Below are 72,089 nucleotides of genomic sequence, written 5' to 3' on the forward strand. Positions count from 1 at the left end.
AAAAGTGACTTTTTTTTTTGGTACCTAAAGGTAGTAGGCGGGGCATGGTTTTTGTGTTTGAAGGACACAAGTTCGATCATTGCCAACATTCTCTTGATCGAGCCTTTTGCATATGATCTTCCTCTTGATCGAGTCCGTTGCATATGATCTTCCTAGTGTAGTTTACTTATCCTGTGTGGTTTGTGAGCTAATATCACCATCTCCTGTGTGATTTGTGGGCTAGGTCATATTTTTATACTTAAAATTTAAATTATATAGAAAAAATACTAGTCTCAAATAACTTGAAATAAGATTCACGAATTTTTAACAATTCTACATATACAATAATAATCGTGAATAAAAAATTTATGTGCTTTCTTAAGTGTAAAATATTAAAAAATGCATCAATGTTTTCATAAATAAATAATTATATTTTATAAAATGAATAAATATTTTAAAATCAAAGCTAAAAATCTTGTTTATTGGAGCGAAAAATCAAAATATTTCAAAATACGATAAAAATATTCATAACAAAATATGAAACAAAATTAATTGAATAAAATAATTTGAATATAAAACACATTATAAATTACATATCTTCTATATTGATATGATATTTATAATTTTTTTTTTCTTTTAACTAGATTAATTTCAAGTTTTTATAGAGTAATTTGAATACAATGACCCATAGTAAAAACTTCTAGATTACATAGATCAGACTAAAGGATTCATAAAAAAGTAAAGAGTTAATTCTATTTTTTGTCCTAAATTTATAGGTAATAGCTCGGAAATGTAAGTATTGAATCACTCAACTATAAATAGATTTTAAAGTTATAATTATAAATAAATCTCACAAATTAAAATTTTATTTTCTAGAATTTTAGGGTAAAATGTATAAAGGTGTAATCAAGAGGTATTGATCCCTTGACCTTTAAAATAAACATGGGTCCTAGGCAAGGGCCCAACTTGCTCTTGTCCAGGGTTAGTCCTATGTCTCGGGTAGTGACTACAACACAAAAAAAAAAATGGTTTATTTGGTTCCAAAGAGACCAAAACATCACCCACTTCAATAATAATTGGATACTAATAAATCTACGTCACAAATAATTGAGGGGCTAAATGTAGTATTTTACTTTAATTAGTATTGGTAGCGACTAAAAGTACTATTTTTCCTTAAAGTAGTATCTGTCTTAAATATATATGTCAAAGTTTCTTCACTCGAGTACTAACCCAAATTTTCAATGTTCGTGGCACGAATTGAACCGCCACATTATTACTGTTAGGAATAAGAGTCAAATAGGCCACTGAACTGCACCCGAGAATGCAATTAGGCCATTGAACTTAGAAAACCTACAATTGGGTCCTTAAACTAACCAATTTCATTCAATTTGTTCATTTTTCAAGTTTCTAAGTTGCTAACAAGTTACCCCTCCACCTAAGATGCATGTGTCATTTTTTTTAAAAATAATCTATTTTTAAATTAGTTTTTTAATATTTAATAAATAAAAACTAAAATAATATATTTTTAAATTAGTTTTTTTTTAATGTTTAATAAATAAAAACTAAAATAATTTTTTTTAAAAAAATAAAATAATTTGTTAAGACGTTGTACATGGCTTGGATTTTATTTTCAAAAAAAAAAACAAATTATTTTAGTTTTTATTTGTTAAACATTAAATAATTTTAATTTAAAAATAAATTATTTTAATTTTTATTTATTAAACATTAAAAAAACTAATTTAAGGTTTTCAAAAAAAAAATTAAAAATATTTTTTTTTTTAAATGACACACATGCATCCTAGGTGGAGGGGTAACTTGTTAGCAACTTGAGAAACCTGAAAAATGAACAAATTGAATGAAATTGGTTAGTTTAGAAACCTAATTGTAGGTTTTTTAGGTTCAATGGCCTAATTGCATTCTTGTGTGCAGTTCAGTGGTCTATTTAACCCTTATTCCTTACTGTTAAAAGCAAGTGAAACTTCTTATCTACTAGACTAATATAATGACTTATAATTAAATCATTTCTATATAAGTTAGAGTAAGTGTGAGGGACTTTCTCAACTGAAATATAAGTTGTAATGAGTGGGTCATAATGTAGGGAAATCCATATATTTTAATTTATAAAATCTGGGGATCGAAAATCTTACTTTGTAATCTTAATGAAATAATCACTAATAAATACTTTTTTTTATGAGTAGGATCCTGTGTTCATAGACAAAGGTGGCATGAGAAAGTCAGAAAGATCTCATAAAGAAGAAAAAGATTTCACCTCAAGAAAAAAAAAGGGAAGAAATTAAAGGGTTGGCAGTGGGAAAAGGGTTGGGGTTTTGGGGGTTAAGAATATGATGCTTCTCATTAGTGGAGTTCATACTCACCTTCTACTAAGGAAACATTTCAAGTTTTCATCCATGAATGGACTTCAGCTTATCAATTTCATCACAAGTTCAATTATACTAGTTTAATCTCACCGTCACTTAAATAACCTTAGGGAGTGTTTGGTTCATGGTGTGTGAGATTACCTCAAATAATATAATTATCTCTTGAAAGGTAATGTGAGATTTTGGGAATATAAGATTATATTATACATAACCAAATGCCTTGTGGTTGAGCGGTATAATTGTGACTCTTCAAATGAGAGGTCTCAACTTTGAACCCCAGGTGGTTCTGTACGAACAGATACTACATTATAATAGAGTCAATAGTACTTAAAAAAATGTTTCGTTTGGATTGTATGAATATAATATTATCTTGTTTGGTTAAAAATTATATTTAAGTTTATCAATAATATATATATATATATATATATATATATATATATATATATATAAATGACAAGAATATGTAGAGGGGGGAGAGAAATGACAAAAATGTGTGCTGACTTTTTTTTGGACAAAAATATGCAAAACTCACTTACCACTTGCGTTTTTGGTTGTGTCCCACCGTATTTTTTTTTTCGTTATTTTCGTAAAACGCAAGACATGGTTGCGTTTTTTGTACTGAATACCGTAAACGCATCTACGAAATGCATTTTCATGTTACGTATGGAATACGTTAAACTCATTTGGTAGATGCGTTTTACGTATAATCCAAAATAATACGTAAAACGCAAGTCCGAATTGCGGACTGTTTACCGGCGATGCTCCGCCGAAAATATGAAAAACGCAAGAGTCAATTGCGTTTTTCCAAATATAAAAAAAAAACATCTTTCATTGTTATTACCGCATTTATTAATACTTATAGTCAAACTCGAATAACCTCAAATAACAAATGTACACACAATTAAGAGGATTCGAACCCTAACAAACCACATAATGAACCAAAGGTTCTACCAACTACACTAACTCATCTATTGTTAACACATGCTCCATTTTTAATACTAATTACTCTACTATTTCAACTACAATTACTTCAACAATACACAACGCAACTCACAGTTGCGTTTTACGTTACTTTCTCCTCCCCGGAAACTGGCCGGAAAATTTATAAAAATTACGAACGCAATTACAGTTTGCGTTTTATCAAAATTATAAAAACGCATGTGGTAATTGCGTTTTGTGCTTCGCCGTGCTTCGCCGTTCTTCGCGATCGCCGGAAATTTGCCAGTACAAAAAATCAAAAAAACGCAACTCGCTCTTGCGCTAAGTTGCGTTTTCTGTCTATACCGTATCATCCAGAAAACGCAATTACTAAATGCGTTTTACGTATACAAATACGTAAACGCAACCATGTCTTGCGTTTTACGAAAATAACGAAAAAAAAAAAATACGGCGGGCCACAACCAAAAACGCAAGTGGTAAGTGAGTTTTGCATATTTTTGTCAAAAAAAAAAAAATGCAACACACTTTGGGAAATTTCCTAGTTTGACTACACATTCTTGTCATTTATCCTATATATATATATATATGTATATATATATACATATATATATATATATATATATATATATATATATATGTATATATATATATATGTATATATATATATATATATATATATATATATATATATATATATATATATGTATATATATATGTTATTATTATTATTATTATTATTATTATTATGATTATTATTATTTAAGGACTAGTTAACTATGAAAAAGTTAATATTTCAAGGCAATTTTAGATTAACTAAGAAAGTAGAGGTAATCACGTTACCTTGAAACATTACTGTCACATCAGTTTTGGAGTAATATAACATTAACAGGTAATCTCATATCTTAACTAAACAAGTTAATATAATATTACTAGACTCACATTACCTAGATAATCTTATATTACATGAACTAAACGCCCTCTTAATGTATAATCAACAACAAAATATGATATCTGTGAGCATAGTAAACAGTATAAGTTTTGTCAGCTTGAAACATGTTTGATATTGTGTTAATGAGTTAGATTTAAACAATATATAATAATTTTTCTATAATTGAGTTTGGTGGTGTGGAGCTGCAGGAAAGGAGTGGTTTGTGACGAGGCCAATTTGTACTAAAGCATCAAATTGCTTCTCCCCCATTGCCATTGGTTTAAAGACCAAGTACTTCCAACAAGTTGCTTAATAAAGTGAAAAAAAGGGTGTTGTTGGCTAAAGTGGAAAACTTGTACCACAATTCCAAACAGTAATATCCTCCAAAAGTGCCAATAAATATACTGTTTTCCTTACCATCATTAACACTCACAACTCAATCATTCAATTCCTTGCTAATTTTGTTGCTAGCTCCATCAATTACTTGCTAGTTTTGATCTTAGGTGTGGCAATCTTCATAACTTTTGACTGTGATATCGTGTTGTATGTTACTTTATAAATTCCATGTCGTTAAAGTGTGTATTATAAAGGAACTATACTCGATCACGTTCCTGATCAGCTAAACAACTAGTATTTAGATCTAAGCAAAATTGCACCAGCAATCACTACACGAGGATCTGTACTAGGTAAACCACGTATTATGACTCTAATCGACAAAGGACCACATGGAAGTAAAGTAGCTTAGCCCATTGCTGATCGGTTCAAACCAAGAAGGCCAATAAGTCGCTCTTTGGGAGTCGAACTTGTAATCTTGTTATTGTTGTCAACAGCATGACTAGGCTTGGCGTTACTGATCTAAGCGAAATTGCATAGGCTGTCCACCCTTGAGATTCACCCCATTGGCGGTGGATATGGCTAAGGGCAAGCCGATAGATGGCAGTGCCTTTGCGAGGTTACAGGTTCAATCCTTAGCGTTTCACATCCCGCAATGCTTATGATGGGGTGTTATCAAGGTTGATGTTCTTGTTGAATCTAGTGAATGCCATAAAAATTCCTGATCCAAGAGGGCTTGGTGAATATACAAAAAGAGTAAAGGATAGTGACAGGCAAATTGTGCCCTAAACCAGTTAATTATATCATTTGCAAAAAGCTTTGTTGAGAACCATAAGGTGCCCACTAACATTACATCCAATAGTGTGTTCTCAAAGTACACAAAAACAGTACCCCCCAGTGAGATGTTTCATTTTCAATATGGCATTTCCATATGGTCTGCACTTCCTACAAACAAACACATCCTTACTCAAGACTAAATCAAAAGGCAACAAAACAACATATTCACAGGGCAAATAGGAAAGTGACAGTAAAAAAACAAAAAAACAAAAACAAAAACAGAAGACTAAGCTGCTTGTAAACTTCATAAAACCATTTCTTCTTCAGCTCTGGTTTTCAAGCAAAAGGGTATTGCTGTGCAGCTGACTGTATCGGGAAAGCCATAGTTTGAGACCCGAAGATGGATTCGTGCATCGTTTGAGGTCCAAACGCATACGCGAACAAATTCCCAGCAGGCAATCCACTTATGGCCATCCCGACGTTTCCCTGATGATTCCACGAAAACGGCCTTTTGTGCACACCAGAATCAGGCGGCTGCTGTGGCTGGGATAGCGCCCCGCCTGCTTGATCCGGGGAATCATCGCACCGCTTCTTGGTGTCGGGTGAACCCATCAGATGCTCATCAACGTTCACCGTGGTTATGTCGTGAATGCTAGCTCTTCTCTTGTCCTTCCCTCCTGAATTCTGCCTGATGAAGAACTTCTGAGCATGGCTGGCTACTTGTGTTGGGGTTCTCGTAATCACGAAATTTCGCGAAATGTTCCTCCAATCCCCTTTCCCATGCTTCTTTAGCCCCATCAGAAACAACCTGCCACAACAAAATCATTCAAAAACCCCTTGTGAATTCCATCACTGCAAATCTGCATCAGATCAGTACTAAATTAAACCACATCATAAATGTTGAGTATATAGCCATTAATGTGCAATCCAACTATCACCTTTTATCTGGCTCTGATACCAAATTGAAGCATGTGCTCCATCTCAACTAAAAGCCTAAGCTTATAATTGGATTGCATGCCTATACGCTCAACAATAAACAACAATACCTAAAACCTTTCCTCTAGTATCTTACATTGAAAACTATTACTCCTAGTCAACAAGTTTAATGAATGTGACATATTATTTGATTATAACTAGGTTGTTCAATGTTCATACTTCATACATAAATGTTAGTCCAAAAGGCATGATCAAGAATTGGTATCAAAAGTTAAAGGAAGGAACTTTAATGTCTGATTATAACTCACTTGTGCTCTTCTTCAGTCCATGGAACACCCTTCTTCCGTTCATGCTCCGGGGCGCGGTTCGCCGGCGGTCTCTTCCCTCCGGCGACAAAAGCCGGCCGGTGGGCACCACCCCATTCCAATGTAAAAGGTGAAGAGCTGGTATAATCAGGAATGGGAATCAAGTCCATGAGACCAGCCTCTATGCTGGTAACATCATCTTCCAATTCCTTGTACTGCCGGATAACATCCACCACCGTCTTTCCGGGCACCATCTCCGCCACCCTCTCCCACCGGTCCGGCGTGTCCTTGTCGTACAAAGCAAGAGCCTTCTCAAACGCCTTGTTCTCTGCCGGAGTCCATTTTGTTCTGCTACAGCTTCCTTCATGAAACCAGCTTGAGCTTGACAGATAAGATGAATCCGGTGAGAGAATCCCCATCTCCCACTTCATCCCAACCCAGACAAGAAAAAAAAAAAAACCCAAATTTCACAGATTAATGAAAAAAGAAAAAAGAATCAGAGATTTTCCATTGTTGATATTTGAGAGAGCAGTGAAGAAACAGAGATGGAGGTTCCACAATGGCAATATCAGTGTTTAATCAAGAAGCATTTGGAGAGGAGAATCAGAATATTTTTCCCATTTTTTTTTCTTTTGTCTTTTTAATTCTATCCACCCCCCTTCAACCCCCTTCAATGAGGAATCTAAAAAAGACACCTTTTTCCAAATCAAATAAAAAAAAATCTTGAAAACAACTGATTACAGAATCCAAATACAAGAAATTTATACTAAGATTTGAAACGACCAAAATCCCAGAATTAAAAAAGGATAAACCCCCAAAATAAAAAGAGAACTTTCCAGAATTTTGTAACAGAAGACAGCTGAAACAAAACTCTGAGTTTCTGAGAAGCTTGAGGCTGGGGTTTTGTAGAGAGAAAAGTGGGAAAGTTTGGTACAATTACTGCCTTTTTCCCCTTGATGTATGAGAAAAAAGAAAGCCAGAAAGCCAGAAAGCAAGAAAAAAATATGGTCAGAATGAGAGAGCAATAAAGAAAGCAGAGAGCTCCAAGCAATAAATCTCTGGAAGGAATTATTATTCACTTTCTGAGAAGACAAATCTTTGGAGAGAGACAGGGGGAGCTGTAAAACAGAGAGAGAGGGCTGAAGATGGTGGTGACTCGTGATTGGTTGAGAATGGAGTTTTGGTGATTCTACAAACTGATAGGAAAAAAGTTCACTTATTATATTGCTCACTCCTTGTAGTCTTTCTTTTCAAAATAAAAAATAAAAAAATAAAACAAATAATAATTATAATAAAATTTAAACAAGTTTCATTTATTTATTTTATTTTGTTTGTTTTTTATTTTGTTTGTTTTGATTGTATTTGTTAAGTAGAAGTATGAGTTGGCTGCTATGATCATGATGGCTTGTGGAACCTCATCTAGGCATAGAAAATTCTTAGTTGAGTGCAAATTCTTACTTTAGATTGTGTAATAACTCACAAACTACACAATATGTGTTAGGCTCGACTGAGAAGATATTGGCTCTATTTGGTAAAATAGTTAGCTTATCAGTCAATTTTGACTTATTTGACCATTATTAATTGTTTGATTTGGTTAAAAAAAAATCAATATAAGTGTTTGGTTAATTAACTTTTGTGTCCAAAATGCTAAAATTCAAAAAGTTGTAACAGATATCAGCTAACAGCTAATTTACTGAGGTTCTGTTTGGTCGGGCTTATTTAGGAGCTTATAACTTATTTTAAGCTACTAATAAGCTATAAACTCTGTTTGGTAATGTTTCCAAAATAACCTCCTAGCTTCCTAACTTCTTTGCCATATCTATCCTTATTATTTTAAAGAAATAACATAATTTATCCTTCCCAATTAAAACCTTTTCTCTTCTTCTTTATTCGCAACTTTCACCGCAAATATTATTATTATTATTATTATTATTATTATTATTATTATTATTATTATTATTATTATTATTATTATTATTATTATTATTATTATTATTAAATTTGCAACAATATTGCTACTTCATTATGAGATGCAAGATCATGATTATGCTAATAATTTTATTTCAAAATGTTAACTTTTTTTAAAGACAAAATGTTAAATTTTGATAGGTAAACAAACTAATTTAAATTTTATGAAGATGTCCTTTTTAGTCTTTTTACATTTATCAGCTTATCAAAAAGCTAATTTTACCAAACACTTTCAATCATAACAGCTAGCTTAACAACTCTTCAGTTTTCAGTTCCGAGCTTATAGTTTTTCAGCTTTTAGCTCATTTTCACCTTTCAGCTCCTAGCTTATAGCTTTTCAGCTAGGTTTGCCAAACAGTGGCCAAACATCTTTCTACAATCAATTAATATTATAAGTAGTTATACTATTTAATTAACCCAATCAGCTAACAACTAACAGTCATTTACCAAACAGAATCGACAATAATTGAACACATAACTTTTAAGTAAGAAAATCATGTTCCACACACTCATATTTTACAAGTACCCAAATTTACTTGTATTGTTGCTTGTTGGTCATCTCTAAATACAAGTTATATCCACGACACTAATCTGTAATCAAAATCCATATAATTATGTAAGTGAGTTTTACTACATGTACTTCAAAATCTTATTCCTTGATGTGGCGAGCTTGATAAATTATTTTTTCTATGTGGATTTTAATACAAATGTATATACTTTTGTGTGTGTTAGTAAAAAATTAGGGTGCCCCATAGCATTTTCTTATGTAAGTAGCGGCTAATTAATATTATTACACCAATCATATTAAAGCATGCAGTGAGAGTATATAGTTTAATATTTGTAAAGACAAAAATGAAATATGTATGTATATATTGAGTCTGAATTAGAGGTAGGGTGGACCCCAATCCCAGAAAACAAATGACCATTAGTCAATGGGGGATTAAGTGTTTTTGCTACACCACTAAGTGTGTTTTGTAGTATTTGAGACTATTTATATGTTAGTGACATTTGTGTAATTAGCAATATAATAATAATGGGATTCTATTCCATGACTCATGTTGCTGTCAACGGGCTATAGTCCCCTACCAATCATCGTGAACACATCATGATAATTTGGTCAATCTGCCCCTAATTATGATTAGCCTTTGACTTCTTTTCTTAATAAGGTTTTAAAGTAGCTAGCTAACCACTCATCATCACACTTTATTCCCCCTCCCCCCAAAGTTTGTGCCCCTTCACCATACTTTTAAATCTTTATTTCCTTTCATAACATTAATATTTGTTTGTTCAGGTCTTTTTCTATCCATTTAATAATCTAGGTCCACCCGATTAATCCCCGAAGCATGGGAGTTAGTCCAAAGAGTCTTTTTAAGTTGGTTCAAAGGGTCTTTCTCTATCCGTTTAACGATCTAGGTCCACCCGACTAACCGTTTATTCCGAGAGGTATGGGAGTTGGTCCAAGGGGAATCGTCACTTGCGAAAATTGAACCCGAGTTATCTCAAAATTTCTCCTCCACAAAGAGAGCTCATTTACCACTTGAGCTACCCTGTTGGGTTTCATAACATTAATATTTGAAGTTATGTTATTGTCACATTGATTAAATATTGGTTTGTTAATCAAAATAATAAAGTTTATAGGTTAAAAAAAATTGTCTATCGATCTTGTTATAGAGACTGGTGGATGAAGTAAGTAAAATGTGTCTCATCTGGCTTATATGCATTACAAAAGAGTTCTTCAAAATTGCTAAAATGAGTGCGCGACACAGAGAGTCTTAATTAACCTTGCGCTTTACTAATATAATAAAAATTCAAATTCTTTTGCTAAACGAAGCAAACAAAGGTTGTTCCGTATTATTAACCTAAACTTGATGGCTTGTATCTGGCCGTTACTAACAAAGCAAAATTTATGAATTTATTTTGAATTGATCGTCTAGTTGAGCTGTGTTTAGAATAGGAATTTTATGGAGTGATAATTGGCAAATTTGATTCTCCAATGCCTAATCCACAATTCCACACAGTCCAACATCTAGAAGCCCAAAACCCAAAATTTAAAGCCCATTTGCAGGGACCAAATAAACTCTAGCCTTAATGACGGAGCCATTAGCGAGCTTAAAGCCGGGGGTCACCGGAAAACCAACGACGAGTCCCATCCCCATTCTCCCGCCGATTCCATTTGAACACTTGGCCACGCTTTCCATGTACTGCGAGTGAAACTTGGATCCCCGGATGGCCTCGAAATGGCTGGGCGCCGGGTCTAGCGAGAACGCCAGCAAATGCAGCAGCCACACCTCCTTGGCCACCCACAAGAACTCGTTGTAGAACGGCGTCCTGGGGTGTTTTCCGGCGAGGACGTGGCGGCGCTGCTCCATGTCCCCGAACAGAGACTCCTCCATCTTGGGGTGCACCATCGTGAGGAATTTCTTGAAGCAGAAGTTGCCGAAGCTGCAGGTGGGCAGAATTCCCAGAAGCTCGACGGGATCTAGGGCTTTCATGTCGCGGTACTGGGCGAAGCAGTCGCGGCGGTGCTGCTCCGGGTGGAGGAGCGAGGCGTAGCGGCTGTCCATGTAGAATGTCTCGTTGTCGAAGCCTTGGAACATTTTGCGGTTCACGTAGGACTCCAGGGCGAATTTTGCGTGGTTGATTCCGACCACTGAGTCCGCCGCCGTGGCGGCGACGGCGGTGGAATGCGCGGCTTCGATGGATCTCACGGCGGCCGCGATGTCCCAGTGGGCTGAGCGCATGAGTGAGAGGAGTGAAGCCGTGAAGGATTTTGAAGCTTGTTTTACTAAGCTCGTCGCCGCTTCGAAAAGCTCCGGCGCCGGCGACATCGACACTGTACCGGCGAATTTATCTTTAGTATGTGAAATGACAAAAATGCACCTAAGGAAATATTAAATTGAGTTGTACTTGTACCTTGTGGTGCTTGAGTGCTGCAGTTGACTTTTCGTTTTGACTTGGCCTTCTTTCCGCCGTTGCTATAAGACGACACCGTTTTGAACTTGTCCTTTAAAATAACGATCTCCGCTTCTTTCGCTTTCAGTTTTCTCCTCATATCATCCACCGCCGCCTCGTACGGCGCCACCACTTCCCTCAAAGTCGCCGCCCCGACTCTCCACCGCCCTCTTCCCCCGCCGCCGATACTCCTCCAAAACCTCTCCCTCAACACCGCGAGGCGCCGCAGCTCCGACACCACCGCCATGTCCGCCACGCTCATCTTCTCCGGATCCCAAGGGCAGTGCGCCTCCTGGAGGCTAACGTACGCGCTCTTCATCGCCAACACCGCGTCGAACACTTCCCCCATTATCATCTCCATCTCGATCACCCTCTCAGTCCTCGGCTCCCCGCTCTCGCCGTCCCATACGCTCATCAGCTCTTCATCGTGATCTTGCTCGTCTCCCATATCCATCTCCTTCTCCTCCTCCGACTCATCGCCGCCGCGGCTGACGGAGATGTCGTCGATCTGGAACGGCTGGAGCAAGCAGGATCCCGTGAATCTCTGTATCAGATGAGAGAAATTCGAGACCTTGTTCGCCATTTTCTTTATGCCTCTGAAATTTTCAAACAAAATTAAAACCAAGTCAAATGCCATGCCATGCCATGCATCTATTATCTATATATCCCTGCTTTGGTAATCAAATTCTGGACAGGAAACCAACAATTGCTACTCGAAGGTGCATACTGTAAATCTCATTTTTTCTATTTTTTTTTTTTTTGAATACTACTGACTCTGTTACAATGCACCTCAACCTATTGGAGCACAATTTAGTATCCGTGGGGACTAGGAGAGTGTTTGGTAAATATCTGTTAGCTGATTTGGTTAGTGGGTTTGATTAGTTGATAGCATTAGCGGGTTTGACTAGCTGATAGCATTAACTGATTGTAGATTGATGTTTGGTAAATAGCTGTTAGTTGATTACATGTAAAATGATATTTTCAACAAGCTGCTCTTTTTGAATTTTAGCATTTTGGAGCGATAAATTGTTACAAAAAGCTAATTAATCAAATATTTATTTGAATGTTTAACCAAGTCAAAATAACTCATAGTGATCAAATAAGCCAAAATTAACTGATAAACTAGCTGTGTTACTAAACATGGCATATGATTATTAAAAAGGTGCATGCAATGTATTAATACATATATTTTTGTATTTGTTTTATTTGATTTGTTCTATTTATCGGTGTGACATATAAAATGAAATGAAGGGAATAATATAAAACCTGTAGTGAGGGTTGTGGGATCTCATGGAGATATTATTGGTTTGCTTGTGAAGTGCAGGATGATCTGTATAGCAAGGGATGGAGTATGGCTTCTGCACTTCTATGTCCTCCTGCAGGCTCCTTGGATTATTTGTTCTCTTCCTCCTGTTAAGTACATAATTAGTCAATTATATTTTCACCATTTACTCCTGAATTAATAATCATATATATATATAGTACCAAAACTAATAATGTTGTGTTATAATTTGCACAAAATATAAATAACCATTAAATAGACAAATAATATCTATCCATCTATCACTGATATTAATGTTTTCACATGCAGAATCTCGATCGACTTGTTGTTTGGGCCAATTAAGCATTTCTCAAAACCTTCTAATCAATTATTACAATTTATGGCATAAATATAGACAACTTAATTATTCCAACCTTCTAATTAATTGTTAACTATTAATAAGGAAGTCGAATTAATTTCACTTTTGGTCCCACGACTTTTGAGTTCTTATCATTTTTGGTGCACAACTTTAAATTTTTTCAATTTTGGTGCCTAACTTTGTTATTTTTATCAGTTTTAGTCCTTCCAGCCAAATCGACGGTAAAATATTTCCAGATTTTATATTTTAGCGGCAAAATCGTCATCCCATGGAAAGATCTTCAATATTTAAACAAAAGAAAAATCATATTAAGAGGAAAAGAAGAGTTTGTCAATGGTCGAAACTATAAATCCTATAGATCTGTTTGGTTTCTGCCCGTCTTCCCCATTATTCTCATCATCAAACACCTATAGATATGATTTTACAGTGATTTTTTTAGATATTGAAAATGTTTCCTTGGGATGACGATTTTACCCCTAACAATATAAAATTCAGCAAAATTTCGCTGTCAATTTGGCCAAAAGGACCAAAACTGATAAAAATAACAAAGTTAGACACCAAAATTAAAAATTTTTAAAGTTGTGCACCAAAAGTGATAGAAAATCAAAAGTCGTGGGACCAAAAGTGAAATTAATTCTAAGGAAGTCTATTTGTTTAAGGTAGGAATTTCACCATTAGTTCTACGACTATTAGAGTGCTGTTAATTTAAGTTTATTAGTTTCAAAATTGTCAATTTAGTACCGTAACTATTCAATTTTTTTCAATTTCAGTTCTTCTGGTCAAATTGTCGGCGAAAAGTGGTCGAAAAATTTTAATGGATAAAATCTTGAGGGCAATTTTGTCATTTGCTCCTCTTCTTTTCTTCTTCTCCGTTTCTTCTCTTCTACGCCGAAAAAATTACTATTCAACCATAATTTAGTGATATATATATATATATATATATATATATATATATATATATATATATATATTAGTGACAAGGGAAACACGCTCCTACACTATTTGATGGTGTGCACTAGATATATATATATATATATATATATATATATATATATATATATATATATATATATATATCATGCAAAACTCTATGTGATGAGTTCGACCAAAAAAGTATTAACAAGTTAGAATCAAACTCGTGATTATTTAAGTACTAGAATTATACTTTATCCACTCGATCACCCATTCCGGGACTATTCTTCTCATATTTCAATTATTAAAATTAAAAAAAAAAAAAAAAAAAAAAAAAAAAAAAAAAAAAAAAGAGAAGAAGAATAAGTGCAATATGATAAAAGCAACATATATAACCTAGCTGGATCTTACATTTCTTGACCTCTCAGCTGCTCGAAGCAAAATGTTTGGCAATTGGTTTTGATCGAAGATGTGATTGCTCTTTACAATGTTTGTACGAGTGTCTGAAGAAAGCTAGAGAGAGAGAAAGAGAGAGAGAGAGGGATGCAAATTGGAATTAGGCAAGATATATGCACATAACCTGTCTCTAAAACCCTAGTCAGTATTTATAGATTTTTTTTTTTTTCAAGCTCTAAGGCCAACTAGCTGTGGTGGGGGCCGGGGCCTCAAACTTTCTTCATCGTATTTTTATCTAAATTATTAATCCATTTATACCATAATATATCATTATGCCAATAAACGATTGCAAAAACTTTTTCCCCAAACTTTTTCAATTATTAATTACTTGTTAATTCGGTGATTAATTTTGATCCGATTCTTTACTATCACATGAATACAAATCATCCTTAGTTGTTCAATCAGCTAGTTAGCTTCTTGATTATGCTTAAGGGCATCCTCAATAGTGTAAAGATTTTGAAAAGATTTTGCAGGTATGATTAAGAAAGAGAAAATACGTGGGGAAAAAAAGAAAAAGAAAAAAAAAAACAAAACTAAAAATTGAAAAAAAAAAAAAAAGAATTACGCGCCCAGGCGGGCGCGAGAGTTGCGCCTTACGCACGTGAGGCACAACTCTCCTTCTCCTTGGTGGGACCCACTCACCTGCAAAATCCCCATTTTTGCAGGACAACATCTCCCCTCTCTCTCCTCTCTCCTCCACCTTGCCATTTTCCCCTCAAAATCTGTGTAAAATTCCTTTATTGGGGATGCCTTAAAAGTACTGTTTGGAAAAATTAACTTTTTTGATAAGCTGATAAATGTAAAAACACTAAAAATGACATTTTCATAAAATTTAAATGATGTGCATATTATATTTGATGGGGTGTGGACCCCGGGCCCAAAGCCTGGGAGGGAGAGAAGAAGCCCAAAAATAAGAGCGGCCCGAAGAGAAGAAGGGGCTAAGCCTAGAAGAAGGAAGGCCCAAGAGAAGCATGGACCGAGCCAAGGAGTCGGCGCGACCCTGAGGTCAGCGCGAGTACTCGGTCGGCGCGAGTGCCAAGAGGCCGTTGGAGCATTTAAGAAGCTGCTTTGAAGACATGAGCAAAGAGCCGTTGGGAGGCCCAGTAACGGCCGCCCAACGGGCCCGAGGGTTAAAAGAGAGTTAATGAGCCAATTTACGGCCTTAAATGTATGCTTTAATGAATTCCAAGGTGACCCACTATAAAAGGGGACTCCTCAAGGATGTAAAGGGGGAGCGAGTTCATGCCAAGAGAATACATACACATATTCACAAGAGTTCTAATTCCCTTCTATTTTTGAAAGGTGAATCCACCAACTACGGTTGTGTTGGACCTCCCTAGGCCCAAAAGTCCTAAAACCAACAATATTGTTTTTATATTATTAAATATATGAGATATATTTAATTTATAAAAAAAATTATTTTTATAATATATATGAGATATATATTAAATTAAAACAAAAGAAAAAAAGTTTTTAATTGGTAAGGGTAAAGGATGTCATTTATTTATGAACGGACGATTGAAGTTAGAACTTTAAGGAGTTGTTAGGTGGTGAAGAATTGCGGAAGAGGATGAATAAAAATATAGGAGAAGAGAAAAAGTCAAAGATTTTAATTGAAAATGGTAAAAGATGTTATTTATTTAAAATAATAAGGATAAAGATGGAAAAATAGTTAGAAAGTTCCTAGCTTATTTTTGAAACACTATCTAAGGTAGTTTTTCAAAATAAACTCTTATTTTAAGCTACTAGCTTATTTGGGAACATGACCAAACATAGCTTATAGCTTATTAGTAGCTTAAAATAAACTATAACCTCCTAAATAAGCCCAGCCAAACAGAGCGGATTTGTGAATATACCTAGACGTAATGCTAATTGGTTATTGAAAAGTTTTTGTTTGAAACATGTAGCTTTCATTATTTAATTTTGCTTATCAAACTAACTTGTTTTTGAACAAACATAGAATGTGATTTATTAAAAATGTTTTCAACAAGTCATAAAATGAACAAATAAAGAAAATCAATAATTTAATGGAGGCTATTCTATAGCGTTTGGTAGTGATTAGGTAATTAAAGTTTGAATTTTCCTTGAGAGCTTAAAAGGTTAAGAAAATAAATCAATTAGGAATCTAATCACTTGATATTATGGAAAGTAAATTTTGCTTAAGGCGGATCTCTAGCTCAGGATATAATTTGGATGTGGATAAACAAGTGATTTTTTTTTTTTTTTATAATTTTTTTGCTTAGGTGTACTGTTAGCCTGTAAAGTACAAAGAGTGAAGAAATTATAAATTTGATGATGTGGAGGTAGGATCCACTTTTAAAAGTGATCTGGGATAGTATTTTATGCATAAGGATAACCTAAAGACTAGATTTATTCGTGAAAATGGTGCCATTGTAAGAGCATCCACATTAGTTGGGGAGATTTGGGAGATAATGTAAGAGTGATTAGGAAAGAGAATGTGGGAGGGGATAGAAAAAAAAGAAAAAAAAATAACAAAACAAAATTTGAAAAAAAATAATAATAAAAATCTGTCGCGTCAGGCGCGCTGACAGCGCGCCTGACGCGCTACACGGGCGCGTGCATTGCACGCGTCCGTGTAGACAATGGCTGTGCGCAAACGCGCACAGGTAGTGTTTGTTTGTTTTTTGTTTTTTTTTTTTTGTTTTTTTTTTTCTTTTCTGACATTAACCCTTAACTTGCAGGACAAATATCTCCCCAAATAACCCCACCCCACATTTGTTATTATCCCCACCCAAGATAGTTCATCTGACATTATCTCCCTAATATCCACTGATGTGGATGCTCTAAGCTGACATAGAACCTTAGGATACCCTCATCTTTAAAATTTTGCTTCTTTCAAAGTGATTATTAATTAAAATTTTCTTTCAAGATTAGCAATGATTGCAAGTCTTTAAAATTGTGGCAAAAGTACAATGCATTAGAGCATCCACACTAGTGGTGCGTCAGGCGCACCTGACAGCATTAATTTAAAAAAAAAAATCAATTTTCTCTATTTTTTTTTCTCTCCCCTCCCCCATTCTCTTTCCTAATCACTCTTACATTATCCCCACATTCTTCCCAACTAATGTGGATGCTCTTAGAGCATCCACATTAGTTGGGGAGATTTGAGAGATAATGTAAGAGTGATTAGGAAAGAGAATGTGGGAGGGGAGAGAAAAAAAAGAAAAAGAAATAACAAAACAAAAATTGAAAAAAAAAATAAAAAATAAAAATCTGCCGCACGCGCTACACGGGCGCGTGCAATGTGTAGACATTGGCTGTGTGCAAACGCGCACAGCCAGTGTTTTTTTTTTTTTTTTTTTTTTTTTTTTTTTTTTTTTTTTATGACATTATCCTTGAACTTGCAGGACAAATATTTTCACCAATAACCCCACCCCACATTTGTTATTATCCCCACCCAAGATAATTCATCTGAAATTATCTCCATAATATCCACTGATGTGGATGCTCTTAAATAAGAGAGTGAGAGGGTTTTTGTTACCCTTTTTTAAAATCCTTTTTAATTGATTTAAATATTATTATTATTATTATTATTATTATTATTATTATTATTATTATTATTATTATTATTATTATTATTATTATTATTATTAAAATATAGTAATTTTTAAATGTGATGTGTAACGTGGTCTCATTTTTGAAAGTGTGCTAAAATTGCAAGAATGTAGAAAAAATAGTGAATGAACTACAAATTAAATATGATGATTTAAATGTAGGATCCACTTTTGAGAGAGAGAGTATTACAAGGATAATTTTTTTTTTTTTTTTTTTTTTTTTTTTTTTTTTTTTTTAATGGTGACATGGGTTGCAAGCTTGCAAGTTGTAACCCAATTTTATCCATACAAAAGGAAAGTCAAAGAATTTTAGGGAGAAAGATAGCCTAAGTGGTTGATAGGCTCGACCGAGACAGTGTGTAGACAAAATTAGAACTCGTGACCTCCAAATCCCCTATATTTGATGAGTACTACTGAAGCACAAAAAGTTAATATCACCCTTACTAGGGCTCAAACCCATATCCTTCCAATTGAAAGAGTCACTTCGTGCCACTAGATCACAAGGTCATTGGCAAGTTGTTATTGATTAATAAAAGTGTTGTTATAAACTTTCAATTTGAGAGTGTATAACATATTTTAAAATTTTCATGATATAGAACTTATTTCAAAGCATTTTTTTTAGTAAAGGGGATTTGCACGACACGAATTTAATTCTTGTCAACATCTTCATGGTCTAGTCCGTTGCATGAGTATTCTTAGTGTTATTTACTTCTCATATATGTAATTTGTAAGTTATTATACAAAAATAAAATTTATTCAATGCATATCATCGGGTAATGACTATGCGAAGTTTGCATGCAAGATTGACTAAGTGAACAAGGAACAACAAGAAAATTACCATGAACATCACATCCCTCAAAACACCACTCCCATGCATGCAGTAATGGAAGGTACAATTATACAAAGACAGCTCCACATATATTGGGTTTAATCATTACAAGATTTTGATGGATGATAAAAATTTAATTGAGAAAATCATTGGTTAGTTTATCTTACGATACACGCGTTAATTGCTACGTATATACATGGTCGGTTATTTTTTTTTTTTATTTTATTTATGTGGCGCCGTTCTTATAAATAAATGAGGTCCTATTAAAAGTATAAAGGCAATTTTTAAAACAAATACTGTAAAATATATAATTTTTATATTTCAAATAAGTATGAACGGTGTAACACCAGCTTAATGCAAATATCACAATTCCTACCGTAAAATATATGATTTTTTTTCAAATAAGTATGAACGGTATAAATAATATTAGGTGATCTCTAAAAATTGAGGCACTGTGCTATTGTTCATCTTGCCCGTCCCAAAATCCGGCCATGCATATATATTCTTATAATAATTCACTAGTAACTAACTCAAGACTGAAATTAAACATGAATAATGTGGCGTATAGTAGTTCCGATTGAAACAGATCGAGACCATTAATGATGAAATAATGGTTCCGATTGAAACCAGATCGAGGACATGTAATATGAAGACATCTATGATCTATCCCATAACAATAATATTTGTATGGACCTGTTTAAAGTTTTGAATGCAAACAATTAAATTAGGTATCATACACAGGTTTGAGGTTTAGCATTTTGCAATTCCACTTCAATCATCACTGAGATTTCTGACAACCGTAACAGTTGGATTACAGAAGTTGACCTCATATGTAACTTATAACTACTCGTATGTCGTCCAACAACGTAACTGATTATGTTTAATTTCGTGGACATTAATGTTGTTAATCTAATCCCATTCTACTTGTAATGTCAATCACAATCCAGGCATGGTCCTCCCATCTAATGGACCACTACTGGATTATATAACGCGATTTTTTCATTCCACTATTATGTTAATTAAACTCCCGAGAAGCGAGAAAATTTCACATTTTGTGGGCAAAATCACAATAAAGGGATCCCAAAAGGGGTGGATCCGAGTTGTTGAAACATGATTCTCGTATAAAAAATGTACAAATTCAATTCTTGCCAACATCCTTTCGGTCGAGCACTCGGGCCTGTCGCTCAGGATCTTCCTAGTGCGGTTTACCTCTTTTGTGTGGTTTGCAAACTATTACATATGAACAGAATTACCCATAGCACATGCTTCCTGGTGTGGTTTACCTCTCCTGTTTGGATTGCAAGAGTAAGATTTACTCGTACATACTTTCAAATAGTACACTGAAGACTAGCTTTTTTTTTGTCACTCAAAAAATCACAATAAAGGGTCATCCGACTCGTGTTAAAATGCCCATCCCCTCTTCATTATATTGCATGGAGAACACATCCCACAAGATAAGGTATTATGATATCTTGTGAAAGCTGGCAAACATTACATCTCAAACTATATAATGGAGGCCCCAAAACCCTTTTAATAGTATATCATTCATATGAAGGTGTCCTTGGACTGATGTGTTTGGTGGGTTTAACAAATACTATGCTTAGTGTTTGTTCACACTTAACTATATTCAATAATATATACCACTTTATGGTTTGACCAACCCGACAATTTTTAAGTACTCACGTGATAGAGAATTGAAAGCTTAGGTTATCAATATAAACTTAGTTAATAGTTGGGTATAAGATAATTAATATCTCTTTCTAAAATTGTTTTCGGTGGAAATTGATCTTTCTGACCTGATGCTAGACTTAGGGCGAAACTTTGAGGAAGCTAAGATAAACGTAAGAATAACGTTCAATATATATATATATATATATATATATATATATATATATATATATATATATATATATATAGGGTTGCATTCAAATACAAACCCCCTTAAAATATAAACTTGAATTTATGCACACCTTTCGTGAAAGAAAGTGATCCTCCCTCTAAAATAAGTAATTTAGTCTTTCTTCAGTCATTGATAGAGAGGAATGCCCTAGGGTCTTTCTTAGAGAAGGAGCTATCATAGGTAAGAATGAAGCCAGAAGGGCTTTTTTCGACAAGAATATAGGCTGTTGAAAGCTCTCTCTGTTGGCTCTTACTCTTAGCCTTTCCTGCTTTACTGCTTGGAGGAAGAGAATCAGCTGTTACAGACCCGGCTGTGAAAGAAGGCAAGTTTACTGACTTTGATTCTTTCTGGTGCTGCGTTGCTTAAAACTAGGGTTTGTCAGGGTAAGGATTGCTTTCAAAGGTAATGGACGGTCAAGATGGCTGACGGGAAGCAAACCAGGGACCCTAGACCACCAGGAAGGGATATTGACCGAAGGGGAAAGTTCTAAAATAAGTAAAAAAATATCTATTTTTAACCAGAAGATAGAGACAGAGAAGGTTACGAGTGCAATCGCTTATGCGATTGGGGACAGAGGTTAGGGTGTGTAGGGGAAGGCAGGGTTGTTTAGAGAAATTCTTCCAATAGCGAGGATATAAAAATTCTCTCTCTAAGTTTTGCTAGGGTTTTGCTTCCTCTCCTAGGTTTTTGCTAGTTTTCCAAGCTTTTTCCGGCAGCTTTACCCGGTTTTCGCTAAGACGAGTGGTGCTACGGACGACACACACAGCTGTGTGGCTCGGCTTGAAGTCGGAGGACACCATGGTGAACGAAGATGCTGCAGACGCTACTGACCGTATTGCTGTTTTGACGAAGCGCTGGGCGGAAATAGCCATCGAGGAGGAAGAGGCGAATTTCGCACCGGTTGAGAAGGAGGTGGAGGAAGGTGCTGAACCACCGGTGCGAACTTGGACCTTGGTGGGCAGATTTTTAACGGCTAAGCTGGTGAAACTGGAGTATATGAGGCAAGTCTTGTCTTCGGTTTGGCAACCGGTGATGGGGGTAACGGTGACGGAGATTCAGAAGGGGCTCTTTCTATTCTTTTTCTTCCATGAAACGGATGTTCAATATGTTCTGAATGGAGGGCCATGGGCGTTTGAGAACAGTACCCTGGTATGTTGTTTGGTTGGAGATGGAGTTTTGCCGGTTGATGTGGCCCTAGATTCGGTTGACATGTGGGTGCAACTACATGATTTACCCATGGGCTATACGACACAACCAATCCTTGAGCAGATTGGTAACTTTATTGGTACCTTTGTTAAGTATGATGAGAGGTTTGTGGGGGCGCCTTGGCTATCGTTTTACCGTATAAGGGTGTCGATCCCAGTGAACAAACCGTTGCGAAGCCGTATGAAACTGTTGAAGCGTGACAAGACCACGTGCTGGGTCAACTTCAGGTATGAGCGTTTGCATACTTTTTGCTTCTTCTGTGATTTGTTGGGGCACTCGTATAAATTCTGTGTGAGGGCTTGGGTCTCTACGGTTCCGATTGAACAATACCCGTATGGTGCGGAGATGAGGGTGGGGGGTGGTCGGGGTCCGAGGGAGGTGGGGGAGAATTGGTTGGTTTCGGTGGGTGGAAGGCCGAGGGTTATGGAGGGGGTGGTTGCGGCAACGGGGAACTGAAACAGTGGTGGGATGGGTGAGGAGGGAGTCTTGGTGGTCTCGGGTGGTGGGAAGGTGGCCGAACCGGTTGTGGAGGCGGTGGCTAAAAGGAGGAGGGAGGGGGGGGGGGGGTATGAGGGCGGTAGGAGGGGTGAGGGGGAGGATACTACTATGGCAGATGTGTCAAAAAACATGTTTATGGCGGGAGCTGTTGGGCAGTCCCGCCCATCATTATGAGTACGTTAGCTTGGAACTGCCGTGGCTTGGGTAATCCACGGACAGTTCAGGAGGTGGTGGACATGGTGTCCCGTAAGCAACCCGACTTTGTATTTCTGATGGAAACTAAGGTAGGACGCGATCACGCTGAGCGTCTCCGGATCAAGATTGGCTTTGAGGGATTGTTTTATGTTGATAGCAGTGGTTTCAGAGGATTAAGTGGTGGTTTAGCGTTGTTCTGGAGGAAGAATAATACGGCAAGACTCCTCAGTTACTCAAAAAACTATGTTGATATTGAGGTAACTATAGTCGGTTTCCCGATGTGGCGTATGACGTGTTATTATGGTTTTCCGGAACGAACCAGGCGTACTGAGTCATGGGACCTTCTGAGGGCATTATCAGCTAGATCCGGCCTTCCATGGATCGTAGTGGGGGACTTCAATGATTTATTATTCCAGTATGAGAAAAGAGGGGGAAATCCACATCCGAATAGCCTTCTTCGCGGATTTGGGGATACTATTGGGGATTGTGGTTTGACTCAGATGCCTATGGATGGCTACCCGTACACATGGGAGAAGGGGAAGGGAACAATTGATTGGATTGAGGAGAGACTTGATAAGGTCTTGGCAACAGATGAGTGGCGGAATATGGTGACAATGGCCAGGGTGGTGAACTTGAGAACCCAAAAATCTGATCATTCGGCTATCTTTCTGGGTATCCATGAACCCTTAGGGACGAATGGGACGAGAAGGAGGGGATTCCGGTTTGAGACTGCATGGTTATATGAGGAGGGGTGTAGAGGGGTAGTGGAGCAGTCGTGGCAGGAAGGAAGGGGTCAGGGTCTGCAGCACTGTATTGAATACTGTGGTAGGCGATTAACACGATGGGGTGGGGATCGGCACCATAAGTATGGTAAGCAGATTATTGATCTTAAGAAGAAACAGCAACGCCTAAGGGGATGCACTGACCCGGCATCACTTGCTGAGTTTCAATCCCTGGAACAACTTTTATGCCGTACTGAAGCCCAGGAGGATGCCTACTGGAGGCAGAGAGCCAAGCAACACTGGCTCAGGGAGGCCGATGCCAATACCAAGTTCTTTCACAGGTACGCCTCTCATCGTAAAAAGAAGAATACTATTGTTAGACTAATGAATGATAATGGGGATTGGGTGGAAGGGGAGCCTATGAATAATGTTATTCTGGAATATTTCAATCGTATTTTCTGCTCTGAAAGTCCGGGATCTGGGGAGAGTTTTTTCAAGGGAATTGTCCCGCGGGTCACTCAGGCACATAATGAGTTGTTATTACGACCATTTGAATTCGATGAGGTTAAATCGGCCCTGTTTGCGATGTTTCCTGATAAGGCACCGGGCCCGGATGGAATGAACCCGGGATTCTATCAGCATTTTTTGGGATGTGGTAGGGGGGATGTTGCGAGTTTTGTAGTGGGTTGTCTTGATTCACGCAACCTACCACTTAGCTTAAACAGTACGGATATTATTTTGATCCCAAAGAAAAAGACCCTTGAGCGAGTAATTGACTTGCGTCCTATAGCCCTCAGTAATGTGATCTATAGGATTATGGCAAAGATGATAACGAATAGAATGAAGCCGCTAATGGAAGGAATAATATTGGAATCGCAGAGTGCCTTTATTCCGGATAGGCTTATAACTGATAATATTCTGGTAGCAGCGGAAGTGGGTCATTTTTTGAACAGGAAGCAGTGTGGCATGGTGGGGTGGAGTGCTTTGAAGCTTGATATGGCAAAAGCCTATGACCGGATATAGTGGCCTTTCCTGAAAAAAATGATGCTGGCTTTGGGTTTTGATGTTCGATGGGTGCAGTTAATCATGAAATGTGTATCTACAGTCTCGTATAATTTATTGATGAATGGCGCTAGAAGTGACCCTATTATACCCACATGTGGTTTAAGGCAGGGGGACCCATTATCTCCATATCTTTTTATTATTTGTGCAGAAGGCCTTTCTCTGTTATTACAGCAGGCTCACAGGGGTTTGATCCATGGATGCAGAGTGGCAAGAGGTGCTCCCCCAATCTCTCATTTGTTTTTCGCTGATAATAGCCTTCTGTTTTTTAAAGCTAATGTTGAAGAGGCCAGTGAGATTAAGAGGTGTCTATCGGTCTATGAGGATTTATCTGGGCAAGTGGTTAATTACCACAAGTCAAGCATATGTTATAGTAGGAACACGAATAACGCTAACAAGGAAGTTGTGGCATAGGTTCTGGGAGTTGACCAAGCTCCTAATTTTGGCAAGTATTTGGGACTCCCCTCATTTGTAGGGAGAAACAAAAAGGCAGCTTTTGCGTATATAGAGGATAAAATCCGGCAAAGAATTGGGTCATGGAATAAGAGGTTATTATCGCAGGCAGGTAAGGAAATTTTATTGAAAAGTGTAGCACAATCCATGCCTACCTTTTCAATGAGTGTCTTCCTGCTGCCAACTTCTGTGTGTACAGCGATTGAGAGGACAATGAATCGGTACTGGTGGGACTCGGGAACTGATAGACAAATACATTGGAAGGCTTGGGACAAACTGTGTGTTCGTAAGAAATTTGGGGGTTTGGGATTCAAGGATTTGCGTGCTTTTAATCTGGCTATGTTGGGAAAACAGGCATGACGAATGCTTACTAAGCCTGAGTCCCTGGTGGCGCGCATATATAAAGCACGATATTATGCCAAAGGCTCATTTTTTGATGCACAAGTGGGAAATAATCCTAGTTTCTGTTGGCGGAGTATTATGGCAACAAAGAGTATAATTTGTGGTGGGATAAGGCGTAGGATTGGAAATGGGGAATCTACACTAATATGGACCCACCCCTGGTTACAGGACGACCAAGACCCTATGGTACAAACGGAGATGCCAGTACAGTTACAGGATGCCAAAGTGGTGGGATTGATTGATCAGCAAACTCGGACATGGGATCTTTCGATTTTAACTGATCTTTTTCATCCTGGTGATGTGGCGAATATTCTAAAAATACCAGTTTCTCCAGATTATGATGACACTTGGTATTGGCCTGGGGACCCGAGAGGAGTTTATTCTGTGAAAGACGGTTACAGATTAATAGTTGGTAATTATGGGAATGAGAGTGGGACCTTTACAAAATGGTTAGCCTTGTGGAAACTCAAAATCCCCCCAAAATGGAGAATGTTCCTATGGAGAGCCATTTGTGATATACTGCCTACCACCTCTAACTTGCTTATAAAGAGGGTTGAAGTGAACCCATATTGTGCCATGTGTGGAATATCTCAAGAGGACACTATGCATGCCTTGGTGTTATGTGAACTTGCAAAGAACATTTGGGACCGATCCAACCTTCCAATCCCCAATATTATGACGAATGTTTTTCATATTTGGTTTGGTGAACTCCTAAATATTTTAGATTTTGATGGGATGTTATATGCAGCATCAATCCTCTATAATATTTGGAGAGCACGAAACAGGGCGGTTTGGAATGCGCTATTACCACGACCACAAGCCTTGCTGGCAGCCGCGACCATGGCAATGCATGCATGGAAACACGCAAATCCGCCGGTAGCTCAAAGCCACGCAGCACTGCCGCCTACGCAATCTCCTCATCTTGGCGGTCAGGCGCCGTTCGGGCTCACAATGCTGTACAGGAGGAGCCATCAAGGAGGCTTTGTCGAATCGATGCTGGGTTTATGCAAAATACGGGCAAGGCTACGGTTGGGGCAATCCTCTTAGACATGAATGGAGGCTATGTCTCGGCCTTCAGTGCACCACTCCCGGATTGTTTTTCACCTCTTATGGCCGAGGCATTGGCATGCAAGGAGGCCTTGTCATGGTTAAAGGACCGAGGGGAGCAGAACATCGAGATATATACAGATTGTTTAATGCTACAACGTTATCTTACTACATCACCTATTACGTTTCGCACTTACGACAGCTATGCCATTGATGCATGCAGAGCAGTTACAGCTTATTTTCAGTTTTGTTCTTTCCACTTTATTTCTAGACTAGACAATTTTATAGCTCATGCTTTAGCTACTTCAGCATATCAGCAATCGGTTGCTATGTACTGGGTCTTCTCCCACCTGACATTATTTCGGCATATTTTGAATAAAGCGCCACATATATTTTTTAAAAAAAAAAACATACTTACATGCACACAGGGCGCACTGTCAACAATTTCTGGAATTAGCTCATGCACAAATTAACATACTTATATGCACACAGCGCGTAGGAGGAAAAATCACAACCATCAATCAAAACTCGTGCACACATTAACATACTTACATGCACACAGCGTGTAGGAGGAAAAAATCACAACCATCCTCAAAGCTTGTACACACATTAACATACTTACATGCACACAGTTTGTATTTTAAGGAGGATTTGTATTTGAAAATAATCTTATATATATATATATATATATATATATATATATATATGAATGATAGTTTTGCATGGTTGTTGTGTATCATTTGTAGTGTAGGCTTGCACTGCGGAATGAACTAGACAAATGGAATATCAGTTGTTTGGTCCTTAAATTAAACCAATGTGGATCGGAATCATTCCCTTTGATGGGTTCATCCACCCATGTGCACAACCTAAGATATAGTAAACAACTTTAGCAACACAACATCATGGCTCCTCTGCTAACATCAATTTCAAGTTTTAGGTGCCTCATTAGTCATCATCTCCTGGATTAGAGCAAGGGCAACTGGTAGGCATATATGCATGTGTTCTAGCTAGCTAAACAAGCAATGAAGGACAGATGGTCATGTGAACAAGAGACCCTACTGTTTGCAGTAATTAGTAGATCAAATAATGGTCTGATGGTAACATAGTTAGCTTATCAGACAATTTTGGTTTGTTTGATTACTATTAGTTGTTTGACTTAGTTAAACAGTCTGAGTATTTGATTAATTAGTTTATTTTTTAACAACTTATTGCTCCAAAATATATTTTCGATAAGCTTTTGAAGAAAGTCATTTTGCATGTAATCAGCTATCAGGTAACAACTAATTTACTAAACATTTTTCTACAATCAGCTAATACTATCAACTAGTTAAACCTACTAACACAATCAGCTAACAGCTATTTATCAAACAGTCCCAATATCAGTTCCCTCCTTGGCCTCTTCACCTCCCTCGACTCATTTTGGGACCCTAGATAGGCCATATACATTATCCCCTTGATCTGTATGCTCCCCACTATCGTTTTCTCTGTTGGATCCCACCTATCAAATTAAAAATTATGTTTATCATCTGTTTCTTCCCTTTATTATCTATCTCTCCCAGCCCGTGCCCCTCGTTCCTCCCCCTGGCCTTCATCCAATTAAGTGACTAAGGCTTGGGTGAGCACCTTTTCCCTCTACTTCCAAACATTCTCCCCTACAAGTTCTCTAAAGTTCTTGTAATTTGGTGCACACAACACGACCTACTTCAGGTAAGAATTGCATCATACACCTTGCAACTTGTGACGAAAAAGTTTGCAAGTGCTAATAGAATGTGAGCTTTACATGAACCTCGTCTTGGGACTCTAGCTAACTGTCAAATGGCCACAAGCTAAAGAACTAAATCAACCTAGATTTTTTAGTCGGATCGGATCAAACCAAGAATGTCAATTAGACAGCTCTATTGATGAGTCAAACTTGAAACTTTATTGTAGTTACCAAACTAATTGTCAAACCAATTCTATGGAGAAGTCAGTCATTCTGACCCATTGGGTAAGAGAGTTATGGTTTTCTTACTTATTACATGGGAATATGTCCTATATTTATAGGTAGCAATCCACTTTAGTCATTTTTTTTTTTAGAACATCTTCTTTAGTCCGGGTTGACCATTTTTGGCCCCATCAACAAAATTATTGAAGTTTGTAAAATATAAGCTAAGCGTATTTAGGTCTTCAATTATAATTTTTTTTCAAGAAAATAATAAAAATAAAAATATGGCGGGTCAACCCACTTTGTATATATATATATATATATATATATATATATATATATATATATATATATATATATATAAAGATCAAAATATTCTTGTATTTAATGATATTTAAACGATTTTGTTGACGGAGGACCAAAGGGGATGTTCTGAAAAAAGAAGAACCAACAGTGGACTGTCACATATAAATCTAGGATAAAAATGGAAATTATGCTGTGCAACTGTGTGCACCATGCATGGTGCACACGAAATGGATCCATAATTTCTATACTATAGATTCATAATTTCTATATTATAAATTCATAATTATTGAACTCTATATCCACAATTACAAAACTCTATGTTCATAATTTTCAATGTTCACATTCCCAATTATTGAACTCTGTATTCACAAATCACTGAACTATATGTTCATAATTTGATAACTATACGGTTTAGAAATTATGAATCTACATTATAGAAATTATGAATCTATAGTATAGAAATTATGGATCTATTGTATATAAATTATGGATCCAATTCTGTGTGCACCTTGCATGGTGCACACGGTTGCACAGCATAACGCTCCGGAATTAAGTCTATCCAAAAACAAATGAGAAAAAGTCCTATTATTTTTGGGTGGGGGTGAAACACATAATAATGCTAAGGTCTCTCGATAGAATTTGCCAAAATGTGGAGTGTTTACGTTACTATAGACATTTGTTTTCCATGGGTGGATGTATGTATATAATGCAGTATGTATTTATATGTTTTGGTTTTTACTTGCTAGTGTTGTCAACATCTATCGCATTCTTCTTTTCTTTGGCAAGTTGGCCGATCCTAACATCAGCTCAGGGCCGGAACTTTATGGGGACAAACCGGCGCAGGATGTAATATTGGTCTATTATTATTTTTGGACTATTTAATTTCCTTTATTTAGGTCATGTTAGTATAGTTTTTTTTATTGGGTGTATATGTTTATTTGTTTCAAATATTACAATTATTGTATAGGAAAAAACGTCGTTAATTATTGCACTCGTTTTCGCATTTCACCTTGGAGCGGTGGGAATGGTTTCTCAAAGATCTCAATAGAATTAACTAACATGGTTGGTGTGGTGGTTCAGCACCTCGTCTCTTAAGCATGGGGTTGAGAGTTTGATCTCCACCAATATGAATGGAGCAAACCATTTGGCCAGTCCCCTACCATATAATGCGTTGATTGTTGGGACGGGGCAACCAAAAAAAGATCTCAGAAGAACCCCAGAACTTAATAGTTCTGGTATCTTTTTTCTCTTCACTAGTGAAGTAAATATACCTTAGACAACTTCGAGAACAAATAGAGAGAGATTTAGCCACACGCTTTCATCTCTCCGCTTCTAGTCCATTACCTCGTCAACCAAATTCAATTGATAATAGTTTAGTTTCATTACTCTTATAATCTATAATTTAACTTGTCGATTTCATTAGAGATGACCCAACATGAACTCTAAAAATAATATATAAGTAAATAGTGAAAAATAAATCATCATATCAAGCAATTTTTAAGTGAAAGTTGTAAAGGTAAAAGTCATGGGTCTTTTAAGTGTCAAGTCAAATATCACTATATTTTTGTAATGTTTGTACATGTATACATGGTAGAGAATTCATGCTAAAAAATTTTTTGTAGAGTGTTTGAGGGACTATGACGAATTGAGCTCTAAGATGATCATGTTCATGGTTTTCATGTCCACCTTGGTTGGGTGTCTTTTTATAGTAGAATGGGAGTAACGAGTAATATTCATGGTCATTCGTGGTGGAGTAACAGTCTTCAGAGGCGGACCCAGCATGGGGGCAGCTGCCCCCCTCACCTCACCCCCACCCCCACCCCCTATATAACTTTGTATGTATATATGTATATATAGTACATGTTTTAGTATAAATATAAAAAAACAGATAATGTTACCAAAAGTTGAGTTAGACTAGTTGGCTTAGCTCACATTTGAAGTTGAGAAAGGCGAAGGTTCGAATCCTTATGCTTTCTACACAGTTTTCCCTCATTATTAATAGTGCCATCTTTTCTCACTTTTGAATTATCCTTATGCTTTCAGGTTTTAACACAGTTTTTTCTCATTATTAATAGTGCCATCTTTTTATCACTTTTGAATTATTTTATCACTATTTCTCTATTATTATTATTATTATTATTATTATTATTATTATTATTATTATTATTATTATTATTATTATTATTATATTATTATTATTATTATTATTATTCTTATATTATTATTAGTAGTATTATTAGTGCCGTCTATTTCTTACTTTTGAATTATTTTATCAAATTAATTATATTTTTTTAAAATCAAATTAATTACTACGTATGTTTTATATTTTGTTATAAATATTTTTATAATATTTTGATGTGTTTTATATTTTGCTTATATACAACAATATTTATGGATATACTTCTTAAGTGTTTCATTTTTTTTTCAAATTAGCATTTTTGTTTTTATATTTTGCCCCTACTAACAAAAATTTCTGGGTCCGCCACTGACAGTCTTTGATGACCTTTAATGGTAGGATAATGACACTTTCGAACATCGCAGTGAGCAAACGTCTAGTCTCTATGGTTCCTATATGTTCAGTTGAGTTATCATGATTTACATTCTCCCAAATGTTCTGTCGGATCGGGGTGTGGAGGGCCCTTAGGGTTGGGGTTCAACCTTTTTGGAAGAATGACACTTCCGAACATTTTCTATTTAACTCATAACGTCTTGTAACAATCCTTCGAACATCTAGAAACAATTATACTCTAATTTTGTGGGTTAGACTAGCTACTAACCCGTCTTTCAATTGTTATACCATGGACCATAGTTCATATTGCATTATGAACCCTGATACGAAAATTATGTACCTTCAGTTAACATATTTTGTACTTACAATTAATCATTTTTGTATATGTAAATAAATAACTTGATAATTACTGACACACGATAGTTACATGGACAAAAATTGTAGCCTATAGGTACCGAATATGTCAACTACAAATACAGAATCTCACAGTTATTTTTAGACTGGGTCTACAATACAGAATCTCACACACACACACACACACACACACACACACACACACACACACACACACACACACACACACACATATATATATATATATATATATATATATATATATATATATATATATATATATATATATGTATATATACCAATATTGAAAAAATCGCTAGGTGCCTGGGGACCGCCTAGCGCCCAGGCGCCGATTAATCGCCGCCTAGGCGCGATTTTTGCAACACTGATATATACACCTTAGTTCAGATGCGGCCGCGCCTTAATGTGCTGTCAGTGCGGCTACGCCAATAGTTATACAGATATGCACCAACAGTGTTAGGAAATGCACAATAAAAAAAATACATCATTAGGTACGTATCACCAAAACGCATCATTAGATATGCATAAACGCACCACACAATGTTCAGAAATGCACAATTATGTGTGGGGAGATATGATGCATTTTTTTGGGTGTGTTAGTGCATTTTATGGTGTATTTGTGAATTTCATTGTTGTGCATTTTTCTAATGCTAACCTTTGTACGTTAACACTATTGATGCCTTTTTTAAGCGGCCACACCGGTCACACGTTAAGGCGCGATCACATTTAAGCAGAAATATACATATATATATATATATATATATATATATATATATATATATATATATATAGTCCGTCCACGTGTCCAGATCTAATGGATGAGAAACACTGATTTTTTTAAAAAAAATGCGGTAGCATTTTCGTAAATAATTTAACATCGAAGTGCAAGTAAACTGTATTACAAGTGCATGTAAAATGTATTATAGGTGCAAGTAAAAATTTACATCGAGTATCAATACTAAGTGCACATATAGTTATAAGTAGTTGCACACATAGTTATAAGTAGTTGCACCTAGGTGCATGAATATTTGCGAGTGGTTTTCAAAGGTATTACTACCCGCTGAACTCAGATCAATGAATGTTAAAAGGCAAAATTACATGTACTTATAGGTGAAAGTAGGTGCACCTATAGTCATAAGTAGTTGCACCTATAGTTATAAGCACACCCAAGTGCATGAATGTTTGCGCGAAGTGAATGCTAACAAGACAAAATTACATGCACTTATAGGTGAAAGTAGGTGCACTTGTAAGTAAATTTACTTGCACTTCGATGTTCAATTATTTACGAAAATGCCACCGCATTTTTTTAAGCTATTAGATCTGGACGTGTGTCGCGCGCTGATTCGTTCGCATATTCCTTCCTGGGCACTTATTCGCACCTGAGTGCATCCCTATATATATATATATATATATATATATATATATATATATATATATATATATATATATATATATATATATATATATATATATATATATATATATAAAATTTAGAAGTTAATAAATTAAATGAAATGTTTATTAATAGGGTCAAGATCACGTTGTTATTTATAAATTATTTTATATTGACTTTAATTTAATAATTAAGCTAGGTGTTCTTTGAGTAGCAACATATTTTTAATAGAGTATAATTAATAGTAAAGTAATATTATTTGGTTATTGTTTATTTTAGAAATTGTAGTTTATAAAATACACATTTACAATTAGGTGAAAACGTAAAGTATTGTTCAAATAAATCCAATATGGTTAAGTTGTTGAAGAATTACATCGTTTTTTTTTTTTTTTTTGGATTGAGAAGTAAAACGTCTCAATCTAATCAAATTATTTTCTTATTAAGTAACTAAATTATATTAATGTACATATTAAGTAACATATTCTAACAATTTTATAGAAAAACTTAAAATATGTGTTTTATAGATAAATGTAAGTGTTTAATAAAGTTTTTTTTTTTTTTTTGGAAAAGAAGTGTTTAATAAGACTGTTATAGTAGGTACGCACTATAAAAGTTATGTATATTCTTGAAGCACTTTACATTTGAATAATTTGATACAATTTAAATTATTAAGTTTTACCAGGACTATGTGGTCCAATGGTACCCGGGTTGAATTTCCATTTGGAAGATTATGAGTTCGAGCCTCAGTAGAGGCGTTATTGGTTCTTTGTGTTTCAGTAGGTTGAGAAAGTATATGAACAGATACTACAATGTAATAGAGCCAGTAACTTTCAAAAAAAAAAAAAAATTATTAAGTTTTATTAGTGTTTTAACTTTTAATTCTCTATAATAAAGGGATTAACATATTCAATTTGATTTTTGTAGCCTATGTAGACATATTGTCCAATAACAAAATTTCCGTACAAGAAAAGAAATTGATGAGATTGTAATGGAACCACGAAAATCAAGTCTTTTTTTTTTTTTTTTTTTTTTTTTTTTTTTTTTTCTTTTTTTTTTTGAGTCTGGGGATTCACTCTCTACACTGTTTAGCGTATTGATAAATATTTTAACTCAAATAATATCAATCATTCATTTGAATAAATTATTACATTACCTTTTTTTTTTTTCCTTTAAGAGCCTAATATTATTGTCTCTTATTAAGATTGTAGATATCGATTCAAATATTTTTAAAATTTTAGTATTTTCACTTGTGCGATACACGTGCACTGCGCGTTGTTGGAAAAAAAATTGTTTGTAATCAGTAATACATTTGAAATACAACAAAATACAGAGAACAACAGGGAACAAAAACTGGATCATTTGATATCTTCAGGCGTGTAATCACTTTCCTATAAGCTTTAAATCTCCCTCTATAAAAGCAACAAGGTTCAAGATTTAATCTTATGGGATACAAGAAGATGAATGAAATTCTTAAGTTGCTTTGTTTAAGAATTTCCTGTAGAATTGTAGAACTGTGAAATATCAAGATTAATGCAAGTTTATTGCATATTCTTGCATTACCATCTTCAGATGTTTCTCCAAAATATTTATAAATGCAAATATGACTGTTGGAGAAGTTACATGGAAGTTTTCTGCAGTTTTAAAAAACTTATCTTCCATAAAATATATCTTAAATGATATATTTATCACAAGAGAATATTTATTACATAAATCATATTCAACATGAATATATATGTAATTATGAACCTTTGTAAGGTTGTGAACCGCATGCAAATAACTGTGCAAATTATATATATATATATATATATATATATATATATATATATATATATATATATATATATATATATATAATTTTCTAGCACACTTTTGCATGTAAGTTTGGGAAATTGGAAGCTTACGTGTTGTATAATCATTTTCCAAATGAAACACACAAATCCCCTATATTGGGGAATAATTCCCCAATGTTGGGGAATAGACAAAGCCTTCCAGCAAACTCATTCTCCAATTAACTTTCTACCAAACTAAAATAATATTTATAACTCCACAACTCCAACTATTATTTTAAGCTTTTCATGGTAGTACATCTGAAACTTTAATCTCCATTACTATATAAATTTCCAACATTCCTCCTCCATTTATATAATAAAAATTAACATTGTACCAAGATAGATCCAAAACTCATGCATAAATGAAAGTGTCTTAGAGATTGAACTTTCACATAGTGTTATATGCGTTACATTAATATATAACACACACAAGTTTTACAGTCATTACAACTCACTGTAACTTGACACTATTATGGCCATGTGTCCGTATCCATTAATGAGCACGTACTAAGTAAAGCCCAAACTTGTTTGAAGCGGCCACACTCCATGCTCACAGAGGCTAATCTTTTATCTCATGCACTGCATCTTGCATTTTTTCAAAAGATCAGTTAAGAGTAAAAACTCATCCCTACAACAATGCAGAACCAAGCATCACCTTTTCTTTGGATACAATTTTAATTAAACTTTTGATGCTTGCAAATCACAAAATGAAGTACTCATCTACATTGAACTCAATGTCTAACGTAATAACTTAGACGTGAGTTGAGCTTTCCTTCACTTGCAATTAGATAATTAGGCTTTCCATATCCCTTCCGATGTACCATGTCCCTTGCAAAGACTCTTGCAAACGGATCCGTTAAAACCGGGACTGTACCAAGTCCAGTGCTACAACACTATTACCTAGGATTTCCCACATAGCTAAGTTTCAAGCTCATGTGCCTTCACTTGCCATTATAAACACCTGTTTATATGATATGACCAGTGTAGTAGCGCTGTTATAATGTACTAAACTGGTGACATCGGTTTTTGGCCAAACCGGAATCTAAATAATTAAATTCCTCAGCCAATCAACTTCTTGCATGTCAAAATCAACATAAGAATTGAAATTCAGATGCCATAGTTGAAAAGACAACTTTGCTCTTAGAAACCCATAAAACAACAGCTCCTCCAAGCAGAAATATCCATCCACTAATTGAGGAACAAGTTTCATGATTAGACATTCAACTGGCATTAGAATATCTTTCCAGGATAGAAATTTCTATTAAATATACTAAACCATAATTAATGGTTTTATTCAAGTATATCAAAATTTCTTTTAATCTCATCCACTTAGCCAACTGAACATGATGATAGATAAAATTTTAATATTCTATTAGTGAACTGGTGAAATAAAATATTTAATTGATTATACCGGAACCCACTTAATAGGTTCCTAGTCAATAAATATTTATATCCTGCAAATTCTACAACCAAGAATTTCAATCATCATGTTGAACTTATTAGCAGTGAGGACTTCTTAAAATAAAAATTCAACCTCCTCCATTTGAGATATCATCAACTTTGGAGAATAAACCTCCTCCATTTAGAGATCATCAACTTTGGAGAATAAACCATTTTGATTTTAAGCTTTTAACTTTTCATGTTTCTTCTAAACTGAAGAATCATATCAAACTTAAATCATAATCCATGATTTAAATTTGAAATTCTTTTCACCGCTAACTACCATACTAGACAAACCAGTAAACTTGTTGGCTTTCAGAATTTTAACACATTCTCAATATGAGAAACTGTGTGTTAAATACATTCATTAACTTTTTTATGAATTTCATTATGCATTCTTCATGCATAAAAGTTTCTGCATGCCTTTATAAGAAATATAACAGAATATTTCTTGGGCTTTCTGCCTTTATCAGAAATATAAAAAATATTTCAAAGGCTTTCTGCCTTAATCAGAAATATATATAACATAATATTTCAGACTTTCACAAGGATAAAATTATCTGTGTGCTAAAATTATCAATAATTTCATGCATGCCATTGAAATTAATTCCAATTTACAATCATTAAACATTGTAACCATGCATAAGAAACCAACAAATTGATAACACCAAATTAATCCAATTTTGGTAGATTTACAGCACCTCAAGATCCAACATATTATACATGTATCTTGTATACTATGCATGCAACCGAGACAGAGTCTCAATATAAAAATATTTATACACATGCATAAACATATCCTTGTATTTAACAGGCTTTGCAAAACTCAAAAAAGTCTCATGTAAATCTTCTAGACATAATCCAGAACTAAACCAGTAAGTAAAATAACACTTACAATCCTGCCGAGGCCGAGACAAATAAAAAGTACTGTACTGATCACATCCCGTAACTTGTATCCTCGATAATTCATCTCTTCCGGCCTTTGATGCGCTAAAACCACTCACACCACCGTGGAGAGAACATCTCTTCTCATTCCAAATAAATCATGGCTAATAAAATGATTTATTTATATAAAATCATTTTCACATCTCTCTAATCATCTTGGCATAATTTGATATGCCCATGATTTTGAGTGAAAACAGAAATGAAACTCCATAGCATATATTCAAACCACATGTACAACATGTACATAGCATGCCATGAACACCATGCAAAATCTACACAGAAATCTTCTTGTACAATAAACAATGACAAACCCAAAAGTGATTTCTGTCATCCTCTCATCAACAAATTCGGAATCTCATTCCGAAAATATTACCGTGATGAGAACTTATTCTTCCATGCCTGACATCTTGCCTTCAAAACTTTCAAGGTAAGACCAATGATCACATGTTTATAAACTTTAAAGCTTATAGATTGTTGGAAAAAAATTGTTTGTAATCTGTAATACATTTGAAATACAACAAAATACAGAGAACAACATGGAACAAAAACGGGATCATTTGATATATTCAGGCGTGTAATCACTTTCCTATAAGCTTTAAATCTCCCTCTATAAAAGCAACAAGGTTCAAGATTTAATCTTATGGGATACAAGAAGATGAATGAAATTCTTAAGTTGTTTTGTTTAAGAATTTCCTGTAGAATTGTAGAACTGTGAAATATCAAGATTAATGCAAGTTTATTGCATATTCTTGCATTACCATCTTCAGATGTTTCTCCAAAATATTTATAAATGCAAATATGACTGTTGGAGAAGTTACATGGAAGTTTTCTGCAGTTTTCAAAAACTTATCTTCCATAAAATATATCTTAAATGATGTATTTATCACAAGAGAATATTAATTACATAAATCATGTTCAACATGAATATATATGTAATTATGAACCTTTGTAAGGTTGTGAACCGCATGCAAATAACTGTGCAAATTATAATAATGTATATATATATATATATATATATATATATATATATATATATATATATATATATATATATATATATATATATATATATATATTAATTTTCTAGCACACTTTTGCATGTAAGTTTGGGAAATTGGAAGCTTACGTGTTGTATAATCATTTTCTAAATGAAACACACAAATCTCCTATATTGGGGAATAATTCTCCAATATTGAGGAATAATTCCCAATGTTGGGGAATAGACAAAGCCTTCCCGCAAACTCATTCTCCAATTAACTTTCTACCAAACTAAAATAATATTTATAACTCCACAACTCCAAATATTATTTTAACCTTTTCATGGTAGTACATCTGAAACTTTAATCTCCATTACTATATAAATTTTCAACACGCATGCGATGCACGGATAAATTTTTTTATTATATATTTAGATAATAAAATTAAAGATGAAATTATAAAGAATTCTAATGTTAAACCAATCTTGGAGCACATGAAAGCTTTGAAACTATTTTAAGGTATATATGCTGGATAAATCCATTCATAGTGTAATTGATGACTACAAGTTTAGTTATTACTAATAATCACCTAAGAATATAATACTCCTATCTCTCCTCTCTCAAGAGGCAAATTAGTCCACCAAATTAAGCAAGATTACAGACGTCATTATCACGGCAATTAAGACAGCACAACCAACTTTAATTTTTTTTTTTTTTGAGCCTTTGGGGATTCACTCTCTGCACTGCTTAGCGTATTGATAAATATTTAAACTCAAATATAATATCAACCATTCATTTTAATAAATTATTACACTACCATTTTTTTTTGTTTCCGTTAAGAGTTTAATATTATTAGCTCTTATTAAGATGGTAGATATCAATTCAAATATTTTTAAAATTATAGTATTTTTACCCGTGCGATGCACGTGCAATGCGTGTGCGATGCACAGATAAAATTTTTTTATTATATATTTAGATAATAAAATTAAAGATGAAATTATAAACAATTCAAATGTTAAACCAATCTTGGGGCACATGAAAGCTTTGTAATTATTTTAAGGTATGCTGGATAAATCCATTTATAGTGTAATTGATGACTACAAGTTTAGTTATTACTAAGGGATAAGGGTCAAATAAGTCCTCCAACTATACTCAAATGTACAATTAAGTCCTTCAACTTCAAAAAGTTCCAATTAAAATCTTAAAGTTACAAAAAATGTGCAATTACACTATTTTGTAGGTTACCTTCAGGTAACCTGTAAATTATTTATTAAATTATTAATTAAACTTTTTAAGCTTATTTGACGGGTTGACGTGGCAATGCGGCATTCACATATTTTTAAAATTGATATATTATATTCAATTTTGAAGAAGAAGAAGAAGGAGAAGAAGAAGGAGAAGGAGAAGGAGAAGGAGAAGAAAGAATAAGAAGGAGGAGGAGGAGGAGGAGGAGGAGGAGGAGGAGGAGGAGGAGGAGGAGGAGGAGGAGGAGGAAATAGTCATCCTATAATTAATGTCTCATGTTCTTTTCCTTAGAAGTTGCCACAGTTGCCGATAGCAGAGTAAATACCAGTAGCTTAGCTAAAGAACTCGTCTTTGATCTTTCTTCCCTAAACGTAATTAACAAAGTTCTTTCGGGAAGGAAGATGGTGACTTTAAGCGGAGATACTGAAAACGACAGACGCCCTGGTGGTCGACGGCGAATAACAAAAAAATAAATATAAAAGAAGATTATTTTAAAAATTTGTTATTATTATTATTGTTAATTGTTAATTAGCTAATTAAAATAAAAATATAATATAATATATCAATTTTAAAAATATGTGAATGTTTCGTTAGCCCGCCAAATAAGCTTTAAAAATTTAATCAATAAATTAATTTACAGGTTACCAGGTAATCTGCATAACCTACAAAATAGTGTAATTGTACTTTTTTTTTTTTGTAAGTTTAAGGTTTTAATTGAAGCTTTTTAAAGTTAAAGGGCTTAATTGAACATTTGAGTATAGTTGGAGGGCTTATTTGACCCTTATTCCTATTACTAATAATAATCACCTAAGAATAATACTCCTATCTCTCCTCTCTCAAGGAGGCAAATTAATCCACCAAATTAAGCAAGATTACAGACGTCATTATCACGGCAATTAAGAAAACACAGCCAACTTTAGTTTCTTCTTTTTAAAACAAAACTAAATACTTATAAGATTCGAACCTTTGATCATTTCATATTACATTGAAACAATGACATTTACCATTTAAACCAAATTAACATTTTTAAAGGTCAACATTAGTTAGTTTGGTCTGATCTTAACCACAACAATTAATGATAGATGTTCTTTCTTCGAGTTCTACTATGAAAGAATACAGCCAAACAGGTACCAAGAAAGCAAAGACAACCCTGATGACAAAAGTGGTGTGAAAGCACTGCATGCCTGCAGTGCAAATACCGCCACTGTCCCCAGAAATCATCCCTTGTCTCTTGTAAAGATAAGCTTCAAAGTCCCCAAAGATGAAGGAGCTAATGGGTATATTAATCACCAAAATTCTTGGCCCCAAAGAGCTAGCTTAGTGGTGGTGGAGACTGCAACGTAACAAACGTGATTGCGCCGGTGCAGACCCCTATTATGGCCGTGCTGGTATAGAGGCAGTCATGGCGGACGCAGATTTTAAAGGATATGGCTAAAAGAAATGGTCCGACCCTTGCGTCATATTTCATTCAGATCATGAAGCAGCACAATTATAAACGATTCGTTTTAGCATTATATCATCAAGCAGGGCTGATTTTTAGATTTTTGTGGCCCTGATAAATAAATAAGGTCTTACCAAAATCAAAAATTTTAAAACTAATATCGTAATTTTTTCTAATCTATACTATTCTAATCAAATATCAACCAAGGAAAAGCATATTCGGGGAGACCGTTTCTCTCTAATCTAGAAACGGTCCCACATGTCTCTTTCTGCTCATACGAAAAATTTCAGTAGTGTTCTGCATTGATACGTATTCACACGTATTTGAATGAATATTTAACAAATTTTGAAAGGATTAAAGAAATAGTAACAATTTTATTATCTAAATATATAATAAAAAAATTTATCCATGCATCATGCGCACTGCACGGATAATTGGGCAATTATTTGGTCAAATTCAAGCAAGGATAACATCAAAAAACATAATCAGTACAACCCATTTCACCAATTGCACTATATAATATTCGTTGTTATAATTTATATTTGTATATTAATCAAAATATTCTTAAAGATTATAACAAATTTATTCCGTGCAACACACAGGTAAAAATATTAGTAATAATAATAATAATAATAATAATAATAATAATAATAATAATAATAATAATAATAATAAGGTGGTAAAATGTTACTGTGCGCAAAGAAAAGCTAAAAAAACATATTATGGAATAAATTACAATAATAATAATAATAATAATAATAATAATAATAATAATAATAGTGTGCACAAGTTTTGAACTTTAGACCTTAAAGTTGAAATACAAAATACAAAAGACACAAAATCCTACCATTTCTTCATATAACTTTTTAATTTTAATTGAAAACTTTTAGCTTTTATTTCTAGACTAGACTAACTAGGTAAAAATGAAATATTGGGCTTCTAAAATTTGGGGTCCTGTGCGGTAGCCCAGCTTGCACTGCCCAAAATCCGGACCTGTCATCAAGAGTAAGAAAATTGTTCATTTATTTTAGTAATATAACTTAATAACTTTTATTTGAAGTATTAGATATTAAATATTTAATATATGTGTGTTTTGTTATTGTAGAAATCATTGGTTATATATATGTTGGATCCCTTGGCTTGTGACCATTGAAGTTAAAGCTTCTCTAAATATGTAAGTAAATAAATACTTTATTATCAACATAAGTATTTTAAGTTATATTAATTTATGTATATATGTTTATATATAATTAATATAAGGCATTTCATGATATTCCTACGAATGGACGAGTGACTAGGAATATCAACTGGAAGGCATGCAAAGTATGAAAATTAAATTAAAGTTTTAATATGATATTTTGAATTTTTATTGTTAAAACTACTAATATATATATATATGTGTGTGTGTGTGTATGTATTTTTTTTTTTGAAAGTTATTGGCTCTATTACATTGTAGTATCTGTTCATATACTTTCTCAACCTACTGAAACACAAAGAACCAATAACGCCTCCACGGAGGCTTAAACTCATAATCTTCCAAATGGAAGTCCAACCCGGATACCATTAGACCACATAGTCCTGGTATGTATTTAATTTGTAGTATCCACAACAATCTGGAGGTGTTGAGTGTGGATATTATGTGATGCGATCAGTGGCGGAGCCACCTTTGAGCTCCAGCCCCCCCCCCCCCCCCCCCTCGTAACACCCCACTTTTCTAACTCTTAATTACATCTCTAATCAGTCATTAACATGACTAGGCAGCGGAAAACTAGAAGATAAATAGTGGGAATGTCACCGCCACAACCACCAGTCTTTGGAGATTGCACATGCTAAAAGGGGTAAAACTAGAAGATTAAGTCTGGGAACTAAATATAAATACTGGAAAAGTAAGGGGGGAAAACATCACCCCGAAAGTCTACAACGTCATCAAATAGTATAAGGTCATAAGTCTAAATCCATAACATAAACATCAACCGAACTAGAGTTTAGATTACTCTATCTACGAGACTAATCTAACTCGACTTCTTCACACAGCTGGGCCCACCTGAAAGGGGTTTTGCAAGCAACACATAGACAAACAGGAAAAACACCTGTTAGCTCGAAGCTAAGTATAACCACACTCAACCCTGTAAAGCATTCTAACATATACTTGGAAAACATTTGATATCTTTATAGCAATAAGCTAATCTCAACTCATTTTTAGATTGTCACATTCTTTCTAGATGCTTACACCCTATAATATCAGCTGGCATGCTTATGTAAGTACAAGATTGTTCACGTAGATTCAACAGCTTATAAACTTCTTAGATAACTTAACAAGTAACTCATGTTTACGGATTGGATCATGTTAAAGGACCATACAACAGGTATTTACATGTTTTCACATTCTTACCACATAACTTGATAAGTAGAGCTTCTACTACAACACGCTAATCATGCTCAAGGAATATCTGAAGTTAAACTTCTCATTAAACAGTCTCTTACGATGCTCTATTCACATACAATCACGTATAAGATTATGATCATACTTCTTATGCAATCTAATGCAATAGTATAATCATACTCTTATGCAATCTCGCGCAACAATATACTCACTCATATGCAATCTAGTGCAACAACTTGTATTCACATGCAATCTAGTGCAATGATATAATCATACTCTTATGCAATCTAATGCAATAATATAATCATACTCTTATGCAATCTCGTGCAACAATATACTCATACTCATATGCAATCTAGTGCAACGATATACTCATACTCATATGCAATCTAGTACAACAACTTGTATTCACATGCAATCTAGTGCAATAATATAATCATACTCTTATGCAATCTCGTGCAATAATATACTCATACTCATATGCAATCTAGTACAACAACTTGTATTCACATGCAATCTAGTGCAATAATATAAGCATACTCTTATGCAATCTCGTGCAATAATATATTCATACTCATATGCAATCTAGTGCAATAATATACTCATACTCATATGCAATCTAATACAACAACTTGTATTCACATGCAATCTAGTGCAATAATATAATCATACTCTTATGCAATCTCGTGCAATAATATACTCATACTCATATGCAATCTAGTACAACAACTTGTATTCACATGCAATCTAGTGCAATAATATAATCATACTCTTATGCAATCTCGTGTAATAATATACTCATACTCATATGCAATCTAGTGCAATAATATACTCATACTCATATGCAATCTAGTACAATAATATACTCATACACTCATTTATAAATTAGAGTACTTTCTGTGGAGGTCTCTTCTGTTACTTTCTCGAGTCTCTCTTGACTCCCTTTCTTTCTCTCGAGTCTTTATTGACTCTCATACTTGAGTCTCTATTTACTCTCATTCTTGAGTCTCTGTTGACTCTCTTTCTTTCTCTTATACTCGTAGACAGCTTAGGGTTTCACAGAAGTGTGACTTACCCCATCGGGAACGGCATAATTCTGACCCAATATCTCCTACCGTCTACGGAACCAATCTCGTGGTTCAAACTCTGTGGAATCAGGTATCGAACTATTAGTGTGCACACCCCCTAACCAGGATTCCAAGCCTGGCGGGAAGTTTCCAACCTCGTAACGTGGGAATACGCCGCGTTACATATACTGGGACCGCAATGTCCATAAATATATCCCGAGAGGAACATAGTCCAAACGGTATCCTCCAAAACCTCAGGATATAGATAATACATAAATATATCTCTCATGCATCAATCTCATGCATGCAACAATTCTACTACTTCTCAATGCATCAAAGAATGATATACCACATGCTTATGGTTTTTGAAAGTATTCTTTGACTCACGTTGGCCCCTTATGTATTTTTGAAATATGACCCATGTGAAATGTCAAAAATGCTCTATAACATGCTTCTAAATCATGTATAAACTAACATGAAGTATTCAAGAATATATCATCATGCTCGGTTTGCAACATAGCAATTTCTATATAATTCCCTCAACAAATATGTTTCTATTATCATTGATCAAATAACACAATTTAATCATAATGCTTTCATAATAAATCATATTCTCAAAATCATATCATCAGATCACAATAATCAAATAATTCTTCATACACAGTAAACTAGCAAATTATTCACTGTGTATCAATTCTTCACAAATTCCTTCATAACATACTTGTTTTTAATCAAAATTCAACGAAATCAAGGCCAAAACGTGCGTCGAGACGATCCCGAAGAGTCGAGCCACAAGGACCCGTAACACTCGGTCCAAAACGACACGTAGCTGAGCCACAAGGGCCCGGCCACTGCACAAAAACCCTTCACAGACTATACTCAGGGACCTGGGGCGGTCCCTCATGGTCCGCCCCTGGAGCCCCGTTGAAGCGCCGGGACTAGGCAACGACCCTCCTCTAGGGTCGTGCCTTAGTCCCGTGCCACCACAACTCTAGCCATCGGCCCTTCTAATGGACCGCGGCTAGGGCCGCCACTCTGATCTGGTGCACACTGTGTTGTGTACCAAATGTGATTTCACTTGCAAAATCTCATCCAAACAAATCCAAAACAAACTCAACAACTCACAAACACATAATAAAACTCTTCCAAGCATGAACACATCAAAAACTCATAGTTTCTACTCATTTCTACTCAAAACTAAGGATTCACAGAGCCAAATTTAAAGAGGAATCCATGGGGTTATACCCCTTGTAGTCTAATCTTCTTGCTTGGATCTCTTCTTCCGCTTGACCTAGCTTGAGCCTCCTTCACCACCTACACTTCCCAAACACACCTTCTATCCTTAGCCTAGAACCTCAAAGACTAAAGAAAACTAGAAGAGAAAAGAGGCTAGAATGAAGGATGAACAAGCTTACTAGGTTGTTGTCTCTCTTCTTGTTCTTGGCAGACAAAAATGTGAGGAAGAGGCAAAGAATGAGATCAGGAAAATAAGATGAAATAAGGTGGTTTATATAGGGTTCAAAACCCTAGGATGACTCACAATGATTGTTTGAGGGCAAAGGGGTAAGTTCCCAAGCTAAAAGATGAATCAATAAGGGATTTTGGATGTCTTGTGGTCCACCATGTAACATGAACCATAGGCTAGAAATGTTATCTTTTATTACTTTGGGGTTGAAAGTGAATTTTCCCAAAAGCTATATGGATGAACACTTGTTCAAAAATCCTTTTTGAATTATCCCGGTCTCACTCAGATAAAATTCTCGATTTAAATCTTGGTACGCAAAGTACCCAAAGACTTAGGGATTTTCGAATAGAATTCATGTCTTCGATGTCGAATAAATTTTAAAATGCGACGAAATTATTTTATTTCAACCACCGATTGATCGCAAAAATTTTTAATGGAGTGAAAAAGCTACTTTGAGATTTCTTAATACTGGATTTATAAAATGAAATTTTAGATTGTTACACTCTATCCCCCTTAAAAGAAGTTTCGTCCCGAAACTTAGAAGAAACGGGTGGATCAAGTTCTCGAAGAGAAAATGTGGTATAACCAAAAGGTTGGAATTTTCTGTTGAAAGAGTTGGGAAAGATTTAGGAATCTCTGAGTTCTTGTCTATCTTATCTAAAATCTAAACAACTACACCAATGAATCTATAAGTGAACTTAAGATCTTAACTAGTTACCTTGATCGAAGCCTCGCGAGGAATCACCTGGTGGCATGTAGCTCGGATCCCAAATAGCTTTGCAAAATATACCCATCATCTGATGATCTTTTCTGTCAAAGTGAGCTCTCTGGTTCAGGTCATGACACTACATTGCACCAGTAGTATGATCAATAATTATCAGTTTGAATACTGATTTTGTTTCACTATAATAATCAGTTTGAAGCAAAAAAAATTTTCTAGATTATTTGTTGAAGCTTTTAATATCATTGTCTGGTTGTAGGATGTATGAGAGAGGTTTACGTCATTATAATCCTAATGTAACTGACGAGCAAGTTGATTGTGAAGTTGAAAGAAATTTTGCAAAATGGTTTAAAGATTACGTAAGAATTTATATTAATTTCCATTCTTTATAGTATTCTTTATAGAGAGGTTTATGTCATTATAGTATACTATTACTTACTTGTTTACTAATATTAGGTGTACAATCCATTGAATAATGTGCATAACCAATGTCTGATTGATTTGGCAAATGGTCCTTTAATGGAGGTTAGCATGTACACTGGGTATGTCGTTAACAGTTTCAAACCAAAGTGTAATGTTTTAGAAAGTCAACTTCGAACTATGGGGTGTCAATTAAGGGAACAAGTTTGGCACAACTTGAATCATACTTTTTTGGCACATTACAAGAGGTCGTTGAGGTTGAGTACCCTAATATTCCAATTAAAAAGGTTGTCTTATTTAAGTGTGAGTGGTTTGACCCAACACCTAATATTGGGGTACGATTCAATTCTGAACATGGTATCACTGAGGTGCAATGCAATAGAAGGTATAATAAGTTGATCCTTTTATCATTGCACAAAGTGCATCTCAGGTTGTTACATTCCATACCCACGAGGTATAAAGGAGAAAGTAAATTGGTTGGTGGTATTGAATGTGCGTCCTAGAGGAACTATTGACAAAGCTTATAGTAATAGTGAAACTTATCAGCAAGATGACATGTCTTTGAAGAGATATGGTGAAGTTTCAACTCAAGAAGAAGTGACAAACTTAGTACACGAACCGTTACAAATAGATGAAGTACAATTACCCCCAGTTAGACAAGAACGGTTGGAAGAAGATAGTGAAGGGTTTGAAGAAGAATATAGTGAAGAAGAGAATGAGCAATTTGAGGATGAAGAGAAAAGGTTTAAAGAAGAATATAGTGAAGAAGAGAATGAGCAATTTGAGGATGAAGAGGCCGGGTGGATATTATGATGATGAAAAAAGTAGTGAATAATAATAACTAATGTGTAAGTGTGTAAATAAATAAAATAGAATAATAATAATTATTATTATTATTTAATATTAAAAAAAAAAAAAAAAAGCAAGTTGGCTACGGCTATATAAGGGAAGATATTAATTTTGACATTCTGAGAAATGAATCATCTTCGCATCTGAAGTTAAATCCTCTTCGCATCCCTAAATTCCCTTGGCGGAGTTGCTACTAAATCCTCTCCGCATCTGAAGTTACGGAATCGCTATCTTCAAGCCAAAGCTACGGATCAGAGTCATCGCCATCCTCAACTGAGTCCCACCTCAAGCTAAAGCTATGGAGTCGACATCCTCAACTGAGTCGCACCTCAACCGAGTCATCAACGGAGTCATTTCAAGCTAAAGCTGTGGAGTCCCACATCTTCATCCGCATCTCAACCAAAAGGTAATTGCATTTCAAATTTTCAATGCTATATATTAAGTGTACTAAATTTAGTCTCTGTTTAGGGTTTCTGAGTAGATATTAAGAAATAAACATTGTTGTATTTTTTTTCTTTTATACAGAGTCTAGACTCTAGATTCATAATTTTCATAGCAAAAGGAAGAAGAGAAATCTAAATTTCATATACTTTAAGCTTTGTAAGCAGGGTGAATCTAAATTTTCATAGGGTTTCTGAGTAGATGCACTGGGATAGTGCTTCTGTAAGCTTTCTTATATCTTCCAATGTGTGAGCTGCACTTAGTGTTATCCTTAACCTACAAGTCACAACAACCAAACCTCAGACAACACAACAATCTCAAGGTTTTGTTTATATTGCAGTGCAGCACCTACTAATTACTCACTTGAATTCTCATCAACATTTATCAGTTGCATGATATATTGGTGCATTATTCTCATCAAATAAACTGTTTTAGTTGTCTCAACCTTGGAGTAACTTTTCAAGTTGATCATGATAAGTAGCATCTACTTGGAAACAATGATTTCTAGTAATAGTTTGACTTAATGTTATGATCATAATACAGTTTCCGTTAAATAAGTAGCTATGTTGATTCTCTGTTAGACATCTACAATTGTCAGGAGTTCATATTGTTTGGAATCTAGACCTCAAGACTTGAGGTTGCATCTAGTACAATGGCAAAACATGGAAAATTTTCAGTTGATGCTAAGGCTCGTACTAAAACAAAACATATGAGAAGAAGAAAGAAGATATCTAAGGTATTATTATCTCTTAGTTATTTGTTGTTTAAGTTATTGTGCATATTTAACCTTGTTACTAATGAATAGAGTTGGCAGTTAATTAACAGTACTCTTTTTATAATGAATAGAGGTCTTCTACGCAGTGGAGAAAATCTGAAGCTCAAGATTTGGAACATCAAGATTTTGAGGTATGTTTGTTTTGACATTTTTGTGGCATTGACATCTTTTGGCATTCCAAATAATCATTAGTGGACTGAACTTTTCATTTTTGCTCAGTTTTAACTATGCAAATTTGCATGAAGCATTGATCATCTGAAGAAGCTTGCTTTGTGTGTGCATTCCCTTCTTTATGTAGGCTAAGCTTTTAACTTTTGCTTATGAATGTCTATCATTTGATTAAGCTATTTGGCACACACATAAATTGAAGTAAGCATTACACTAAATGTAGTTGCGGTTGGTAAAACCATCACCCATATGACTTGGAAAACAGCTTTTGATAAACATTTTCCTTATGATTAAGCTACTTTTTAATCTATCAGTCTATTACCCATTAGGTTAGATAACATTGTTCATCCAATGGGACTACTTGAACTATTCTACATGAGGATCAAAATGTGATGCCATTTATTTATTTTGTTGCATGATGGAAACATTTAGCTTGGTCTGTTTAAATTGAAGTAAGCATTACACTAAATGTAGTTGCGGTTGGTAAACCCATCACCCATATGACTTGGAAAACAGCTTTTGATAGACATTTTCCTTATGATTAAGCTACTTTTTAATCTATCCGTCTATCACCCATTAGGTTAGATAACATTGTTCATCCAATGGGACTACTTGAACTATTCTACATGAGAATCAAAAGGTGATGTCATTTATTTATTTTGTTGCATGATGGAAACATTTAGCTTGGTCTGGTTTAATATTAACCTCTATTACCATAGGAAATTGTTAACATGGAGTACATGTCTCTATTGCAGCTATTGAGAAATTATGCAACTGCATCTGCTTCAAAAGAACAAAATGTTAAGGTAAGTTGGCTATGGGAGCTTTAATAGAGGACTTAAATAAATAGTGGCTTTAAAGTTATTTTGGACTACTTTAGGAACATTAAAAGGGGAAAATTTGTCATTGCTATGAACCTTTGCTACTACAACCATCATCTTGCCTACTATTTGGTAAAAGATATGCTCTGTATCTATTTGCAAGTATTATTGTGCACTTTAACTCCCTCAGGTAGATAATCATCAAGATTTACTAACAGGAGCCTTATTGTTGAAACAATTATACTGAGTTATCTCTGTTATGTTTTCACATCTGAGTTTCTAGTGACAAAATTTCAGTTCATTTTAAAATCGCAAAAGAAACTTCCTCTATAATTTAAATCATCTTTCCCTGTAAAGTAAACTTTATTTTTGGAGGAAAATGCAGAATTAATTTCAACTGACTTTGTTTTATTTGTGAACATAATATGCCTGATGTCTCAGCATAACAATAAACGCAAGGGTAAAGGAATTGCTCTTCCACAATCTGAAGAACTGATATTGCAACCTCCATCAATGGCTATTTTAGAAGAAGATCATATGCAAATACAAATGATTCCTACGCCACTGAACATTGTGCGACAAGAGTTACATGATACTGATTCAGAGCGTACAATATCAACTGGTCCAAGCACAAGTAATAGTCATATGGCAGGAGGACCATCAACGAGCAGTTCTGAACTAAGCAGTCGCAATAAGACCTTTATTCATCTTATTAGCAATACAACGTAAGTAGTTTTGAGTGCTGGTGTGTTAGTACTTTCAAAATATCATTTATTTTTATTTGTTTCTAAATTTGTAATGCATTGCAGATTCGAACCTAGTAGTGTGCACACAAATATTATGCCTTGCATTAAGCGGATATTCCCTGAGGCAGTTAAAACTTTTAAAACTGCTCCTCAACATCTTAAGGATGTTTGGTTTAATGAATTCAAGGTAAAGCATTATACATTTGGCATAATATTTGAAAAAAAAAAAATGCTGCTAAAAGGCTATTTTTTGTTTCAGAAACGACATGAATGGGATCCTAATGACGAGGATACTGTTCGGATGATATTTGAGAAAAGGGATGCTAAATTGCTTGCTGACGCGTTAAGTGATGTGCGCACAAGATTGGCATCAGGAAATGGAGTACCAGGATGGATCTGATCTTGTATTGGCCCAATACCATGTCATATGGAACAACAATGAATTCAAGAAGATAAGTTAGAAGAATAAGCGTAATAGAAACTTAGATTGTGGAGGAATAGGTCCATCATTATACACTGCAGGTCATACGGAACAGCAATGAATTCAAGAAGATAAGTGAGAAGAATAAGCGTAATAGGAACTTAGATTGTGGAGGAATAGGTCCATCATTACACACTGCAGGTTCTATCCCTATCACCAAACATAGAAGAAGACTAGTAAGTTATATACAATCAATTGATACCTATTTTTGAATAGAAAGAAAATTTATATTGAATTTATATTAAGTATTATTTCTACTATTGTTGAATATAAAGAAAAGCTTGGAAAGAAACCTACTTATATAGAACTATTCAATGATACGCACACACTTAAACAAGGAGGAGAATATGTATGCCGAAAAGCGCATCAAGTAATTGTAAGATTCCATATTCAATGTTGCTTTAATATAGAACTATTCAATGCTATTGTTTTAAATAATTACATATCTTAAATATCAATTATTAGTTGAATAAGAAAACTTTGCTATGAGTTTCTGTTTTGCTATGAGTCTAGAAAGATTTATTATTACAACAGTTCTAACACAAGCCAATTTAGACGGATAAATGTGAGTTTCTGTTTGAGTATAGTTGCTTACCATTTAGTTCTGTGAGTTTCTGTTTTGCTATGTGAGTATAGTTGCTATGAGTTGTTCCCAGGCTATACCTGGATATATATGTCAAAGAAATGCATTCCCAGGCTGAAATAACTGAAATAAGTAAGTGAAAGAGGATAAACGCGAGCATTCATATACAATTTAGAGAGACCTGATGATGAAACATGTGTTTTAATCAGTAGAATCATCCAAGAAATCCCATGCGCTACTGAATCCCCAATAACCACTGTTGCTATTGTAGTACTTTGCAGAACTACCTTTAACTTCTACATCCCCTACATATTTAACTTCCCAGTTTCCCTCATTGATAGGCACATCACTTCCACCAGAATTTACATGCAAGGAACAACCATCTACACTGTTTGAGTATAGTTGCTTACTATCTACACTGTATGCATAAATATTTGGCTTCAAATCAAGTTGCTTACCATTTAGTTTACCATAAATATTTAGCTTACCATCTATACTGTATACCATCTACACTGTTTGAGTATAGTTGCTTACCATTTAGTTCTGGGTTTCGATCTATTTGAGTACAGTTGCTTACCATCTTACACTGTATGCATAAATATTTGGCTTCAAATCAAGTTGCTTACCATTTAGTTTACCATAAATATTTGGCTTACTATCTACACTGTATACCATCTACATTGTTTGAGTATAGTTGCTTACCATTTAGTTCTGAGTTTCTGTTTAAGCATAGTTGCTTACCAATTTAGGCTTTTTTTTTTCCTCAGGAAACAGTGACAGACTTGAAGCAAAAACAACCTGAAATGGCATAAACAACAGTGTGGTTGAAGGCCACTGGTGGTGTGAGGAAAGGGGGGTCCATTTCAGGATTTGGGTCGGATACCCAACATTACTTCCCGGAGGCTATGATACACCAGAAATCAAAGATTGGGCCATCAACTTCACATGCATCTTGCGAGGCTCGAATTAAGCAATTAGAAGATCAGAATCAAGTAATGCATCAAAAGCAAAAGGATATGGAAGAGCAATACCGTAGTATATGTGAGACTGTCCAGAAAATGGAATCAGCATTTGCCAACTTTAGTGCACAGCTTAATAGTCCTAACTTGGATGGTATTCGCAGTAATGATGATACACAGCCCCCCTCCGATCAGTCCGAGGATAATACACTATCCCCCCACTCTGATCAAGATTAGATAGTGTAGTATTTGAATGTTTTTAATATGTATTTTGGATGGTGAAACAATTGCTACAACTTTTTTTTTTTGAAAGCACAATTGCTACAACCTTATTAGCATGTTTAGCTAATATTTTGACAAATGTATTTTTGATGGTGAAACAATTGCTACACTTTGATTTGAATGATTGACTAATGTTTGATTTCCCTAAATTGTTAATTGTATTGTAGAATTTGAATTTCAATTGTAATAGGTCAAATTCATTTGCTATTTGTAGAATTTTAATTTTTAATTTTTTTTGTTAGTAAATCTTACCGACCACCCTAGTGGTCGGCAATACAAATTTTAATTTTTTTCTTGGTAAAGCGTACCGACCACCGGTGGATGGTAATTCTGACCAATTACCGACCACTAGTGATAGGAAATATGCTCCCCTTATTCGACAACCATTAGTTCCGACGTCCTAAAAAAGAAGCCGGTATTTTTGACCACTTTGACTACACTACAAAAAATTCGCGGATTTCCGACGTACCTTTGGGACGAAGACGGTGTAAGTCCGTTCTTCCGACTAAAAAACGATGAGCAAAACAATAAATTTATTTTTTCCGATATTCTTTATTATAGGTCGGTATTTTTGTTGGTAAATATATACCGACATATCAGATTCGTCGCTTCAAATCCCAATATTAAAGGAACAAAAAATATAGCGGGAAGTAGATCGGCGTTCTTGGGAACCTGCGAAGAGAAGTGTCACCTTTCCAACCTTATTTCCTACGCCAAAGAGGAGTCAAGTTCTGCTGTTCAGATTTATTTCTCAAGTTTCTTCCTTTGTGAGTTCTCTTCAACTGTTCTTGTTCTACCGGTCTACTAAACCTTCCGTTGTTCTTCTTTTCTCCCTTTCCATGTGAGTTCGTCGGCAGTCAACAGTCAAGGTAAGGATTTCTATTCTGATTTTCTTTACTTTCCTCTGTCTAGATTTGTTTTTGTGGTTTGCATGACATTTAGAACTATCATTCTTGGCTAGGATAAACACTTTGTATTTTATTTTGTTAAACTATGTTTTTTTTTTTTTTTGGATTTTTAATTATTTCTGGTATTTTGTTTTGTTTTTGGGCGTGCTTGGCCTTAATCTGAACTGCGGATGAGATTAGGGTTTAGAATTTATCAAATTTTTGGCCTTAATATGAATTTGTGCTTCACTTCTTGTCCTTCATATGAATTTCTTGGCCGGGAAGTTGACTGTCATATGCATGCTTAGACAAGTTTACTGGAAAACCAGGCCACCAGTAATTCACAATTGGTGCTAAAAGTACTGCTCTTGTCAATGTGCTTATAAACAGAAACACTTCAACAAGGATGAAACTGATCAAGATTGACTAAAAAAACTGAAAATTTAAAGGAGAGAAAACCTTCAAAGACAATAAATAGGCTGAACTTTATTTCAATATTGTTCGCTGTTTCTACAATTTTTATCTTTTGGTTCTGTTATTATGATTTTTTTTTGCTAGAAGTGCTTTATTTTTATTTTGAAATATAATATATTTTATGGGGAATGTTTGAACTGAGTAAAGATCAGACTCTTCTATGAGTGATACATGAATAGAAGAGACAAAGGCAATAGCTTTTTGGCTTCTAACTTAATAAGAGGCAGTTTCGCCATCTTCTTGCTCCAATCTGTGGTGGTTTAATATTGTAAGGTTTTGCTAGTATCAAATCATGTACTACATCCCGAGGAAGTGCTCGGCCACAAATAGGCTTATCACTTCTAAGGATCATGCATCTGTCCAGATTAATGCTGGTCATTTGAATGACAATGGTGCATATTTAAGGATGTAATTTTCATTTAAAAAATTAAAATTCGCGGGTGAATTATTAAGTTTGGCGGATGAAATTTCACAAATATGCAAACATCGACATTCTCTGTGAGTTGAGTGTTTGAAATAAACAAATATATACAATCTTCTTTTTTCATCTTTCCACATCCAGAGGAATCACGTCCTCCCCCAATATTTAGCCCTAGATACAATCTTCTCCTTTCTTTCCTTCTACATCGCCTCATTACAATGATTTTGCCATCTCCATTGTAGTCCATCGAGACCAGTCTGTGAGCGGAGGCCTTGCGACGACTTCGACTTTGCGAGGCGGTTCGGCGGCGAGGTTAGTACCTTAGTGGAATAGTGGTCTTCTTACTCTTCTATACATTTATACTACATGTACTCCTGTAGAACAGCTGAGATGTGGCCCTGCTGTAGGGTGGTGCAGTTTCTGTCTCCTGTAGGCTGCTGCTGCCTCCGTCGATGGCAGTGGCACTGGCTGGTACTGGCTCCGCAGGTGGCGGCGGCTGCTACTCCTTAAACCCAAAAAAATAATTGGAATTGCTATTTTTTTTAAACCATTGAAATTGCTATTAATTGTTAAATTTTCAGTATTCTTAGATTTTAGTGTGTTGTTAAATTTCCAGTATTCCTCAACTTTCACTGACAGTCTAAGTTAACAATGAAACTGTTAAGGTAAATATTGCCTGTGGTTTTCTTGATAAATATTACTGTAATATGTTATATATTAATGAACTAGTTAATATAATTAAGTACTTCATGTAATTTGATTACATTTTCTAGCATTTTGGAACAATCATTTTATTTTGTGGATAAATTCGTTTAATTAAACTTTATTACATGTGCACTTATTTAATTAGAAGAATAGATATGGATGATATATCCAATCACCGAAGATGGATGTATAATCGATTAATGCCAGGAAGGAGGGGGTTACATGAAGCATTTATTGATGGTGTTGATGAGTTTGTGAACTTTGCAACTGCACAGTCCGAGTATCAAAATAATGAGGTGATTAGATGTCCTTGTAAAAAATGTAGAAATCTATATCATTTAAAGCCAGAGGATGTTAAGGTTCATCTATACAAAAAAGGATTTGAACCTAACTATTGGGTTTGGACATGCCACGGAGAAGAACTACCTCAACAAAGTGGTGAAGCAACGATTAATGATTCTAGGGGAAATGCACAAGATGCAGAATTGAATCAATATGAGTCAATGTTGTGTGATATTGCTGGTCCAAGTTTCAACCCAAATATTGATGAAGTTGAATGTGACATCCCACATGAGTCTTCAAAGAAATTCTATGACTTATTAGAGTCAGCTAGACAACCACTATGGTCCGGAAGCAATGAAGAAACTGAGTTATCATACACCTTGAAGATAATGGACATCAAATCCACATTTAACATACCACAACTAGCAATTGATGCAATATTACAACTACATAATCGGGCATTTGGTCCTAATCGTGTGCCTTTAACCTATTATCAATCACAAAAAATGATTGGTAAATTAGGTTTGGGATATGACAAGATAGATTGTTGTGTGAATGGGTGTATGTTATACTACAAGGATGATGTGGAACTAGTTTCATGTAAAGTTTGTGGAGAAGCAAGATATAAGACTGATAGGCATACCAGATCTCATCTCAAAAAGGTTTCACGAAAAAAAATGCACTACTTGCCCATCATTCCTAGGTTGCAAAGGTTGTATGCATCGCCTAACTCCGCAAAACACATGCGTTGGCACTTTGAAAATCGCCGTGAGCCAAATGTTATGTGTCATCCATCAGATGGTGAGGCATGGAAAAACTTTGATACAATTTACCCAGAATTTGCTGCAGAACCTCGGAATGTTAGGCTAGGATTGTGTGCAGATGGCTTTTCTCCATTTGGTATGAATGCTAAAACATATTCATGTTGGCCAGTCATAGTTGTGCCCTATAATCTTCCTCCCTCAATGTGTATGACAATGTCATACATGTTCTTATCTTGTGTAATCCCAGGAAAAAGCAATCCTAAGGCAAAAATTGATGTGTACTTGCAACCACTCATTGATGAATTGAAATTATTGTGGGATACAGGTGTAGTGACTTATGATATCTCATTGAAACAAAATTTTTTGATGAAGGCTGCATTAATGTGGACCATTAATGACTTTCCCGCATATGGGATGTTATCGGGTTGGCAAACAGCAGGAAAACTAGCATGCCCTTATTGTATGCATAATTCAAAAGCATTTTACCTAAAGAATTCTAGGAAAAATTCTTGGTTTGATTGCCACCGTCAATTCTTGCATCTCAACCATCAGTTCAGAAGAAATAGAGATGGGTTTCTCAAAAAGAGGATAGAAAAGAGTAGAATTCCTCAAGTATATACGGGTGATGAGTTGTTTGAGCGAGTATCTACCTTTCCAAAAATTACAGAAGGTGTGATTACTCGACAAATTGGTTATGGACACACACATAACTGGACGAAGAAGAGTATATTTTGGGATTTAGTATATTGGAAAGATCATTTGCTCCGGCACAATCTTGATGTTATGCACATTGAAAAAAATGTTTTTGATAATGTGTTCCATACTGTGATGAATGTTAAAGGCACAAATAAGAATAAAGATAGTGTAAAGTCTCGATTGGATGTACATGAGTATTGTAACCGACCGCAATTACATTTAGTTGAGCATAATGGAAAAGTGTTTAAGCCGAAAGCTAATTACACTTTGGAACGGGATGAACAAAGAGTTGTGCGTGAGTGGGTGCAAAATTTGAAGTTGCCAGATGGGTTTGCATCAAATGTAGCAAACTGTGTAGATCTTAATGAAAACAAATTGTGTGGTTTGAAAAGCCATGACTGTCACATCTTTATGGAATGCTTGATGCCAATTGCGTTTTCTTTGTTACCCCATACATGTTGGAAAGTTATAGCAGAACTAAGCATTTTCTTCCGTCATCTTTGTTCTGCCACACTGTTTGTGAATAAGGTTCAAGAATTAGAAGAGAGCATTGCACATTTGATTTGTAAATTAGAAAGAATTTTTCCTCCAACATTTTTTGACTGTATGGAGCATTTACCAGTTCACTTACCGTATGAAGCAAGATTAGGAGGACCAGTGCAATACCGTTGGATGTATCCATTTGAAAGATTTCTTAATTTCTTAAAAAGAAAGATAAAGAATAAGAGTCGGGTAGAAGGTTCTATATGTGAAGCATTTATCATTGAAGAGACTACTACTTTTGCTTCATATTATTTTGAAGCTCATGTGCAAAGTAGACATACAAGGATTGGTCGGAACTTAGATGATGGTGGAGTTAATAATGCAACACCATATACACTATCTGTGTTCAACCTTCCAGGCCGCCTTATGGGTGCTTCAAGCAAAAGATATATGGATGAAAAAGAAGCCGATGCAGCACATCAACATATTTTGCTCAATTGCGAAGAAGTAAAACCAATTCTAAGGTACTAGTCATTAAACTTTCATTAACATTTTTTTAAAGAAAAATGTAACCCAAATTATAAATTACATTAAGCATTATGTTTTTTAGGATGTTTGAAGATGGATTGTGTGCATTAAATCCTGGGATTACAAATGCGCAAGTGGACAAAGAAGTTGAAAACTATTTTGCAAAGTGGTTTCAAACTTATGTAAGTATTACAATTATATATGTATTTAGTTTACAACATTTTTTATTACTATAATTGTGCCTAAGCTCATTAATTGTATAAAATAATTTAGGTAAATCATTACAGAGATGGGTTACAAAACAAATTTCTCATTGATTTAGCATGTGGTCCACTGTTGGAAGTCAAAACATACTCTGGATACATTGTGAATGGGTATAAGTTTCAAACCTATTCATATTGTAATGGCAAATCTACTACAAATAGTGGAGTGTGTGTTAAAGGGACAGGACTTGCTGAAGGTGAAGCTGATTTCTATGGCATTTTGAATGAGATTGTTGAAATTGAGTACCCAAATCTACCAATAAAAAAGGTGGTTCTTTTCAAATGTGAGTGGTTTGATCCTATGCCTAATATTGGTACTCGAGTGCTCTCTGAATATGGCATTGTTGAGGTGCGGCAAAACCGAAGATACCAAAAGTATGACCCCTTCATTATCGCTCAAAATGCTTCTCAAGTTTATTATTTGCCATATCCTCGAGGCGCTAAAGACAAGTCAAATTGGTCAGCTGTAATAAATGTAAGATCAAGGGGCACATTTGATGACCAATACAAACTTAATACAGCCTTCCAACAAGAAGTGATACTGACAGGAGCTATTGGACATGCAGAGTATGAGGAGGACCAAGAAAACTTCTTGCATGAACCATATGAAATGGAAGAAGTTGATGGAAGTTCATTGTTTGAACAAACTCATGAACACATCAATGACAATAACGATTTAGATTCAGAAAGTGAATTGGAAGGTTCTTTTGATGATACCGTTAGTGAAGAATCTGACCAGTATAGCGAACAAAGTGAGAATAATGATCAAGATAATATAAATGATGAAGATGAAGACGAAGATGATGACAACTAAAGTACCCTGCAAATGGAATGTAATGTGGTAACTTTTTTGCTTTAATTAACATACTCACTTTATTTGTTATATTAATTGTTGCTATATATTATATACTAATCCAACTTCAAAACTTGTGCTTTGCAGGAGTCCTAATAAGAGTTGAAAGAAGAGGAGCTCATTCAAATTATGGCATTTTGTATGCATTTGAATATATATTTTAATTTGAGTGATGTATTGTAAACTAATATATGTTAATATTTTTGCAATGAAGCAAACATGTGTTAATTTAGTCACTGATTGAGGTATTTAGATTATAAATTATTAAATTTTGTTGGTGGAAATATATTGTGTTGACAGTGTGTAGAAGCCAGCATGAAATCAAAAATTGTCATTTGCTTCTAATAATTTTCAGACGTAAGACTTCATAGGAAACCAATTCTACATAATTAAAAGCACTTACTTACCGACGTAAGGCTGGTCTGAAACATATTAATCAAAAAATAAAGTTTAAACTTTCCGACATAAAGTACGTCGGCAAATATTTGTTTCAAAATAAAAATATAACATTACCGACGTATCATTCGTCGGAAACATTTTCATTTAATGTTAGATTTTAAACTTTCCGACGAATAGTACGTCGGAAAATATATTTTTTAAATAAAAAAGATTTCAATTACCGACGTTGTATACGTCGGAAAATAAATCGAAACAACGGGTCGTTTCTTCCCGGAGCTTAACGACGCATAATACGACAAATAAAATGTACGTCGGAAATTTCCGACTACTTTTGTCGGGAACGAAATTTACCGAGATGCAATTTTCAGATTTCCATTTTACGTCGGAAAACATGTCGAAAACTTCAATTGCGACGCAAATCATATTATTTCCGACGTTTTTTGGTCCGTCGGAAAATCGCGAAATTCTGGTAGTGCTAGTTGTCGGTAATAGCTAGGGATTTGTTTCCGAATCTATAAAGTGGTCGCTAAGTTGGTCGGAAACTGCATTTCTGACCGGAAATGTCCCTTTTCCAACCACTTTTTGGTGGTCAGAAAAATGCAGATTTCCAGCAGTGTTTGTATTCATTATTTTTAAATTTAGTTATTTTAGCTCTTTCTAGGTTCCATTTTTGAACTTAGAACAACTGCTTCTGGTCAATCAATTAAGTCGGTGTGAAAATGATCTTTCTAACAACACAAATGCTGAATTAGACGAAATGCACACACCTTTTGTTAATTTGACCAATGGTAATTTTGTTCAACCATTTTTACAATTAATTTCTTAAAATATGAATTCATTTTTTATTTTTTATTTTGTCATCATACTCATTTGAAATATAGACCACTCATTGAGCTTTTGTAATGGAACACTATTGATTGCGTCAAAGTTACGAAACCATGTTATTGAAGTTCAAATTCTTTGTGGACACCATGCCGGTACAAATGTTTTGATTCCACGTTTGACATTGACTGCTCAAGACTTCTTTTTAAATTTCAAAAGAAGAAATTTCCTGTTATGTTATCATACGCCATGACAATCAACAAAAGTCATGGACAAACATTATCTCATGTCAGGTTGTTAATTAAAACCCTGTATTTAACCATGGTGTACGTGCAATTTCGAGAGTTAGTAATCCCGATGATCTTAAAGTTTTAATTTGTGATGAACGTAGAGGTTTTTTAAACATTACTCAAAATGTTGTTTACGAAGAAATTGATAATAATATGTAATTTTAGTTATGTGCAATGTTATAAAATATTTTTACTTTTATTTGCTATTATCTAAGTCTGTACTCTTTTTAATTGTAACTCTAACCATATGATTGTGCACCGCACATGTGAAATACTAGTTCATCTAATTTTGTGATCAATTTACACAATAAGCATAATTATGAACTAAGTGGAAGAATTTTCTATACAACATTCTACTATACTAATAAGAGCATCCTTATCAGTTGAGGTTATTTCTAAGTTATTTGTGGGTCCCAGCATCCACCTCATCCTCTATCATCTCATTCAATTACAAAAAGCCCTTCTCCACATCAATTTTGAGTTATTTCTCAGTTTTTATGCACCCACCAGTTAACTCACTATATTTTAATTATTTCTCTTACTTATTGGGACCACAAATATACCATACTTTGCATAAGAAATATTTTTGAAATAACTCCTCCCCACATCAGCTATTAACTTTGAGTGGAGAGAATTCATGTAGAAATAACTACTAGTGTGGATGCTCTAAGAGCCAAAAGAAGTTGGACCTATAATAGGTAGAAAAATGTCTGTCAAATTATTAAATCAAAAAGAAGTTAGGCTTATAATGAGTATAAAAAATATCGTCAAATTATTAAATCAGATAAATCCCGCTTCGCCATTTAAGCATTGTCTTCTAAATATGATTTTGGATTTTGGTTTCCAGTCTTTGATTCTTGGCATTAGGTTTTCCACATTGCTAAATCGCTATGATTTTTCCCGTTAACTTCATCTGAATGAGACAATTTGGGCATCCATTTGTTTACAGAAGTTGCTTGATACTATCGAGAAGAAATACGGTAAAGATATTGTCCAGTTGATTGGTCTTCTAAATAGATTCGGGGTTTTGGTCGACTGCTGCGTTTGATGCAGGAGAGGGAAGCCGGTCGAGCGTTCGTCGACCTGGTGGTGTGCCCGCTTTCCCGGTCGGCTTTTGTAGTTTTGTCTCCAGCTATATATCATGTGAGTTTATGTAATTTATGTAATTCATGTGTTTGGATTCTGGTTTATGCCTCTCTTAATCTACTCTTTTTGTTGGATTCTGGTTTATGCCTCTCTTAATCTACTATGGAAATTTGTTAATGATGGATATGATCATATGAATGAAATATATTGATTATATATGTTCTGTATTAAAATTGAATGAACTTTTTGTCTGCTGGGCTTTAGTTTATTATGCACTTATAATGTGTTTTTTATGAATTTTATGGTGTTCCCTGTTGAAGTTTAAATTTGCATGGTGCCCCAATTATTCTGTTTTCTTATACATGTTTTGTAGAGCTTCCAAGGCCTTCAAATTGTCCAATGGATTACTATACGTTGTGGAGTTTCGTGTTCTGCCAGTGGGGCTCCTGGTCCTGGAAAGTCTTTGATTCAACTGAATGGTATAGCTCATCTAAATTATTTATTATATAAAGTGAAGCATGGGTGGCGAACTGTAGCGAAGAGATAGCATTGAGATTCCAATTTGGTTTTTGACATTTGAAATTGCAGAATCCAAACTATTGTGAAAAACTATTTTCATTCATTGTATTTTTCATGGTACATTTAGTGTTTAGAATTTTGTAATTCCTTACGCTTCTAAGATGTTTGCCGCTTTTTTGTAAATTTTGGTGCTTTAGGGTTGCTCACAATATCGGCCTAAATCAACTAGCCAGCGAAACTGATTAAAATTTTCTGATTAATCTTTGTTAGTAAAGAAGGGACTTATCATTTAAATGGTGGATCCATCAAAATTGTCATGGCTACAAATAAAGCATGCCAAACACAAGAAGCCACGAATGAAGCATTTTGATAAGAAGATGTGTTTTTAGGTAAATTAGTTGTGCATAGGCAGCATTACTCAGATCTTGAAATTTAATTGCCTACAGGGGGGGGGGGGGGGGGGGGGGACTACAAGCTAAAAAAGCTCTAGCACCTTTCAAATGAGATTTTAACTTAAACATGATAAATGGTAGATTGAGAGAGATGCTTAACAACACATTTACCAAAAATTAGAAAATGACAGAAAAGAAAGACAAATTAAACTTGATACTTTCTTGAGAAAAAAACATTAATAGAACAAATCTCAAAACTTCTTCTCGCGCGTACATGGGTACTCAGGATGAATTGAAATTGAAGAATTCGAATGTTATACGGAATAATTTATGTGAATCTGTGATAAAGATTTCAGTAGATATATACATGTTTTAACACTAAGGTTTTCCTTTGGCACCATATAAAAAATTTCGTATGAATATACAATATCAGTATAAAAAAATTTCAGTATTGCAAATAAAATTACAAAAATCAATTCTGGGAATATAAATCCATATTAGTATTGCACATGTATTCTGTTTTTTTTTTTTTTTTTTTTTTTTTTGTATACATACATTTTTACCGTATTATATATGTATGTTTTTGGAAAAGAATATATCATCAAAACCTGTTTTTGGAAGTGGTAGTCGCCGGCGCTTGAGCCGTTAGCGGCGAAGTCAGGCCACCCCGACCTGAATCCTCCATTCATGGCCCTTCGATGGCCAAAGCTTAGTCGCCGCCATATGGCTCCAATCTGTGAGCGGAACCAACACTAACTTCCCCATCTACTCCCCCGCCTGAAGCAGCTCCTCTCCATTTCCCAGGTCCAGTTGAACAACCTCGCATTCGCCAATGACGCCGGAAAGTTATTCGGGCTGGTTTTCCGGCATTGCAGCGCTCTATCTCCCCCTCTGGCTCGTCCTCCTCGTCGGCTACGTAGTTGCTTTTTTCCGGCAACTACGGCGACTATTAACGGCAGGACGGAATTAAGAAGGAGAAAAGAGTGGGCTGTGTCAGTAGGGGAAGATGCGTTAATGGCTTCCACCATATCCGTGAAAATCTTAGCGCTTAACCGGACATAGCTCGTGGAAATCCCCACCGCGACCTGGCGGTCCGACGGGAAATTCCGGATGAGGACGATGTAAAAGATCGTGTTAACCCAACAAATGTTGTTTCCGGCAAGAGCAGTTAGGATGAATACCTGCCAGTAGGAGAGGGAGGCGATTTTTCCGACGAGGAAAAGGTACTGGACTCCGTAGCCGATGTGGAGGACGAGCCAGAGGGGGAGGTAGAGCGCCGCAATGCCGGAAAACCAGCGGAATAACTTTCCGGCGGCGGCGTCATTGGCGAATGCGAGGTTGTTCAGCTGGACCTGGGAAATGGAGAGGAGCTGCTTCAGGCGAGGGGAGTAGACGGGGAAGTTGGAGTTGGTTCCGCTCACGGATTGGAGCCATATGGCGGCGACTAAGCTTAGCCATCGAAGAGCCACGAATGGAGGATTCCGGTGAGGGTGGCGGAAATGGAGGAGCTTGGACTGCTCAGCTAGCTGCGTATATATGGTGGTTGATTGGGTGGTGGAAAACTGGAAATGGAGGAGCTTAGAGGGGAGGCAATATGCTCAGCTAGCTGCGTATATATATAGGTATACTCCGGGGCTCATATATAAAACCAAATAAAATTAGCAATTTAATAAAGAAAGGAAAAGCAATTTAATGCCTTTAACCAACCATTCAACTAATTGATTTAAGAAAAAAATTGAAGTGTATTTGGGTGAAGCTCATCTCTAAGTTGTCTACTATCTCAAACTAAGAAGATCAATAGGCAGTTCAAATAGGGAATCAGCAATTCGATCAACTTGATTGGGATTGCCCCATTATAATTATTAACAAGTAATAATACTATAGGGTTAGCAATCATTATTGTGTGGACTATGATCCATACAAGTTGTATGGACCATATTTTGTATACTATAAAATAATGTACATTCAATACAAAAATCATATACATTGTATTCAGGGGATGTACATTACTTTTGTACTGAGTGTACATTATATTGTATAATGTATATTCAGTACAAAAATAATATGCATTTAGTATATTAAAAATGTACCTTTTATTATGTTTTCCGTAACACTGTGTGGATCATAGTCCACACAATAATTTGCCTAGGGCTAGAGTAACCTTATCAGTTGGAATTATTTACCAGTTATTTGTAGGCCCCAACATCAACCTCATCCTCCATTATCTCACTCAATCACAAAAAAAAACTCTTTCTCCACATCGGATTTAAGTTTTTTATGAATTATTTGTGGACCCACCATTTAATTTAATTATTTCTTTATCTATTATATTTATATTTTAATTTTAGGGAAAATGGCACTTTTTCCCCCTTAGTTACATACTTATAACACTTTTTCCCCCTCAATTATTTAAGTAAGCACATTAGTCCCCTCAATTATTCTAAAAGTGGTGGTTTTTCCCTCTGATATATTAAATTGACATTTCTACCCTTAAAGTAAACATTTTTTTATTTTACTTCTCCAACAAATTATTGCGTATACGTTGGGATGACCACGGTTCGGTTCGAACTGAACCGGACTCTAAAGCAATCGAATTAAAAATTTCTGATTATGATTCAGATCTATAACCCAACATTTGGATTTCAATTTATTAAAATTATGAATCAAACAAATTGGATCCTGAACGGCTGAACCGTGAACCAGGGGTTCCGAATCCGGTTCGCGATTTTGAACCGTCTTTATTTTAAATTTTTATTTTTTATTTTAAAATAGTCTAAATTCAACAATAAATGTATTTCATTTTTTCAGTTCGAAACATGAACCGTCTGTTCTGGTTCGCGATTTTAATAAGCTTTAAATATCGGGTTTCGATTCTAAATTGTAATTGGAATATTTCGGTTTGGTTGCTATAGTGTTTGTTCGGTTTGAACCAAATTATGGTCATAATTTGTTGGAGAAGAAAAATAAATAAAATATTTATTTTAAATATTTATTTTAAGGGTAAATATGTCCATTTAACATTTCAGGGAGAAAAACAGCCACTTCAATAATTGAGGGGGAAAAAGTGCTATAGGTATATAACTCAGGGAGAAAAAGTGTCATTTTCCCTTAATTTTAATAAGAAATATTGAAACATGCATACTGTATACACGTAAAAATGAGAATTCAAAATTGAATGGTAAAACAAAATAAAAGAAAATAATACGGAGTAAAAATTAGCTATAGTATACAAATTCATACGGTAATTATAAAACAAATAAAATAAAATGATAATTAAAACTAATTACTTAAAAATTAAACTACAACGCCGTTTAATATTAATCAATTACAAAGCGGTTAAAAATAAATTAAAGTACATAACAATTAAAATACAAAGCGATTAAATTAATTGTCATGAATAAGTATTTTACATGCTAATATATATATATATATATATATATATATATATATATATATATATATATATATATATATAATTAAATAAAAAAAGGTAGCCGTTGCAGCAACTATCCGTTGCTGCAACGGCAACTTCTAAAACCAGTGAGGGAGGAATTTCTCACTGCTTTGAGAAATTTCTCCATGCTTTGAGAAATAAACATTAAAATTGCAAGAATACATTAACATTAAAATTGAGGTAGGATAAAATGTGAAAAAATTGTGAAGATTAATGGTATTTATAGACACATATATATTACTTTTATTTATAAATAAAATAAAATAAAATTAACTGTTGCTAGCAACGGCCGGAAATGTGGCCGTTGCTGGCAACAGATACAATTCTGGCCGTTGCTCGGCTAGCAACGGCCAGAATTGTATTCAATTTCTCAATCGCCCATGCGGGTGCGTGTAGCACACGCGCTCGCTGGGTGGGCGGTGAGACGCAATTGCGTCTCACTGCTTTATTTTATTTTATTTTTATTTTAAAAATTTCTGACATTAAATCACATTTTGCAGGCTCATTTTTTTTCAAATAACTCGTTCCCACATCAATTATTATCTTTGGCTTGAGTGATTTATTGTAGAAATAACTCCACTTTAACTCCTAGTGTGGATGCTCTAGTGGAAAACTTCTATATGAAAGTCAATGAAACCATCTCACAAATCATTCGTGAAACTGTGAAAGTGATTGAATTCTTCATAAGTATTACACTTTAATTTCTCTCACAAGTAACTTTTCAACGTCTAAATATTACACGGAGTACATTTTCATTTTAAAATATTACATTTTTTTTTGAAAGTGTCACGCTTTTCTTTATAAGTATTACACGTTCCCACGTAAGTAACATTCAATCAATTTATTCAATTAGTAATTTAGTATTACACTTATTCTTATAAATATTACATTTGTCATCAAAAGTAATAATACTCGAAAAATATTCAAAAAAAAAAACCAATAGAACTCGTAGTCATAATCAAAAAGTGTTTAACTAACTCGATTGGAGTTGAGAAATGATATAGGTTTGGCACAATACGTGGAGTACGTACGTACCAAATTGTATTACGTTTGATATGATTACACCATGTATGATTCGAATCCATCCAAACCCATTATATTGTCTTTCGGAGTTGTCGATTAATAAGGTTAGAAAAAAAAAAAAAACAAAACAAAAAAAAAAAAAACAAAACAAAAAACAAAACAAAAAAAACAAAACAAAACAAAAAAGTAGCTCAAAAATGAGCTCTTTCTATCATGCATGGGAAGGAATCATAGTAGATAGAATATGATTTTGATGTGATAATTATGGTTTGAGTTTAATTCTTATCAGCACCTTGTCAGTTTAGTGATTTGCGACCTAATGCACAAAAGTGGATCTGCTTTCATGTGAAAGTTTTAAAATTTCATCACAATATAACTATTTCATGTCTATTTTAATTTCATTACACTTTTAAGGCGTGTTTGATTCATGGTATGAGAAATCAATGCAACTTATGTAATAGGATTACCTTTTGAACACTACAAGAAAAATGCACATAGACAACGGTTAATAACCGTTGTCATAGGGGTATAATTTCTGTTGTTGAAGCCGGTGTTGTTGTAAGTCCCGCGCATAGACAACGGTTTTTTAACCGTTGTCTTTTCTAGAAACAACAACGGTTTTTTAACCGTTGTCTATTAAGTGTTGTTGAAGCCGGTGTTGTTGTATGTCACGCACATAGACAACGGTTAATAACCGTTGTCTTTTCTCGAAACGACAACGGTTTTTTAACCGTTGTCTATTAAGTGTTGTTGAAACTGGTGTTGTTAAAAGTCACGCACATAGACAACGGTTTTTAACCGTTGTCTTTTCTATAAACGACAACGGTTTTTTAACCGTTGTCTATTAAGTGTTGTTAAAACCGGTGTTGTTAAAAGTCACAAACATAGACAACGGTTTAAGAACTGTTGTCTATTGAGTGTTGTTGAAACTAGTGTTGTTAAATGTCATGTACATAGACAACGGTTTTAAACCGTTGTCGTTTCTTTCAAAGACAACGGTTTTTACCCGTTGTCTATTCAATGTTGTTGAAACCGGTGTTGTTAAAAGTGATGTACATAGACAACGGTTTTTAACTGTTGTCTTTTCTTTAAAAGACAACAGTTATAAACTGTTGTCTATTGTATGTTGTTGAAATCGCTGTTCTTAAAAGTCACACCCATAAACTGTTGTATTTTGTAGAAAAAACAACAGTTTAAAACTGTTGTTTATTGTAAAATAGACAACGGTTTTTAACCGTTTTTAACCTGCTTAAATTTTGATCATATAAAAAATCAATTTATCCATTCACCATGGTCAAGTGTAGTGATAAGGATAAATGAAACGTATATAGAAGATATATTGATATAGAAACGAATACAAAGGGTCCAAGGAGGTTCGATCGTGAAAGATGACCGGGAACCTCTCTAGCCTGGTTTGTCCAAATATCCAAAAGTCCCCCACACTAGCATTTAATGCCGTATTTATAAGGGTCATGGGGAACCGCGTCCGGTCTTTCGGCATGTCGGCCGCGTGGTGCACATGCACCGGGTGGAGAGGCGGCAGACATGCAGCCGTACACGTGTCGCGAGGCTTCTGCTACTGATAGAGCTTCCCTCTTACCGGTCCCACGCCCTGGTCTCCGGTCTCCCGTTCCAGGGCCCACTGCATGGCGCCTTGATAAGAGTACGACCGGGTGACCGGGCGAGGCTTCTGGTCGCTCTTTGACCGGGCCACAGGGTCGGGTCGTCAGGTCGGTAGGGCGTTCCGTATGTCCGGTGTATATTCCCCATCATATAGCCCCCCAGCCCGTGGCCCGACGGCGCCTGCCGGAGGGGTTCGGGCTTGAGTTCCTTCGAGGCGCACTGGGTGATCGGGTAACGCAGGGCCAGCTATAGTGGGGCGTGCGTGTAGGCTGTAGCCCTCCACGTGTCGGCCATTCATTGGTCTGGGGATGCGGGCCTGGCGTGCTGTGGAAGCTTCCTCCTTCCCGCCTTTTCTTGCTTCTATAAGTAGGAGCTCGAGGCCCACATTGACACTTTTCGCACCTCCAGCTGACTTCAGAGCTTCCCGGCCGTGCCTGCTTTTCTACTTGGAATTACGAGCGGTTGTCCTCACCACGGTCCTTCGAACGGTAAGCCTCATCTTCACTTTATTTTGCCTGTAGTTTCATAACCCTTTAGACGTAGGTTAAGACCCGAACCGGGAGCCCATACTGAGACAAAAACCCCCCCTCATTTTCTCTTTAAAGGAGAAGATATCTAGCTCGGACAGCCAGAACGTGTCCGGTTGGGACTATGCGGCCGAGGACGAATCCCATACAGCAACGGGGTCCTCCAGGGCGACCACCAGCACGGGCGAGTTCATCGACCGATATACCGCGCCCGGTTCTCCGCAAACCCCCGCTGGTCGAGCCAACTCGAACGGGTCTGAAGGGCGAAGCGGTTTCCTAGTCGAGGGTCCCGGCAGTGAAGGCGAGGAGGGTGAGTCCAGCGAGGTTCAGGTGCTGAGCCCCCCGTTGGTCGGGTCATCGCGCCCGGGGAAGTCGCCCCGGGTGATCTTTAGTAACGCCTCGGGTTCGGGGAAGTCCCCCCGGACTGTGGTCGGAGCTCTGCGTCCCGACCTATCCCCTTCATCGCGCGACCGGCTAGCGTACAGCCTTAGGGATCCGACTCCAGCGGCGACTTCTGCTCCAACCGCGTCCACCTCCGGGCGGAAACTGGTTTTCCTCAACAGTGAGTCCGTCCGGGAACAGATGAGCATTCTTAGCCGGGCCGAGGCCAAAGAGATTAGGTCGCTCGTAGGCAGAACGGTAGTCGTTGATACTGACCGCGCACTCGGGAACATTGTCGACCGGACAACCGGGGAGTGGCTCGGGCTCCACTTCGATTCTCTAAAGGCCCCGCTGACCTTTCCGTTCAGCCCGTTCTTGCTGACGTTTCTCAAACACTACGGGGTCCTCCCCGGACAGGTCACTCCGAACGCCCACCGCATCATCGCGTGCTTCCCGCAGGTCTGCGCCCAGCACAGGGTCGAGTGCACGATGGAGCTGTTTGATTTCCTTTACTCGGTGCGACCCTTGGCCCCCCGGTATGGATCCGGGTTTCTTCAAGCTCAATCACACGGGCATCGGTGCAAACTACTTCGCCTTCCGGACAACAACCGCGGGTATAAAGAGAGACTATTCTCCGTCAAGTATACCTGGGAGCTTCCGGTTCCTCGGGAATGGCCTAGCCATTATCTTGAGCAGATCACTCCGGACGAAACTCGCGAGCTTGCTGACGCCGCGATGAAGATTTCGTCGGAGTTCTACGACTATCGCACTTATAGGACTCCCGAGGCGCTCGAAGCGGCCCGGCTCGAGCCCCCCCGGTACGACCTCCCGGAGAAATATGAGCCCCAGCGGATTCAGATCACCATCGCCCGGCCACCTCCCGGCTCTTCGGCCGTGCCCGGAGGTTTTATATTTATCCTCATGCAACTCCTTCGTTCGGCCCCACTCGACCGCTATCTTAACTCTTTTGCTTCTTTTTCAGGTATGGGTTTCGACAAAGCTTTCATCGCCGCACCAGCACCTCCGTCAGGGCCCCGACCGAAGATTGCACTCGGGGGGAGGAAGAACGTTGCTGCCGACCTGTCTACGGCGGACCCGTCCGTTCCCACCGGTCTCCCCCTCGGCATTACTTCGACCCAACCGGCTGAATCCGATCCGGACGTGCTGGTCGTCAGATCTCACGCCCGGAAGGGGAAGGAGCGGGAAATAAATGATGCGGAGGATGCCCCCCTTCTGAAGCGCAGCAGACGGGCCAGCCCGCCCGCGGATACTCCCGTCATCAATGTCCTACTGAGCGGGGAGCATCCAGCAGCTAAGCTCAACCGGCTGGTGGACATCATCCCGGCGGGCGACGATGGGAGAGGGAAGACGCTGAACGAGATCGGGGAGCAGGGGGCGGCCGATGTCGTGCAGGTACGGGTCTTTTCCTTTATCCTCCGAATTTTCCGTCGGGACCGGTCGCTAACCTTTATTGTTCCTTTGCTGCAGATGACGCGCACCCTGGTAACCCTGTTCCGTCGGGCCAAGGCGACGGAAGATGCCGAGGCCCTTCAGAAGGCCGCCGACCGCCACGAGAGGGAAGCCAAGGACGCACGGAAGAAACTCCGGGCTGCCAACGACCGGCTGGCTAAGGCGGAGAACCGGGCGGCGGAGGCTCAAAAGCTGCTGGATAGCCCGGAAGGACTCGCGGCTCGGGTGTGCCGCGATCGGGCCGAAGGGGAGGCGTTCTTTCGCCATTTTTTGAAGAACCCGGTCGGTGAGGAGCTGGCCTGGACACTGGCCAAATGGGCCTTCAGCTCCGGGCAACGCCGGGCCCAGAAGGAGGACCGGGACGCCCTAGCCCAGTCGCTCGATGATGACGACCTGGCCTTGGTCCTAGGGGTCTTACCCGCTGAAGTACCCGACCCAGGTCCTGAGCCGTTTGACAGCCCCCCAGCCGCCGTTCAGCCTCCTTCCCACGAGCCGCTCTCACAGGTTCCTCCCGAGGCGTAGACTTCTAGAACGGGAGCCCGGCCCCGTACTTGTGCCGGGCCGAAAGATTTTTGTTAACCGGCGGTTCGCCTTAAGGGAGCTCGACCCCTTTGTGTCGGGCAAAAACTTTCTTAAGTTAACGATTTTTGTGTTAACGGTTTTTTGCTTCACTCGCTTCCCTGACCCTAGTGTTACCACCAACTCGTAGAGGCCGGGACGGACCCAGGCTCGGGCAAACGTCTCAACGAGGCCGGGACGGACCCGGGCTCGAACGCGGGTGTCGACGGATGCTTTCGAGTGTACCGCCAA

General features: G+C 36.0%; 6 protein-coding genes across 6 annotated transcripts; 4 read left to right on the forward strand and 2 right to left on the reverse strand.

The window, feature by feature from the left end:
- Positions 1–5,432: 5,432 nt before the first annotated feature.
- LOC109173890 (transcription factor DIVARICATA-like) lies at positions 5,433–7,255 on the reverse strand. Its single transcript, XM_019323233.1, has 2 exons — positions 6,579–7,255; positions 5,433–6,142 (listed from the first exon to the last, which is right to left on the reverse strand). The coding sequence occupies exons 1-2, from the start codon at positions 7,004–7,006 to the stop codon at positions 5,671–5,673; spliced, it is 900 nt and encodes a 299-aa protein (XP_019178778.1). The 5' UTR covers positions 7,007–7,255; the 3' UTR covers positions 5,433–5,670.
- A 3,093-nt stretch (positions 7,256–10,348) lies between these two features.
- LOC109173469 lies at positions 10,349–14,632 on the reverse strand. Its single transcript, XM_019322705.1, has 4 exons — positions 14,459–14,632; positions 12,762–12,905; positions 11,457–12,091; positions 10,349–11,376 (listed from the first exon to the last, which is right to left on the reverse strand). Coding segments are annotated over exons 1-4 (1,566 nt in total). The 5' UTR covers positions 14,461–14,632; the 3' UTR covers positions 10,349–10,591.
- Positions 14,633–21,605: 6,973 nt separating this feature from the next.
- Positions 21,606–24,451, forward strand: LOC109173555. The gene is made up of 2 exons (XM_019322795.1): positions 21,606–22,240; positions 22,867–24,451. The coding sequence occupies exons 1-2, from the start codon at positions 21,606–21,608 to the stop codon at positions 24,449–24,451; spliced, it is 2,220 nt and encodes a 739-aa protein (XP_019178340.1).
- Positions 24,452–24,469: 18 nt separating this feature from the next.
- On the forward strand, positions 24,470–40,679 carry LOC109173556. The gene is made up of 6 exons (XM_019322796.1): positions 24,470–24,832; positions 24,905–25,055; positions 25,143–25,297; positions 25,514–26,029; positions 26,131–26,723; positions 40,418–40,679. The coding sequence occupies exons 1-6, from the start codon at positions 24,470–24,472 to the stop codon at positions 40,677–40,679; spliced, it is 2,040 nt and encodes a 679-aa protein (XP_019178341.1).
- An 8,095-nt stretch (positions 40,680–48,774) lies between these two features.
- Positions 48,775–51,032, forward strand: LOC109173558. Its single transcript, XM_019322797.1, has 6 exons — positions 48,775–48,858; positions 48,969–49,028; positions 49,785–49,871; positions 50,328–50,611; positions 50,696–50,819; positions 50,892–51,032. The coding sequence occupies exons 1-6, from the start codon at positions 48,775–48,777 to the stop codon at positions 51,030–51,032; spliced, it is 780 nt and encodes a 259-aa protein (XP_019178342.1).
- A 4,547-nt stretch (positions 51,033–55,579) lies between these two features.
- Positions 55,580–59,254, forward strand: LOC109173559. The gene is made up of 3 exons (XM_019322798.1): positions 55,580–58,173; positions 58,260–58,359; positions 58,451–59,254. The coding sequence occupies exons 1-3, from the start codon at positions 55,580–55,582 to the stop codon at positions 59,252–59,254; spliced, it is 3,498 nt and encodes a 1,165-aa protein (XP_019178343.1).
- Positions 59,255–72,089: the final 12,835 nt, after the last annotated feature.

The sequence above is a fragment of the Ipomoea nil genome, unplaced genomic scaffold (assembly GCF_001879475.1).
Source record: "Ipomoea nil cultivar Tokyo-kokei standard unplaced genomic scaffold, Asagao_1.1 scaffold0482, whole genome shotgun sequence".
Taxonomy (NCBI): domain Eukaryota; kingdom Viridiplantae; phylum Streptophyta; class Magnoliopsida; order Solanales; family Convolvulaceae; genus Ipomoea; species Ipomoea nil.

Coding starts and splice junctions, on each gene's coding strand:
- LOC109173890 (XM_019323233.1), bottom strand. CDS start 7,006: ATGAAGTGGGAGATGGGGATTCTCTCACCGGATTCATCTTATCTGTCA. Junction 6,143..6,578: donor TGGACTGAAGAAGAGCACAA/GTGAGTTATAAT, acceptor TTGTTGTGGCAG/GTTGTTTCTGATGGGGCTAA.
- LOC109173469 (XM_019322705.1), bottom strand. Junction 12,092..12,761: donor TCCCACAACCCTCACTACAG/GTTTTATATTAT, acceptor TGAAAATTTCAG/AGGCATAAAGAAAATGGCGA. Junction 11,377..11,456: donor CAGCACTCAAGCACCACAAG/GTACAAGTACAA, acceptor TCGCCGGTACAG/TGTCGATGTCGCCGGCGCCG.
- LOC109173555 (XM_019322795.1), top strand. CDS start 21,606: ATGGTGAACGAAGATGCTGCAGACGCTACTGACCGTATTGCTGTTTTG. Junction 22,241..22,866: donor ACGTGCTGGGTCAACTTCAG/GTATGAGCGTTT, acceptor TGTTGATAGCAG/TGGTTTCAGAGGATTAAGTG.
- LOC109173556 (XM_019322796.1), top strand. CDS start 24,470: ATGATGCTGGCTTTGGGTTTTGATGTTCGATGGGTGCAGTTAATCATG. Junction 25,056..25,142: donor GAGGTTATTATCGCAGGCAG/GTAAGGAAATTT, acceptor CTGTGTGTACAG/CGATTGAGAGGACAATGAAT. Junction 26,724..40,417: donor TATCAGCAATCGGTTGCTAT/GTACTGGGTCTT, acceptor AATTAATGATAG/ATGTTCTTTCTTCGAGTTCT.
- LOC109173558 (XM_019322797.1), top strand. CDS start 48,775: ATGGCAAAACATGGAAAATTTTCAGTTGATGCTAAGGCTCGTACTAAA. Junction 49,029..49,784: donor TGGAACATCAAGATTTTGAG/GTATGTTTGTTT, acceptor CTATTACCATAG/GAAATTGTTAACATGGAGTA. Junction 50,612..50,695: donor CATCTTATTAGCAATACAAC/GTAAGTAGTTTT, acceptor AATGCATTGCAG/ATTCGAACCTAGTAGTGTGC.
- LOC109173559 (XM_019322798.1), top strand. CDS start 55,580: ATGGATGATATATCCAATCACCGAAGATGGATGTATAATCGATTAATG. Junction 58,174..58,259: donor GAAGTAAAACCAATTCTAAG/GTACTAGTCATT, acceptor TATGTTTTTTAG/GATGTTTGAAGATGGATTGT. Junction 58,360..58,450: donor CAAAGTGGTTTCAAACTTAT/GTAAGTATTACA, acceptor AAAATAATTTAG/GTAAATCATTACAGAGATGG.